General features: G+C 36.8%; 1 protein-coding gene across 3 annotated transcripts; it reads right to left on the reverse strand.

The window, feature by feature from the left end:
- Window positions 1-20,755: 20,755 nt before the first annotated feature.
- LOC149563221 (cytochrome C oxidase assembly factor) lies at window positions 20,756-53,804 on the reverse strand. Of its 3 annotated transcripts, none has more exons than XR_016364031.1 (4): window positions 53,499-53,804; window positions 35,782-35,886; window positions 21,930-22,059; window positions 20,756-21,164 (listed from the first exon to the last, which is right to left on the reverse strand). XR_016364031.1 is itself a non-coding variant. In XM_089826594.1 (3 exons), the coding sequence occupies exons 1-3, from the start codon at window positions 53,565-53,567 to the stop codon at window positions 22,018-22,020; spliced, it is 216 nt and encodes a 71-aa protein (XP_089682720.1). In that variant the 5' UTR covers window positions 53,568-53,803; the 3' UTR covers window positions 21,707-22,017. The 3 variants fall into 3 exon arrangements, 1 of the variants encoding a protein (XP_089682720.1); XR_016364030.1 differs by having other exon boundaries at window positions 20,756-21,195; window positions 53,499-53,803; XM_089826594.1 differs by lacking the exon at window positions 20,756-21,164 and having other exon boundaries at window positions 21,707-22,059; window positions 53,499-53,803.
- Between the last annotated feature and the right edge of the window lie 18,285 nt (window positions 53,805-72,089).

Below are 72,089 nucleotides of genomic sequence, written 5' to 3' on the forward strand. Positions count from 1 at the left end.
ACTTTCAGCAGTCAGCCATGAGCCGAAACCATTCAGGAGATACTGGGTCCTCTTCTGGCAATTTCCGTGGACCAAAGCTTGATTTTCCACGCTTCGATGGTTCTGATCCGACTGGATGGATCTATAGGGCAGAGCAGTATTTCAGCTTGCATAATACTTTGGATAACCACAAAGTCTCCCTTGCATCTTTTCATTTGGAACATGAAGCTCTTCAATGGTTCCGTTGGTACATCAAGGCTAATGTAGGCCCAACGTGGAGCGAATTGTGCACCCTCATTTTGGAGCGCTTTGGCCCTAGTTCCTTTGATGATTTCACAGGAGCACTCACTAAACTGCGTCAAACAGGCACTGTAAGAGAATACCAGACAGAGTTTGAAAAATTAGCTAATCACACAGAGGGCTTGTCTGATGAATTCTTCCGTAGTTGTTTTGTCAGTGGTCTGAAGGATGCACTTCGCTCAGAAGTCAAAATGTTTCGACCTACTACAATGATGGAAGCCCTTGGGTTGGCTAAGTTAGCGGAAGACAAGATTAGTGCTCTACAACGCTCCAGATCTAATTTTGTTCCATTCAGAAATACAGGTTCTCACAACCCTCTAGTCATACCAGCTCCCAGAACTACTCCGATCAAGCACTTGTCTGAAACAGAGATGCGAGTTAGGCGAGACAAAGGGCTTTGTTATAATTGTGATGAGAAATGGTCTCGGGGCCATAGATGTGTTCAGCAAAAGCTCTATCTCTTGGATGTGGATTCTCCACCGGAACTGGAAGAATATGTAGATGCTCAGGAAACAGTGGATGCTGAGGTTGAGCCTCACCAGCCTGAACCTCCTTCCCCAGAAGCTCCACCAGAGATATCTGTCCATGCTTTGGCAGGAGTCACTACTCCACAAACCATGCGGGTCCAGGGTTTCTTCAAGAAGATCCCTCTTACTATACTCATTGATTCTGGTAGCACTCATAACTTCATTGATCCACGCATAGCCAAACAGGCTGATTGCTTTATCCATCCCTGCTCTAGCTTTGAAGTCATGATTGCCAATGGGGGCACTTTACCTTGTAAAGGGAAATGTCGCAATGTGCGTCTCTCTATTGGAGATTATAACATGCGCTCTGACATGTTTGCCTTACCCTTAGGTGGCTGTGATGTGGTTTTGGGTGCCCAATGGTTACGCACTCTTGGCCCCATTCTCTGGGATTTTGCTGAACTTTGGATGCAGTTTTCAGCCGAGGGGCACCAACACACTTTGAAAGGCTTACAACCAGGGTCTCTCAGCATCATCAGTTCACACCGTATGGAAAAACTTCTTAAGAAGAATTCACATGGTGTCATCGCTCAGCTCCATTCCATTCAGATGCAGCCATCAGCAGTCTCTAGCACTCCTGCCGATCTCCAACACATTTTGGACAAGTATTCTGGTATATTTGCTGAACCTGTGGGATTACCTCCTTCTCGTCCAGAGGACCACCGTATTCAGCTCCTTCCTGGCAGTGTTCCGCCCAACATCAGGCCCTACCGCTACCCATTTCATCAGAAGACCGAAATCGAGATACTTGTCCGTGACTTACTGAAGCAAGGTATTATTCGCCCTAGTACCAGTTCCTTTTCTTCTCCAGTTCTGCTTGTTCGCAAAAAAGATGGGTCATGGCGACTCTGCATTGATTTTCGAGCACTTAATCATCTCACTATAAAGGACAAGTTTCCCATTCCAGTTGTTGATGAACTTCTTGATGAACTTCATGGGGCTCATTTTTTCTCCAAGTTAGATCTTCGTTCTGGGTATCATCAAATTCGGGTTAATGAGGAGGATATACCTAAAACTGCCTTCCGCACACATGATGGTCACTATGAATTTTTAGTCATGCCCTTTGGCCTCACGAATGCTCCTTCAACATTTCAGGCAGTGATGAATAACATATTTCGACCATACCTCTGGAAATTCATTCTGGTCTTCTTTGATGATATCCTCATATATAGCAAAACTTGGGCTGAGCATCTCCATCATCTGGAGCTTGTCTTGCAACTTCTCTCTGATCATCAACTCTGTGCAAAACTATCTAAATGTGTGTTTGGCAAGGAGGAAGTGGAGTATCTCGGGCATATTGTTGCACACCATGGAGTGCGGGTGGATCCTACAAAAATAGATGCCATGAAAACTTGGCCGCATCCTAAAACTCTCAAGAGCCTTCGGGGTTTTTTGGGGTTGACTGGCTACTACCGCAAGTTTGTCAAAGATTACGGGAAAATTGCAGCACCATTGACAGCTCTGTTAAAAAAGGATGCCTTCTCCTAGACCCCTGTTGCTGAGACTGCATTTGAACAACTGAAACAGGCTATGTGCAGTACACCTGTTCTCGCGATGCCATATTTTTCCAAACCCTTCACTATTGAGAGTGATGCTTGCGGCAATGGATTGGGTGTTGTTCTCTTGCAAGATGACCATCCTATTGCGTTCACTAGCAAAGCCCTCTCTGGTAAGAATCTAGCCCTCTCTACTTATGAAAAAGAAATGATGGCTATTTTGCATGCTGTACAGAAGTGGCGGCCATACCTCTTAGGGAGTCATTTTTGCATCAGAACCGATCACCAAAGTCTGAAATACTTCCTGGAACAACGGGTATCCTCTCCTACACAACAGAAATGGGTCAGCAAACTCATGGGGTATGATTATGAGATCACCTACAAGAAGGGTAAGGAGAATATTGTGGCAGATGCTCTTTCTCGCACATTTGATAATCAAGCTTCCCTTTCCGCTATTTCTAAGCCCATTCCCAATTGGTTAGCGTCTGTTCAGCAGGGCTATGATAGTGACTCTTCTTTATCTCAAATCATTCACCAGCTAGCCAATAATCCTTCTGCTATACCACATTACTCTTGGGATGGTGCTTCTCTTCGATACAAGGGTCGGCTAGTGCTTCCTCAGAACCCAGCTCTACATCAGGCTATTTTTTATGAACTCCATGCTTCTCCTTCAGCAGGGCACTCAGGCTTCCTCAAAACTTATGAGCGAGCAAGGAGAAACTTCTTTTGGAAAGGAATGAAACAGACGATTCAACAGATGGTGGCTGAATGTGATACTTGCCAACGCCACAAGGGTGAAACGACCCTCCTTCCTGGCTTGCTCGAACCATTGCCCATCCCTACACGGATTTGGACTGATATTTCTATGGATTTCATTGAAGGGCTTCCTAAATCCGGTGGCAAGACAGTGATCTTGGTTGTGGTTGATCGTCTCTCGAAATATAGTCATTTTTGTGCCCTCAGCCACCCCTATACTGCCTCCTCTGTTGCACAAATCTTCATGGACCAGATATTTCGTCTTCATGGACTCCCTTCTTCCATTGTCTCTGATCGTGATGCAACTTTTACCAGTCATTTTTGGACTGAACTGTTTCAGAAAACTGGCACCAAACTGAAGATGAGTTCGGGCTATCACCCACAAACTGATGGTCAAACGGAAATTGTCAATAAATGCTTGGAAACTTATCTTCGTTGCTTCACTTCCGAACAGCAACATCAGTGGGCCAAGTGGCTCCCTTTAGCTGAATGGTGGTACAATACCTCTTACCACACTGCCTCTAAAATGACTCCATATGAAGCAGTCTATGGTCAGGCACCTCCAGTGCTCCTTCCCTACACTCCCAACAGCTCACCAGTCCAAGCAGTTGACATAGTTCTCCGCAGCAGGGATCAGATTCTTCGTACCTTACAGGATAATCTTCACATGGCCCATAATCGGATGAAACAGCAAGCAGATCAACACCGTTCTGAGCGCTCATTTCAAGTTGGGGATATGGTTTTTCTTCGTCTACAGCCATACAAACAATCCTCCCTAAAGCTGAAAGGGCGTCATAAGCTGGCCCCAAAATTTTATGGGCCTTATCAGGTTCTGCAGAAGATTGGTTCAGTTGCTTATAAACTGGAACTTCCTCCTTCTTCCCGCATTCATCCAGTTTTTCATGTTTCTTGTCTAAAGAAAGTTCTGGGTACCACTGTCAGAGCACAAACTACTCTCCCTGAAATGGATACGGAAGGATCCATTATCCTGGAGCCGGTAGCAATCATTGACCAGCGCACTCGCCAGCTTCGCTCTCGCTCCATCTCTGAGGCCTTGATTCAGTGGCATGGCATGCAACCAGAGGATGCTACCTGGGAACCCCTTCTTCAGATTCAACAACAATTTCCACACCTTAAGCTTTGAGGACAAAGCTTTTTTCTAAGGGAGAGGGGATGTTAGGAACCTGTGTGTTCCTTCTGTTTATTTTGTTAGAGTAGAGTTGTTGGACGCATATGCTTTGTAAGTCGTCCCGTGAGTTTATTTTATTATCCCACATGCATAGGTAGTATTACTTTTCTAGATCGTACCCAGTATATAAGAATAGGTTGAGGCCCTTGATGGGTACGGACGAATTTATTGTATTGAGCTTGCTCAAAGGAGGTTACCCCCTCGAAGTGGCCTGCGATCAGTAGATTTATTTTGAGTTCTGCTATCACTTTGTATTCTATTATTTCGAGCATTCTCACGATATTGCTATAAGGAGGTTCTTCTCAAGGACCTATATTTTGTAATAATTGTAACTATTAGGTCCACTTTTGGTCTTGGTGGCTATATATTTGACATCTAGAAAAAGAGTAGACATGATTAGGATAGTAAGAAAAAAATATAGAAATCACTTGGATTTGTAAGCACAAGCTTTGTAGCTTGCTAATTGTATTTGGTTGGGACTAGGTAGGCCTTATGCCTAACAAATTGTAATGAAATTGTCTAAGCATATCTGCATTTGAATAAAGATATTGTTTTTTCTTCTATCTATTTGGTTGCGCTTCTATGTGTAACTCTAGTAGGGTATTTGGAGATTGATTCTTTTGAACCTTTCTTTATCCTCCCTTGTGTCAGGTGGTTTCAGAGAAAAGGTTTCCTTCCTTGTGGATTCTTGGGATCGTGGAGAACCATGATTGCATTAGTTGTAGGGTGGTAGACTTGGTTTCTAATTTGCAACTTGCAGAGAGTTATGGTTCATGCAAGAAGTATTGTCAAAATGGTTCAAGGTAGAGGAAATGCAGATAATGCTATCATGGACATGTTGAGGCAAATTGCAGCAAGGCTTGAAGTTGTTGAGACAACTCAGAGAAGAGTACGTCTTGATGTTGTTAGTGACGAAAAAGAAGGAATTGCACCTAATCTTGAACCTGGTGTAGAACAAGATGAAGAGAGACTCTTGAGAGCTATTATCTAAGAAAATTCCAAACCTTCTTTTGGTCCTTCTAGTTATTGTGGAAAGCTTGATAGAGATGTTTTTTTGGATTGAATTTATGAAAATGGAGAAGTATTTTGACTATGAAAATACCCCTGATGATAGGAAATTGGGGATGTCAACCACTTAATGTAGAGGGCATGCTTCTCTTTGGTGGGAACACTTGCAAACTAATAGACAAAGAAGAAGAAAGGAAAAGATCAAGACTTGGGTGAAGATGGTAGGTAAGTTGAACAAGAAATTTCTTCCAAATGATTACCAAGTTAATTTGTTGAGGAGAATGCAAAATTTGAGATTGAGAGACATGACTCTAAAGGACTACACTAAGCAATTCTACAAGTTGGACATCAAATCTAGACATATAGATGATGAGGTTGAAAAGGTTTCTAGATATCTTAATGGACAAAAACTTTAATTCAGGATGAAATCAGTTTTGTGAAGATGGAAAGTGTGGAACAAGCATACTTGTATGCCTTGAGAGTTGAAGAAATATTTCCAAAGAAACAAGAACATAGAAAATGAAAAGGAGGAAGATTTCAAATAAATAGAGGTAGATCTTATGGAGAAAGTAGTAGATCTGATAATACATTTCATGACAAAGACAAATCAGATGATAATGTTAGCAAAGGAAAGGTAACTACACAAGAGGCAAGTCTTTAGCCTACTCTAGGAATAATAGTAATGGCAAAAGGGAATATAGATCATGGTTTTAGGGCCCTTGTTTTAAATGTGGAGAAGGACATGGAGCCTTTGAGTGTACCTTTTTTGGAAAAAAGACAAGAAGCAGTAGTAGAAATGCCTTAATTCAAGAAGAAGCTATTTATCCTCCTAATGAGCCTAAAAATGGAGACAACCTAGTGATCAGATGAACTTTGTGGAATGAAAAGTTGAATGAAGAACCTATTTTGGGGAAAAGTATTTTCAAAACCAGATATAAGATTGAAGGGAAATGTTGTAAGGTTACCATTAATAGTGGTAATTCAGATAATTTGGTATCATAAGAATTGGTTTCTAAGTTGTAGCTACACAAGTTGAAACATCCAAATCCTTATCACATTGCTTGGATCAAGGATGAGCATAAGTTATTGGTAAGTAAACAATGCCTTGTGAAATTCAAGATTGGGAATTACTATGATGAAGTCTTGTGTGATATTATGCCTATGGATTGTTCTTGTGCTCTTTTGGGAAGACCTTGGCAGTATGATGGACAAACTTTGCATGATGATAGATTGAATCAGTATACTATTTGGGTTAATTGAAAGAAGTGATTCTTGTTACCTTCAATAAAGAAGCCTGAGGAAAATCATTGTACAATAGTTAGAGTCTATTTGGTTGAGCGAAGTCAGTTTTTCAAGGACATAAAGAAAAAAAATGTTTGTTTTGCTTTGATCCCTATGAAGACAGAGAAATAGGATGAACTTGAGCATGTACCTGAGATGAGATCTTTTTTGATAGAATTCCAAGACATCATTTTAGATAATATACCTGATGGTTTACCCCCCTATGAGAAGTATTAGTCATTGTATGAACTTAATACCTGGAGCTAGTTTTTCTAACAAAGCACCTCATAGGTTAATACCTGCAGAAAATGAAGAATTTAATAGACGAGTGCAAGAATTGTTTAAGAAAGGTTTGATCAAAGAGAGTTTGAGCCCTTGTGCAATACCTGTAGTATTGGCACTTAAGAGGAATGGAAAGTGGAGAATGTGTATTGATTCCAGGGTTATAAAAATGATAATGGTGAAGTATCATTTTCCCTTACCTAGGATGGATGACATATGGATTGTTTGTTGGGGGGGTGTGTGGGGTGTGGGGGCAAAATATTTTATAAAAATTAATTTGAAAAGTGGGTATCATCATATCATAATCAAATAAGGGGATGAATGGAAGACTACTTTTAAGACTAATGAGGGATTGTATGAGTGGTTAATTATGCCTTTAGGTTTAACTAATGCACCTAGCACTTTTATAAGACTGATGAACGAGGTATTGATGAAATTTTTGGGAAAATTTGTGATTGTGTATCTTGATGACATACTAATATTCAATAAGACCAAAGAAGAACACCTAATGCATATTAGACAAGTGTTGCAAAGGCTAAAGGAGGAAAAGGTGTTAATAAACTTGAAGAAGTGTTCTTTCATAAGGAGGAGATTGTGTACCTTGGTTTTTTGCTCTCTTTTAATGGACTTGGGATGGATCTTGAAAAGGTAAAAGCTATACTTATTGCCCTAAACTTGAGAATGTTGGAAAGTTAAATTATTTCATGGTTTTAAAGTTTCTATAGGAAGTTGATCACAAATTTCAATTCAATATGGAATGCTATGATAAAGACAATGGGCAGGGGCCGGGGGGGGGGGTAAAAGGGAATTCAAATGGACACATGGGATGTGTGGGTTCATGCTTATCCACATGGATATTTTGGTTGTGGCTATGGCTTTGAAGGCCTCCATGGTTGTATCGCAATGGTGTTTTTGCTAAATAATACAATGGACCAGAGTTTTGAGCTATTGAAGCAAAAAGTTTTTTAAAACCATCATTGGCTTTACTAGATTTCAACAAGGTATTTCAAGTGGATTGTGATGCAAGTGGGAATGCAATTACAACTGTGTTAAGTCAAGAAGGTAAACTTGTTTCTTTTTATAGTGAAAATTTCAATAGTACCAAGAGAAAACATTCAATCAATTAGCAAGAATTTTGTGTCATAGTTCAAGCCTTGAAGAAGTTGAGACATTACTTCTTGCCTAAGGAATTTGTGTTGTATATTTATCATAAGGCATGGAAATATTTGAGTAGTCAAGGAAATTGAATCAAAGAAACATGAGATGAGTTGAGTTCTTTCAGAGTTTACTATTGTGTTAAAGCATATGAGTCAACAAACAAATAGAGTAGTTGATGCATTGAGTAGAAGGAGGAATTTGCTAACAAAGATGAGGATAGAAATGCTTGGGTTTGATGAATTAAAGACCGTGTATGAGACTATCCTAATTTTTCTGAAGCGTAGAAAACTTGCAAGAAACTCATTGTAGCTGACAGAACTAAGTGGTTAGATTATTTGATTCATAATGATATGTTGTTCAAAGGAGGTTAGTTATGAATACCTAGAGGGTTAATGAGGGATAATCTGATTAAGGAGAAATGTTATGGAGAGCTTGTCGGACACTTTGGCATTGACAAGACAGTAGGCTTGGTGAGAAGTATTATTGTTTACACATTTATAAGGATGTCAAAAAATTTGTTCAAAGTTGTAGAATTTGTCAAGTTGATAAGGGTAGTATTAAGAATATGAGTCTTTATGCACCATTATCTATACCTAGTAGACCCTGGGAGGATATTGGCATGGATTGGTTTTGGGAATACCAAAGACACAAAGAGGTAATGATTTTGTATTTCTGGTGATGGATAGATTTTCTAAAATGTCACATTTCACTCTTTGTAAGAAGACATAGAATGCAGTGCATGTAGTTGACTTATCTTTAAGGAGATTGTAAGATTGCATGGATTATTGAGGAGTATAGTTTCAAATAGAAATAGCAAGTTTGTAGGTTATTTTTGGAGAACACTTTGGAGGAAGTTAGATATTGATTTAAAGTTTAGTTCTACTTTTCATCCATAGATTGATGGATAGATAGAGGTTGTGAATAGAAGTTTAGGGAATCTATTGGAGATAAATTGGGTAATTAAAATTTGATTGTAGCACAAGCATACATTGCATACAACCATTCAGTAGATAGAAGTACAAGAAAGACGCCATCAAAGTAGTTACAGGCATGAGTCCAAAGAAAGTTCTAAAATTATGTGATCTTAAGCAAGAGAACAAAAGGAGTGTTAAAGCAGAGATATTTGTGAAGTTTATGAAGTCAAGACATAAGGAAGTCAAGTGTCATTCAAAAAGTATGAATTAAAAGTATAAGAAGAAGGTTGATAGGAGTAGAAGACATAAGGGTTTTCTCAGTAGGAGATGAGGTTATGGTTTATTTGAAGAAAGGAGAAATTTTAGTTAAGACTTCCAACAAATTGATGATGAAGAAATTTGGACCTTGTAAGATTTTGAAGAGATCTTATTATGTAAGTTCTTATGAACTGGAGTTAACAGAGGATATGGATATTTCACCTATATATATGGAAGGTAACGATTGAGAGTTGTGTGTCTGTTATTGCTTCGGTTATGGTTTTGTCATCTATGGGAGCTTCACTTTCTACTGGGACGTTGCAGACTTCAACTGGAGTTTTGTCATCTATTGATGGGTTTCGTCATATGTTGGATCTTCGGCTAGGGTTTTGTTTTCTGTTGGAGCTTCAACTAGGGTTTTATCATCCACTAGAGCTTCAACTAGTGTTGGTGCTTTGTCGTCTATTGGAGCTTTGGATAGGCTTTTGTTGTCAGCTGGAGCATTGTTGTTTATTGGGTTGTTGTAGGCTACAATTAGGGTTTGGTCATCTGTTGAAGGGGTTTTTTCGTCCATTGGATCTTTACCTAGGGTTTTGTTGTCCATTGGAGCTTCGCCAGTGACTGGGGCTCTGTCAGCTTTGGTTGGAGTTTTTATGCCCACAAATGGGGGTTTTTGTTTGTTGGTACTCCAAATAAGGTTTTGTCATCTACATTTGGAGGGTCTGATGGAGATCTGATTGGTGGTTTGTCGTCTGCGCGAGCTTCATCGACTCCTAGTCGAGCTTCGATTGGGGCTTTGTCTATTGGAGGATTATTGTTCATTGGGTCCTTGTTGTCTATTGGGGCATTTTTGTCTATTGCGACTTTTTAATATGCAAGAAAAGTCTCGAATGGGTCTTCGACCCCTCTTTCTTGTGGGACTAAGGATGGTGGTGGCTTGGGTTTGAAAGTGAAGGGACCTTTCCATGTTTAAAACCCTATTTGAATCACTTTGGAGGAGAATGTGGTGAATGACATTGGAGTTGCCTCCTCTATTTTTTTTTATCATGTTATATGTCATTTCAAGGGTTTCTAACCAAGTCATCTTGATTTGCACAAGTGAATCTCCTCTGTGTGAGATCCTATTTTATCTAGTATTGTTCATATCTTCCCTATGGCCAAGGGAATTTTTACTGTTGTGTCTAAAAATACTAAGGATAGAAAGTTGATTCTATGCAAGCATTCCTTCAATTGGAAAGATTGTTTGTCGTTGATGGTGAAACCATGGCACCCTAATTTTCCCCCATCTTCTAAATCCTTGGGTGAGGCTTCCCTATCTTTCATATTTGGGTTGACTCCCAGTCAAAAGTTGTGGAAAATGCTCTTGGTGTATTCTAGATGGTGGATGGTGATTCATCTAATATTATGCATTCTACTTATGCACGGACCATGGTAGAGATGGACATCTCTAAGGGGTTGTCATAAATGATTAAGTTAGAGAATTCTAAAGGATTTTGGATCCAAACTTTGGACTACTAAGGGTTGCCCTTCACATTTGGAAGTGTTTTAAAATGGGTCATTGGGCGGCCCAATGCAGATTAAAAAGGGTTGAGACAAAAAATAATAATAATAAAGTATATTTCTTGGTGGAAGGGTGCCTCTTATGAGCATTACATTGTTGTGCAAGAGTCTTCTTATGTTGGTGTTGTGCATGTTGGTGTTGTGAATGTCTCTCTTATTGATTTTGTTCCTGTTGGGTCTATTGGTATTGCTTCTAGCAGTTTTGATGCTAGAAAGTTTGCAGGTGTCTCTTCTACTAATATTGTTTTTGTTGGGTCTACTAGTGAAACTTGCTTGTTATGTTGCTTCTACTAGTTTGAATTCTAACTCTGTACTAGTCAAAACATCTTCTAATTCTTCTTTGCGAGCTAGGGATTTTGTTCTTGCTGATCTATTTGATATAGATGGTAAATCTAGGCATGGTGTCTCTCCTTTGTTGGAGGAGGCAAGAATTATTTGTGCTAAGAAATCTGCTAATGTTGGCATTGTCATGCCTAATGTTGTTAAATCTTTCGTTGTTGGTTTTGATGTCTTTCCTCTAGTAGAGGGTCCCATTACTGGTTCTATCTAGAACTCTCTTGTTGAATTTGTTGCGGTCGATTCATCTCTTACTTCTTTCTTGTGGTCTCAAACTTTTGTGTTTCAAGATTGGCAAGAGAAGGCTTCTATGGTGGAACAAGGGTGGATCCTAATTGTTGGAAAACACCATAAGAAGTCCTCTCCTTATTTTGACATGACCTTGTGCTCCCAGAAGAAGGGAGGTAAAGGAAAATCTTAGTTTTTTCCTTGTTTTATGCAAGTTGTGGTTTCTCGGTTTCATTCCCTTTGGGCGAATTGGGCTTTTTGTTTATTTCTTCTATTATGTCGAATTCTTTTGGTCTTGAATAGTGTTGTCCTTTGCACTATTACTTTGGTTTGTCTTGGGCTTCTTCTTAGTGTCTGTTGGTAGCATTTTTTCATAGAGCTTTCACTGAATATCTTTATGCTCCAAAAGTTGTAAAGGGTTTTGGGTCCCTTCAAACCCTATTTTTTAACTAATCAACAACATTGCAACTTTGTATGAGTATCGTGTATCTAAAGGGAATTTGGTTGATAATTCAAATGTGATGTAGCAGTATCTTAGAAAGTAGTTGGACAAGATAGGGAAAGTATTAAACAGCGGAGTTGGAAGAAGTACAAGATGCAAATAGTATGATCAAGTGGAAGGACAGACGAATAGAAAATTCTTTATGAATTTCTCAAGTTGAGTTGGCCCATTTTGATTCTCCTTAGGCATCAAAGTGAGAGACTCACTTTCTTATCAACCCCAAGTGTCATGCAAGAGCATCTTGGGCTCAGTGTCATGTCCCCTTTTTCAAATAATTAAAAATAATAATTTTTTCTAAGGCAGGCAGGCCCAAAAAGGTGAAGTTTCGGAAAAAGGGGATAATCTTTGGAAGCTAATGGACTAATAAATGAAAATTATTATTAAAATATGTTTTATTAACCCCTCTTGGACATGAGTTAAGGTTATGCCCTCTTTTAAGGAGTTTGGAGGCATTTTGGGCTCATTCCAGAACTTGATTTTTGCTCATTTCTTTGTTATTCTTCAGAGGCTGCCAAACCTATGGAGAAGGAAACCCAAGAACGGGAGTTTGCAGGTTTCCAGGAAGGCTAAGGATGGGAGTTTGAAGCCATTCCATGTGCATGCTCATGCAGAGTTTGCCATTGTGCTGAACAGTGCAGATTTGTGATTTTTCAGGTGTGTTTTTTGTAAGAGTTTGGTGTTTCCGGTTGAGTATTTCATATCAGTTTGGGTTGCTGTTGTATTTCAGACTTTTAGATGTTAAAATAGAGCTGAATATATGTATTTGGTCGTGATTATACTTCTGTAATAGATTATTAGTGTTTTTGTGGTGTTTTCGGGCTATTCTATGTTGTTTTTGGGAGCCCGATGAGCATTGTTTTTATCCTCCGTTTGGGAGCTATTGTGTAAATGTTATACAGATCTGAAAATGTCATTTTGTAGGCTATTATGCTGCTGAAATTTCTATAAAAATGTCCAATTTCAGATTTACTAATAATATGTGAAGTTGTGAAGTTTTTGGCACTATTTTCGGCATACCCGATTTGGAGTTTATTGAGAAATTGGTGGATCTTTGAAAGATTGGTTGTTTGATCTTAAAAATCTTATTAGAGGCTTGAAATATCATATAAAATCAGAGGAAGGGACATTACAGTGGTATCAGAGCTATGATCTTGCCAACCTGAGGGTTTGTAGAAGTTTGCATGTCAGTTTTCACAACTACCCAAATCTTGCATGTCATAATTTATGATTGCATGTTGCTTCTAATCAGCTGCATGTCAAAATTTATGGTTGCATGCTACTTCTAATCATTTGCATGTTAGTTCTTGGTGTTTGAAGAAGTTATAACCTATTGGGGTTACACTCTACTTTATCCAGAATGGACAGGTATAGTACAGAGTCTCAAAGGACACGATCTTGGACAATTGATATCCAGAGTCAGAACAGTAGAAAGGATGGTTATTTAGACATTCGAGATAAACTTAGAAAAATAAGCCATGACATGTCTGAACAGTTGGTTGAGCACCACCGTATGATGAATGACATGTTGTCTGACCCAGCTAAGGTGGATAAGTTGACCAGATTTCTATTTGGCAAATTTTCTCACAGGGCAGGTGACACAATTACCAAGAACTTGCATGAGGAGTTTGAGAAACTAGCTTATAGCCAGGCAGAGGTCTCAGATTCTACTCCGCCACAAGAGATAGTGAGAAAGGATATTACGCAGATTGATAGTAATGGTCAACTTGATACTCAAATTGAGACAATTGTATACAAGTCGTTAAAGGGTGATATCACAGGTATTCAAGATGGTATAGTTACAACAGGTAGTGACTACAGCGTAGTGGGTTCAGATGATCATTATGAGGATGTTGTTGTGCATGATGGTGAGATACCTGGTAGAGATGAGCAAACATTGAGCATTCATGACTTTGCTGAGAAAGAGTACCAAGCACAGTTAGATGCTTCATCACATGAGGTTGAGGCTGGTAGTACTTCACACGATTTGTCTAGCCAGCTGAAAGTGAACAAAGACAGTATTGTGACTTCATTATCTCATCATGACAGGTATGTGGAGTTAGTTGGCATTGGTCGTATTACTCAAGTGAGGATTTTGCTCGAGTTACCAGCTGATTCTAGTTTACAGATATGGACTCGAGATTGTTATATTGGCATTTGGGATTCAGTTGACTGGAGATCTTTAACACTTTTTGGTATCAGTGTTTGTTTGGGTGCTATCGTCGATTTGATTAGCAGATTGCATGGTGTCGTCTTTTCTTGTGCTAGCAGCTTGTCCGATGTTGGTATTAGTTTTTATACACCGATGTTGGGCTTTGTTCATATATCCAGTCGACCATACTTGCTGGAATGTGTTGATGATCTTTCATATTTGGCAGTGTGTACAGATGAGTCCCAGGATCATACTGGCATTGAGGACATCCAGGAGGATGCAGTGGGCAGTTTTGCAAACTTAGTTTCGTTGGGTACAAAGGAGTTGGACAGCAGTGCTACAGTTTTTGATACTTTGTTTGTTGATATGAGCTTTAGAGTTGATTCACAGGATATGGATGGTAATAATCTAGAGACAAGTAACTTTGAGGATACTCCTTTAGACAGTGCAATATCAGAGGAGTTTTGTAGGAGACAGTCAAGCCAGTGCCATCATGTGTCTAATCAGTTGAGAGTTAGTGAGCGAGACATTGCTATCGCTTACCAACATTTCGATGTTGCTCGTCAATTGTTAGCAGTTTATGGATGGGGTTCTCCTACTAGTGATGAGCAGGGAGGCAATTATCTTTCCTTGACAGAGTTCCACTCTTTATGGGAGGCTATCCAGATTCTAAGACAGGATTATATGCAATTGGTAGCCGATAGAGATTATCTTAAGGAGTGGGGCAGTACAACATATGATGCATTGTTGGCCAAGGAAGATGAGGTGAGTGAGCTTACTGAGCAGCTTGAGGTGACTTCTGAGATTCTTGAGAGTACACAGTTGGCTTTCAAGGAGTCACAGTTTCATTTGGCTAAGGTGACCGTGGAGTTAGAGCAACTATAGTCTTTACTAGATTCTATACAGTCACAAGCTATGGTGTCTGATGATCCGAGGATGTCCATGGTCGAGATTGTCAAAGATAGTGGAGATGGGGATGCATCCATCCTTGATACTAACATTGGCATATCGGGTTCATCCCCACTAGAGTCAGGTTCAGTTGAGTTGGGTGTTGTAGTAGATTGTTGTGGTATGTCTGACATGGTGGTGACCTCTAGCACTAATGGCACGAAGACTAGAGATGTTGTATCAAAGACCATGTGTGATGTTGGTGAGCCGATAGTTGGCATGGTTCCTGCTAGTAATACTACTCCCTTGGCGATGTCTTTAGAGGTAGTAGTCAGTTCCAACTTGGTTAGTGATCGATTGCAGTTAGTTACATCTGGATTGCAGTCTGAGCCACTGACTAAGATTGGCGCATTCTATCAGCATTACATTGTGAGGTATGCTCATCAATTTACCTTTGATGACCATGTTGATGAGATGATGATACAGAGATGTACTTTGGTTCCTAGTGCTTATCATCAGTTATGGGATAGTTTAACACCTCGGGATGAGAGTTGTGATGGGCACAACATGGCGATAGATTCTGCAGTTGACAGCTTGATAATACATGACTTAGAGCAAGAGTTTCGGAGTGATGCTTCAGTAGGTGTTGTTATTGATTCTACTCCTTTGGCTATGACATCTCCTGACTTAGCTGGTGATCAGTCACAGTGGGTTGTATCACTTGTTCATGGTGAGCTGTTGACTGAGGTTGGTTTTTTTTATCAACATTATATTGCAAGGTATGTACATCAGTTAGCATTTGATCCTTGTGTTGAGGAGTTGATGGTAGGCAAATTTGGTTTGGGTTCCAATTCTTGTTGTTTATCTTGTGATGGCTTTTCACCATCAGGGGTGCATGGAAGTTATGGTTATGAGACAGTGGTTGATGATCTACAAAGTTGTGTTGACTGCAAGAGTTATATAGTGTGTGTATTCTCCATACTTGGTACAGTTTCATTCGGGAGCATTCACCATTGTTGCAGAGTTGGATTGTACATTCTGTATAGGCCAATGGAATGCGTTGATGGTATTTACTGTGTTGGTAGTTTGATTTGTCCACTTTACTTGGGTTTTGATGTTCTAAGAGTTTGTGTCTCATGGGTTTCTAACTGTGGAAGTTGTGACTTTGGAGTTTGGTTGAGCAATAATTGTCAGTTTGATTATGGATTCCTCCTGGTCATATTGCAGAAGATATTGCAGGAGCCTGGGTTAATTGACAATAGTATAGTTCATGACTACATTTGGGATCCAGGTGGATTGATTGATTCATTGTTCAGCCATTGCTTGAGGACAAGCAATATTTGGAAGGGGGGGACTTGTCATGTCCCCTTTTTCAAATAATTAAAAATAATAATCTTTTCTAAGGTAGGCACGCCCAAAAAGGTGAAGTTTCGGAAAAAGGGGATAATCTTTGGAAGCTAATGGACTAATAAATGAAAATTATTATTAAAATATGTTTTATTAACCCCTCTTGGACGTGAGTTAAAGTTATGCCCTCTTTTAAGGAGTTTGGAGGCATTTTGGGCCCATTCCAGAACTTGATTTTTGCTCATTTTTTTGTTATTCTTCAGAGGCTGCCAAACCTGTGGAGAAGGAGACCCAAGAACGAGAGTTTGCAGGTTTCCAAGAAGGCTAAGGATGGGAGTTTGAAGCCATTCCATGTGCATGCTCATGCAGAGTTTGCCTTTGTGCTGAACAGTGCAGATTTGTGGTTTTTCTGGTGTGTTTTTTGTAAAAGTTTGGTGTTTCCGGTTGAGTATTTCATATCAGTTTGGGTTGCTGCTGTATTTTAGACTTTTAGATGTTAAAATAAAGCTGAATATATGTATTTGGTCGTGATTATACTTCTGTAATAGATTATTAGTGTTTTTGTGGTGTTTCTGAGCTATTCTATGTTGTTTTCGGAAGCCCGATGAGCATTGTTTTTATCCTCCGTTTGGGAGCTATTGTGTAAATGTTATACAGATCTGAAAATGTCATTTTGTAGGCTATTATGCTGCTAAAATTTCTATAAAAATGTCCACTTTCAAATTTACTAATAATATGTGAAGCTGTGAAGTTTTTGGCACTATTTCCGGCATACCCGATTTGGGGTTTATTGAGAAATTGGTGGATCTTTGAAAGATTGGTTGTTTGATCTTAAAGATCTGATTAGAGGCTTGAAATATCATATAAAATCAGAGGAAGAGACATTACACTCAGGCCAACCCTAGATCAATTGAAAAATATTTCATTTCCGATTTATATCAGTTTACTAGTTTGTATAGTCTGGAAGATCAATCTAGCAGTTCTTCATATTGTCTGGTTGGTTATTGCAATTATTAGAGTATATTCAAGACCTGTTTTGGATCATGTTCAAGTTTTCTCTTGGATACTGCATTCTTATCTATTCTTGGACCTCATTGTGAAATTTGAATTCGCAATGGAGATCTACGACTTGTGATCTTCGATAGCACTTAATAGCTATGTTCTTGGATCATGTGAGGACCTAAATCTAAACCGTAAGCTTTCAAGCTATTTATGTCTTGAGTTCCTTATGATTTGGGTCTTCACCTATCTAATGTAATATGTTTTCTATTGTTAGGGAATGGTATTGATCTTGAGGTCAACCTGCACGTTGTGACGCCTATATATTGTAATGTAATGTATCAATTGAAGCGGAGTTCATTAGATAAAGCATAGGTATCATTAGAGTTGAATCTAAGGTCTCTAACTAAATATTGTAATCAAAAATGTATGTTGCACCATGGCATGTATAGTGTGTGACCAATTGAATGCAATTGATTCCTATAAAATAAAGGTGAATCTAACATATTTCTCTCTCATCCTTGTTGTTTTTGCCATGTTTACTCTTTTTGTGCATCTAGAAAGATCTTATTAAGGTCCCTTCGTCTATGGTTGCATTATGTAGTCATCATCACACGTGAACTAGTAGTACACATCTAGTCAAAAAGGACATTCTCATGGGCATGGAAGCCTATAGGGCATGACCGACTATGATGGTTGTGGGTTATAAACACCAAGTCTTGAATGACAAATTAAGACTAGATCATGTTTTTACACCTCTCAAGTAGGACCAAAGCACTTCTGAGAAGTTGTGTTAGAGACCATAAGGTCAATTGATGGGAAGTGAAACCTTCAACAATGCTCTTGCTCTTCTTCAATGGCATCAACAACAATATCTGGAAAGCAAGAGGTTCAAACAACTCTAGCTTTACAAATTGTATAATTGTATGCAATTAGTAGATAATTATGTTAAGTTATTTTCCTTCTATATTAATTTCAAATGGAAATGTTAGCTATTCCATTGTCATGTAAAGGTAGTTATTTCAATTATGAATTTAGTAATACAATAAAGATCTTTATTCAAGTTTTAGATGACATCTTTTTCATGGGAATAAGAAATGGTTACTCGATGTTATGTTATTACATTAAGTTTTATTTCTCATGATGTTCACTAATTGTTAATTTTCTTTTATTAGTTAAATATAGTATGTTACATCCTCCAACTCTACTAGAGGTTTTCTAATTTTTTGAGCTTTGTGTGATACCACTAGATTCAATTGTGTTCTTATATGCATAAATATAGTTTTCTCTACCTAGTACATTATGTTGTCTTTGAGATAACGTGTATGCATTATGTGCAAGGCAATAGTAAATTTGTACGGAACATATATGTATTAAACAAATTTTATCTTAAATGGAGTACCAATATCCACATACCTAGATGGTTTTGTGTTGTCTTCACATGACCCAAGTGTCTGTTGAGTTTATAGTATTTTTTGAATTCTCTTTCATTGCTAATTGGCATAAATTATATTACTTGAATACATCTAACAACTTGTTTGTGAGCATGAATTTTTCCTTGAGCTTGGCAACCATGCGATCCGACCAAGAGATCTTTCTCTTCTTCTCCTCAACATAGTTTTCCTACAAGTGTGCCCATGGCAAAGCAATGTGCCCTTTCAATATTGGGGCAACATTCTTCACCTTCCTAAGGTCCTTGATTGATTCAAAGTCAATGCATTTATCTAGCTCAATGATCTAGTCCAACTTGGCAACCATGTGATCCGAGCAAGAGATCTTTCTCTTCTTCTCCTCAACATAGTTTTCCTACAAGTGTGCCTACGGCAAAGTAATGTGCCCTTTCAATATTGGGGCAACATTCTTCACCTTCCTAAGGTCCTTGATTGATTCAAAGTCAATGCATTTATCTAGCTCAATGATCTAGTCCAACAATTCTAGTAGATTTAAGCTTCCCAATCAGCTAGGTAAAATCAATCATCAACTTCATACCAACTTCCACAAGAGCCCTACTAAACAAATATTCTGAACCTTTTACTCATCAAAATCTCTTTCACTTTCAATGAAATATCTTAAAACTCATGCTCACTAATATTATCAATCACGTCTAGCCTCTTTTGTGTAGTTTCTATGACATTGAACAACTCCTATAGAAATCTCAACATACTAACAAGATCCATTGAGTGCAATCCTCCTACCACTTGAACTATGGACCATCACAGCTTTTGAACCACCTAGAATATAGCAATCACACAAATACTTACAACTATGAAACTCACAAACACTTAACCTCAATCGCTCTTATATATACTCCATGAGTATTGTGACATATTAAATGATCACCTAATCATGAGTGTGCTTAGTCACAACAAAATCAATAGACGAAAAAGAAACGTAATGCAAGAAAATAGAACCTTTATTTAAGCACGACAAGAAATACACATATAGTCCCTTTATTACAAATGAAAAGAAATATATATCCCTAAGCAAAAGACAATCTTACAAAATACCACTCATCCAACACACTAATCTTCTAAAAACTTTCCAACCATTGGCCTATAAACAATCGACCCCTTTCACTCAAAGGTCACACCATTAAATAACAAATCATAGAAATGCTTGTAATGCAACTAGAAATTGAACAAACAAGAAGGTATACAGCAAGTGTTTTATGAACTAATAAAGATCAACATAAGAAGACAAAACTCCAAAAATATCCCTTTGGTATTAGTAATTGACTACCTACATTTTAAGTACATGAAGATCTCAAATCAACCCCCAAAAAAATACAACTGTAGAAATTATCTTTATAAAACTATTGACACTAGACTATATGCAATTCAAAGAATTTGGCACCAAGATAAGTCGTGCACAAATGAGAGTCATCATGCAAAATGATACAAATGACAACTCAAATCAAAAGCTAAGGTATCACCCAATAGAAGCCCAACTATGTGCAAGCTAATGCCACAAAATTCAAATGCAATAGTGCACAGAGTGTGCAGACAATAAGCACAAACAAATATTTGCACAAAACATACCCAAAGGCTACATTCAAATCACTACATTGGGTACCATGTACAAGGAACATGTGCTCAAAGGTGCACTTCATTGCACAAGGAGTAAAGGTACAAAGACATTAAGTTGAGCAGGTCCAACACTTGCCCAAACAAATGTGCGAGCGCACACACAGAATTAAGACATGCATTAAAACAAACACATGTAAACAATTGTTGGAGGAGGGGAGAGAGGGGGGGGGGGGGAGAGAGAGAGAGAGAGAGAGAGAGAGAGAGTTAAGCCGTACATAAAAACAAACAAATGTAAACAATTGTAGGAAAGGCACAAAATTGCTCAAACCCTAAGATACTCTTGAATTATTTCCTTTATAATTTTATCAGTTTGTAAATTCTTAAAACAAAAAATGCATAATAGAATACTTACCTATATACACAAACCATTAAAGAAATTACTTTGTTTACATGCACAAAAAAGCCATGATTTTCTTAAAATATTAAAAATTAATTGTAAAATCTACAATTAATCTAAACTAAACTGTTTTTATAGGAAGCTCTCGCTAACTAATTTCTTTGAAAAGTAAAAATTTAAATCTTAAAACATATTATTTCTTACTCTGCTTTTAAACTTTACACCATTTGCTTTAACTGTGTATCTGTTTAATCCTGTAGCTTCATGATATTCCTTCCATTCAGTAACTAAACTTTTTTCCCACAAAGGATGTTGACTGGATCACATTATCAAAAAACAGTTTAAACTTTCCCATTTTGAGGGATTCTTTATCAAGCAGATAATAGAGACCCCACTCAAAACATCACCCCTAATCCACTTCTGGATCGTTTGTTGCAGGGGCCAACTTAACCTGTACCTTGGCACCCATTAAATTTTGACTTAATAGATATCTGCCAATGAATTTTAGTAAAAAGCACAAGTCTGACTTGTAAACCAGCTAATGCTGCCGCAAGAAGCCAATCCTGGTTGCGGATGGAGTGACCCTACAATGAAAACTCCTAATGTTGATGATATCTGCCCCGAAAAAATAAGTCAGCAAAGTTTTTGTAAGTCAAAAAAATATTCTACTGTTACTATTTTAAATCAATGGTGAACACGTGAAGTCATGTTACTGCAAATCTTGAACTGCTTATTACTATTATCTCCTTTGTACTGCCTTTTGTCAACCATGCATCTTAATTGCTTGATGCAGTGTACTTTTGTTGGTGCTAAGTTTCTAGATAATGGACTTTGGCAATTATATAATTTAAAATGAGAACCCCACTTCAAACTTTATCCCCAATTTCAGTCCTTTTATGTTATAGGAATACTGACAGTTGTTATGGTGCTTATACCACTTTTTAAAACGTGAAAAAGTATTCTTCGTGGTTGAGAAAATGAAATGTTTATCTGTTTAAATGCTTTGAACCCAATTCAAGAAAGATCATATACAATAACATCTGTTCCGTTGGAATGGTTTGATTTACGACAGACATTTTATGTACTTAACAATTAATAACAGCAAAACAGGAAAGAAAACAATAGATGTCAAATGAACCACCTTTAAATTGATCATTCGTCTTAACCAATCAAAAATAGTGCATCTGCTAAAGTGCAAACTAAAAAGGAAAGACTTTTATAGTTGGTTCAATACACTTACATCTCTTAAATCAAGCCAAACAACAATAATGGATTGAAGAAAATTCAACAAATTTGTATATTTCTCACCTAAAAAGTTTATAAAACTCTAGAGAAGATTTGAAATTCACCTCACTAGAAGCCTAAATGTACATCAAGATTCTCCACAAAATTGTTGCAATGAAAACCACAAGCTGTGGTACCAAAAAATCGAATGCTTCAGTAACCTTTGTTCCCTCGGATACGAGTCCTCATATCAACCTGACACACATCATTGGCAAATTTGGTTAAGATTTATACTCATGCAACCTCTGTTATAGTTAATTAGCACCTTCTACCCCATACTCTAGAAAATCCAGTCAATTTAACTAGAATGCCCATTTTAAATGGCTGACTTCATATATTTTCTAAATTGTTTTCATTTTAATGAAACTATATGAAAAACAATTGGTAGATAGACATAATGAACTCTAGGATTTCTGTAGTTTTGACAAAAATGTTTTAACAAACATTCCTAATTAATTATTGTAATCATTCTTTCACTAAGCTGAAGAGATCCTCCATTGTACTTTCAATTTATGCTATACAAGGCTAATTATTGAAATAGACAACATGCCCAAACCTGTTAATATTTAGGATCCCTTGTATAAATCAGAATTCACAGACAGCAGACTGAATGTATGCTAATGTCGTTGATATCCTTGATAGATGACAGACTGATAATATGTTAATGCTGCTGCAGGAAAACTGATCATTGCCACTGTAATTGATAATCATTTCCAACAGCAATCTCACATATATATAATTGGGAGGAGTGATGTCTCCATAGGGACATGACGTAGGGTCATGTCCCTACGTGGACTTTGGCTTAGTTGGCTTAGTTAATAAAACTGTCACTAATACATATTCTGCCTAAGGCATATATTAAGATAGCCCTATATCAAATGACTTGGGATATATATATATATATATATATATTTTTTTTTTTTTTTTTTTTTTTTTTTTTTTTTTTTTTTTTTAGTTCCTTCTGAGATCACTATTGCATATTGTTGAAGTTGTTCATATACTTATCTCAGAAATATATATATAACAATGAGAGAATCACAAATTCGTACACTAGACACAAGTGAGCACTTCACTTATACTGAAGCTACACTTTAACACTCCATCTTAGCAAGGGAGAAGTGATAAAAAATCCTACATGATATCATTATCAAAGATATCTATGCACAACACTTTATCTGACTTTAACACTCTGAAATAGTGACTTGTCAAATAACTATAAACACAATGTTATGAACACTATCATAACATGTATTATGATCTCTTATTGTCCAAAACAATATTTAGAGTAATCATAATACTTTCGTTATCCATGACTTCTGGCGTATCCAGAACAAAACTGTCATAATAACAGGCCTATCATTTGTAAGATCGTTACCTTACAAAGATTACCTTTTGAATATATATGTCCATGAAAGATCGTCAACTTTCATTACATATCTAATGCAACTAGACAACTTTAGAAGCATAAACACACACAGAATTGAAACTTAAGTTCAATATCCATAATTACAATGAATATCACTCAAAACTTCTCCTCATAGAGAAGATATCACTCACAAAGGATTGAACCTCAAAAATTCTCCCTCTGAACAATGATCCTGGGAAGTCAAGTCCAATAGTTACTCCCTTAAAGGCTCTCTTCTCCCAAGGATTCTTGTCAAATTAACTCTAAATCTGATATCAATCTTCCAATTTTCTAATGATAAATCAATAATTCCTCAAGATGTACTCAAGAGTAGGCCCATCAAAACCATGCACTCGCACACATGTATTTCTAGACTCCCTCTGAGTATTAATCTTCTAAGCTCTTGCATGTCCTTCGAAGAAGTGACATACTCCCTCTTAAAGCATAAGAATACTCATAATCTCAAATATCAAAGATAGTTTCTTCAAAAGCCTCACTTTATCCAGCTTGATCACAACTTCTTTTGAGTTACTATCATAAGCTACCTAAAGTGTCATTCTTCTTTTCCTACAAGATAAACTTCAGATACAAAAGAAAAGATCAAGACAAATAACTATTATAGTATGTGTATGATTACAATTAAAAGAGGGACTACAATAAGTAAGTAACTATAATACTCAATGATAATAGATACTTATCTGCATATTAATGTTCTTGATACAAGTTGCTCCAATGAAGGTCCATATGCATCAAACAAGAAAATGCCTCCAATGGGAATGAAACATTGGTCAAGTTAATCATTTACCCCCCACAATGTAGAATTTCCACATACTTCATTACTATTAATTTGAACCATAAAATAGTCTACTTCACTTCCATTTGTAGATAAATAATATTCATGTTCAGTCCTCTCAGTATGATCCATATGTGTGTGTGTCAGTCTCCCTCTTAATCTCCCTCTTTTTCTTCTTACTTGCCTCCTTTTAGGCGAATCAACGCTTTACAACCTTTTTCTTTCAAGGTTGCCTCTAATAAAATGTCAGGCTCCCTCCCACTCTCAATCTCCCTCTTCCTACAATAACATTCTCAGAGGAAAAGATCAAAGCACATAGCTCTTATAATACATATAGAATTCCAAACAATAAATTGACCACAAAAATAATAATAGCAACAAGTGCCTACAAAACTTACTCTTGCCGCTTCATCAAAATAACGGCTTACTCTAGCAGGCTGATTCATTTAGGATATAGTGAAAAAGAAACCAATCGATGCTGATTCCTTTGATAAGGGTGTAATGTGTTCTCTCTTGAGGCAAGTGATTCCTCCTGAGATAGTAGAAGAGACGGATGGTGACAGCATGAAGGATCAGGAAAACCACTTCTATCTATCGGTGCTTGTTGGGTTATGCATGTTTGATCAATGCGCGCGAGCCAGCCTTCCCTGGCAAAGCCAATGTGGATACCGATGGGGATAAGGCTGCTCTCTGCATGCATCGATGCAAGTAATAAAGAAGCAACAAGGTCTCCCACAATTAATCTACCTCTGCCTACTGCCCTACTATTCTAAAGGGACCTGCTAGAGTAATTAATCAGTTAATTAATACGTTATTAAGAAACCCCAGCCGGGCGAGCCCATAGAATAGTAGGGGGTTAGAGTAACCCTTTATTTAAAATAGTAGGCCCTACCCTTTAGAATAGTAGGCCCTACAATTTTCAAGGAATTGTTTAGGGGAAGGGAAGACATACTCGGTAGAGGAGGGAGAACACATTCGGCATTAATAATCGATCGAAACACACGGCAGAGGGAACACATTAGTAAGGCCCTATTATTTTATGGGCCACCATCTATCGATTGACAGCCCCTACTATTTTATGGGCATTCGACCACATTGATCGAGAAAGCATCAAAGGAAGGGTAAGCCAAACACCCCACCTAACATATCGTATCCAAACACCTACTCTAGCCCAGTGACTAGCATGCTCCTAAATCCATGGCCTTGACCCTACCTACGCTGGAACCATCCCTATGCCGCCCCTTACCCTTCGCAATAGCACATCCAAACGTAGTGATCCAACCGTAGCACATCCAAACGCAGCAGCGCCATAGAATAGTAGGGGCAACACGATCAATACGAAATCTCTATCAATAACACATCCTAATGCTACCTTGAGCTCCCCTTAGCCTACCCACTTGCCTCATATACCAAAATCCGAGCAACAACCATGTTACTACTACAGCCACTAAAATGTTTTTTCCCAAAGTAAGTTCTCCCCCTGCTGTAGCTGCACTGTCTGCTATAATTTGTCCCCTCTTTACATATTCCCCTTGGCGAACTTGGGGTATGTTGAATAGTGCCCCTACCCTACCCTATACCCTAGTCCTAGACCCCTATAATTTTATGCCTTAAAATAATAGGGCCCTATTATAAAAATACTCATCTCATTATTTTTATTACTTAGCCATATAATTTATTATTATCTCCTTATACTAATATATATATATATATATATATATATATATATATATATATATATATATATATAGATATATAGATATATATATATATATATATTAGTAATTTAAGGAAGTTAAATTATATATAAAAGAAGCATAAATTATACACATATACACTCCACTTTACCTTAACCAACCCTTTTATATTTTATGCACTATTTTATTATGTTGTATGAAAGTTGTCTGGGACGGTGACCCTTCTCTTTGTAAGATTTTAGCATATCATTTTTATTGCCTGTCCTGTCTCCCTATACTTTTGCGAAGGGTTTTCTATTGCTTGTCCTGTCTCCCTATACATATGCAAAGGGTTCGCAGATGGATTTTTACAAGCTCCACTCTGTATTAGACACAATAGAAGGTATGCTCGTGCAGACTTCTTCACACTGATAAAAGAGAAAATAGCAGAATTTGACAATTTCCATCAGTGGATGATCAACAAAACTATAAAATTCGGATGGATGATGATGGTGGAGGCTCTCTTCCTCCACCAGTTCCTCCAACGGTGGATGCCCTTTCCCACACAGTGATCCGACATTGATTCCACATGCACGATGTCACATAGAGCAGTGCAGTCTGGTCCCAACGCACAGGTCAACAGCCTCATCTGTGATCTTACAAGGAAAACTCACCTACCTGATCTTGGTCATTACCACCCAATAACATCGGGATATTAATCTCAGTGGGAGGCATTGAGGCTGCACATTCCAGTGAGCAGTGGCATCGGACCCATCTGAAATTCCAAAACAGAGACCATCAAATCCACCTTGGCTCGAAGGCATCAGATACGCACATAGTGCACCCCGTGGTGAATTGGAGTTGGTTCCAGATAATTCACTTCTTCCCACAGCTGTCCTCTCCGACGCGTCTGGCTCTATCTTCTACACTCCTAAGATCGCAAACATTTAAATTTGCTTGAAACGGGTCTCTGATTAGTCAACACTGCCTACTCAATACTTGAAACACAGGGACCCTGACTAATTTGTGATACTATGAGGCATAGGAAATGAACGCTGCTCTGATACCATGTCAATATTTAGGATCCCTTGTATAAATCAGAATTAACAGACAGCAGACTGAATGTATGCTAATGTTGTTGATATCCTTGTTAGATGACAGACTGATAATATGTTAATGCTGCTGCAGGAAAACTGATCATTGCCACTGTAATTGATAATCATTTCCAACAGCAATCTCACATATGTATATATATATATAATTGGGAGGAATCATGTCTCCATAGGGACATGACTCTACGTGGCCAATGGCCACGTAGGGACATGTCCCTACGTAGAATTTGGCTTAGTTAATAAAACTGTCGCTAATACATATTCTGCCAAAGGCATTTATTAAGATATCCCACAAATTAGGATATATATATATATATATATATATATATATATATATATATTTCTGAGATAAGTATATGAATAACTTCAACAATATGTAATAATGATTATATATATAACAATGAGAGAATCACAAATTCACATACTAAACACAAGTGTGTACTTAACTTATACTGAAGCTACACTTTAACAAAACCAACATGGAAGACTTTGGCCTCCTAAAGTTGTGTGGTAAAACAGAAGCAGCTGAGCATTATAACAAAACAATGAAAGAAAGAATCTAAGTGTTTCTATATTTTAAGCACTAAAAACATTCCGGAACTTGAGTTCATTATGTAAACGCAATTAAATTTATATCAGATTGATGTAATAGATATCTTTTATCTCAGATTTCTATGATTACTAATCTCTGTCTAATTGGTATCAGATTATGAACAGAATATAGTGGTCTTGATATATGTCAATTGAATGTGAATATAATTCAATATTTATAAATACTGAATATTCAGGTCTCATCACCGAACTCTAGAAGAGGCGGAACATTTGTTGATTTCTATGTTCTTTTGCCTGATCAGGTTTAATTATTAATATGATATGAAAAGGGGCATATATTGGGTGGCCGTGTCTCCTCAAAGAGGAGACGTGTCCACACAATATGTGCCTCTTCATTAGGCAACAAATTGCACTGATTATCAATCGGTGTTTTGTGTGTTTGTTTGTTTAACAAACCACTAAACAAATCACCGATCTGCAAGGATAATAATCAGACTTGAATCTGTGCATAGCCCAATCATGATCATGACTCGATCATTATCTAATGTGAACATAAAAGAGCAATAATGAATCTGCTGAAGCAGATCGCACATATACTTGGACATTATGCACAGAAATATTGAATGATAATGATTTGCAATTTAGTGTTTAATATATGCATCCATATATTGGAGTGTAAGTATATTATATGTACAGATTATTATCATTCAATCTTTATCTGGTTCAATCTTTATCTGGACAAAGCTATTCATCAACACTCTTAGCTAGGGAAGATAAAGACTCTAACCAAGAATATATACATCACAATAGGCTCATCTATTGTGAAAAGAGAAATCACCGTACTTGTAACATCTGAGGATATAATATGCTCAAAAATATCAACTCACATGACATTCTTCTTCTCACACACACACACACACATCCATGTGGTATGTGTACTGAAATCATGTCTCATGATGTCTACCACAAGAAATCATGGCATGTCCATGGATATTACATCACATAATATCCACCACAGGTGTTTGCATGCAGGTGATTCTTGGGAGCTATGGGGTTGATCTTTCATCAACTTCAACACCAAGTACATTTGTCAACCTCTTGACCTCCTCATCCAAGGTTGCTTCTAATGTAATGTTAGAGTCCCTCTAAATGTTATTTTCAAGACCTTTAGCAACTACACTCATTTGCATCCAAAGATCTTCATACCACTAGCACAATCAAACAATTCTTATAGCAAAGCAAACACGTCCTGAATGCAAAAGCGTATCCTCAAGGAGGTATTTATCTTTTTCTTCCTCGACCTTTAACTCTTGGTTTTTTCAAAATTGTAAACCATGGTGGTAATTTATTATTTAATTCTAGCACATCTTGTACTAAACTTATCCTGCACATAACTCTCAAACCTATTGAATCTTGGTTGAATCAAATCCAGATGGACACTCAAAAGATTTTCACAGCAAAGCTCTGACTAACGAGAAAGAGTCTACAAATGAGGCTTCAAATGTCAATTCTTCCTTAGGATTATCTGACTTCAATCTTTCCTTCAAATGCAGTGGCAAACTAGCACAATCTCTAGGCATATTTTGCTTACATAGTGTCACATATCAACACAAGTTGGTTTCACTTCCCATGGACCAAACATGAGACCCATCATTATGCACCCCAATCATCCACTAATAGACTTGACAACTTCGGTTAATCATTGCAGAAGGGCAGGGCATCACATATCTTTGTTACAATAAGCTCCCCATGTATCTGCAGCCTAATTGGGCCATTTTATTTTCTTGTCACAAGAACACAGGATAATCCTTCCCTCCAAAATTTGACATGAGGTAACCCTGTGTACCCGCACTTAACTTTGCAACTTTTGTAATTTCAACACAGAAAAGCGAGGTCAACAACTTCGTCATTTGGTTCCAACGTTCGCCCACATCACCCCGCAAGTCTACATTACTTTTCTCAAACTTGCTTTGATCATTACAAAGATGCGGGGTCTATCCTTTATTGTTGGAAGAATAATTTATTGATACCTCGCATGTTCACACCTTGATCTTAACCTTTGGAAACACTAGAGAAAGAACACAGGGAAGGAAAGAACACATTAAAAGTGACCCCATTTACCCACATCTAATTTGTTATTGCTAATAACTTAATAGGGACATTGGAAGGATGTGAGGAAGACCTAATAGCAAAGGGTAGGCAAAAAGACTCATAGGTCTAATAAAAATTAAAATGATACAAGCCATTTATATATACACATAAATGACTTCTTTAACCTAGCTTGATTGGTCCAATGGATTAAATCCCAACATAACACATCCTTCCACATGAAAATTTTGTATCCTCTTACCACAGAATGGCTATAAATTATCAATCCTAACAGGACTTTTGGCCATAAACGCATAAAAGGAAAACCTTGTTTGCTTAGTATGCTTTACAACATTGACTTTTTGCTGAGATCTTGAGACCCTTGTTGGATTTTGCATTAGTGAATAGTTCCCTACATTGCTTCTTTATATGACCAAGCTTACCACAATAATAACATGCAATAATCTTCTTGGAAATATCCTAATGTTTGCCTTGTAGGTTTTGCTTATAGGCTTGCCTTGTACTTTTTGCTTACAAGACTTGCCTTTTCTTTTGTCGTTGTCTTTGGCAAACACTTGTTCCATAGTGATTGTTTGACTAACAATCCCAAACTAATGTTTCCACCTATCCTATATTGTAGGAGCTTGTTGCACAATTCATCAAACTTCAGATCAACATTGGTGAACATAAAGTTGAGAGTTTTGATAAGTGTTAGGTACTAATATCCATAATCTTCATAAGATGCTCCCAAAAAGACATCTCCTCGTCCATCAGAATTGAAAACATCATATTCTTCAAAAAGAATGCTCTACCCTTGTTTGAATATTCATTCTTACATGGATCCAAATCTTTGCAACTATCTTGATACACAAACCTTTTTAAAGCATGTCATTGGTGACTAATAACTTGGTGTGCATAATGGCTTCCTAATTGTGCTCATCAAACTTGTCTTGATCTTTCCTTGTCGTCCTAGCACAATTTGCTTTACCAAGAATGATTTCATCCAAGGGCCAATATTCGAAAATCATGAGCACGCGTTGTTTCCACATGTTGTAATTCTTGAAATTGAAACATTGATTGTTTTCCAACAACATTGGTCAACAACGTCATCCTTCCCATTTTCCAATGATATGAAAAACGAGGTCAACTTCTTAAAACTACGATTTTGGTTTTCCAATCAAAAAGCTTCTAGCACAAATCCCAAGACAATTCAATTAGAAAACATGCTTTTAATTTAAAATTTAAAAATTAGTCAAAAAATTTCACATGGTCAAAGGATTCACTAGCACAAAGCCCTTTGATTGATGGAAAAATAAAAAAAGAAGCTCTAGAATCAATGTACCAAGCAAATATTTTGACATGATCTACTGGTCTTTTGGCCATAAACGCATATAAGGCAAATTCCTTCTCCCTAGTATGCTCTACAACATTGTCTTTCTATTGAGAGCCTGAGATGCTTCCTAGTTGGATTTTTCATCATAGACCAAGCTCACCACGATAATAACATGTGATCCTCAAGTTTGCCTGGCACTTTTTACTTTGAGGACTTGCCTTTTCCTTTGTCAGCAATCTTTGGCAAATGCTAGTTTCACAATAGTGATCGGTAGGTGTATCCTACATGTAAAGTGTCAAGAAGCTCTAGAATCATTATAACAGTCAAATGTTTTGACATGATTTACAGGTATGTATGTTGTGTACCATCCACGAATTTTCATCAGCAACTATTTCCTACATTGCTTCTTCATATAACCAAGCTTACCAATAATAACATGTGATAACCTTCTTGGAACTCTCCTCGGGTTTGGCTTGTACTTTTTGCTTAGAGGACTTTGTAACAAACGAATTTTCCTAACCAATTTAAAACACCTAATGAACTAATAAGTGATTCCATTTCACATGAAAAAGACTTCCTTTAACTATTTTTAACTAGAAAGGAGTAACTGCTTCCTATTCAATCTACAAATTATAATCATCTATTGAAATTAAATAAATAAATGAATACGCTGCTAACATTTTTATTCATTCTAACTGATAACATGTTCAGCTGAAAGTAAAGTACAACTATCAACTAATATCTTCAATCTAATTGATAACATGTTCAGCTGAAAGTAAAGTAACAACTAATATCTTCAATCTATCTGATAACATGTTCGGCTGAAAGTAAAGTAACAACTAACTATTATCTTCGATCTATCTAATAACATGTTCAGCTGAGAGTAAAGTGACAACTATCTATTTAATCTTCTATGAATCTAAAGGTAAAGGTGCAAAAGAAACATACAGAAATAATGAAGAAATCCCTCTGTCAAGTTGTTCAAGCCTCGACAGTGGTGAGAGGAGAAGCATTGACATAGGCTTAACCTCCCAACCACAGACCATACTCATCCCCACACATCCTAACTTAATAGAACGGCCCTCCCTACCTCAGGATCGGGCTTGGGATGTTCTTAAGTCCAACCATCTAAGCTACTCGGCGGTTTGAGTGCCCCATCAATTATTCCTAAATAACTGAAGTTAATGGACAAACAAAAAGATCTCATGATTGGCACATATGCCTATATCTACCTTGGCCAAGGATTTCCAATTGGGTTCATAAACCCAATCTCCACCACTCGACTTGACAACTAATTTCATCAATAGAACATGCATGAGCTATTATATGTGTTTATTACTTAGTTATTTGATTTCAATCTTGATTCTTGCAGGTTATTTTCACCTCTTCACCAATTATGGCTTCCATGCCGGTGAATCCTAGGTGCTTGAGAGATTATATCCTCTTTATCCTGTTTTATACCTCTTCACCATTAATGGCATCCTTGCCGATGAATTCCTCAGTGTTTGGACTTCATGATATTATTCACACCTCTACATGATGTATAAAAAGAAAAAGAAATAAATTCGGACAGGATCATTGACTCATGGTTTTCATTATAATTTCCATCTTCCATATCCATGGCTGAGACAATCTCATGGTTATTAGTATAACAAGTGACATGATAACAAGCCCTGTGAAGTTTCGGCTAAGGAAGCTATGTTTATATATGCATATTCCATCCAAACTGTATATATATCTGACAGCAAAATTTACATTAAAATAGATAGATGAACAAGACAGAACACCGACTTGGTATAGCAGTGAGAAAAGAGGAAAAAACTGATCATATACATATCAAGATGGACTGAGCAAGACTCACATGACTCGTAGCAAGATGGTCTTTCCTCCCGAGGCTGGAAATGATAATCTTCCGCATTTTCCTTGCTTTGTACTCGTTGACGATTTAAGACATGAAGGAGGAAATTAACAAGTTGGCAAGCTATGAGAACAATAATGTTCTCAGACTCACTCGATTTTGCTTAATGCAATAGCAGGTGAAAGAAAAGGTAGTGGAAATTGCAAAGAATAAGAGTTGTGTCAAATACGATCAATGACACTCTATTAAATGGCCGGCCTTGGCTCTTCGGCTACCTTCAGTTATCAAGAAAGCCATTCAAATTATAAAAGAAAGAATTAAAGAGGGAAAAGAATAAGGAGTTGAAGAGTTTCTAAATCTTTATTTTATTATTATTATGCACTCTTATATACGATCATGTGTATATCTTGGTGAAATGACATCATTAGATTATAAAGTTATAATTTATTGGTGTCACTTCATTTTTATATATATATGTGTTCATATTTTAAGGGTTTATAATAATGATTAAATAAGAGATTTCAATAATAAATCTTTAAAGGTGTGGATTTTATATTTTTAATTTAAGTTTTTATTATATTGTTTTCCTAATAGCTCATGCAGTCATATAATGCAATCTGTGGTCAAGTCTTCGTATTCTTTCCAAGGTAGTCTTAGGTCATACCTATCAATCCTAATGACTGGACCAATCGACCATCCCCTTCCGATGATCTCTTAGCAATGTTTCCCCTCTCTTTAGTCTTCTTCCTGCAACCACCCAAGCAAAACATTCTCGCCTAGACATTAATTCAAAAATATATTGATCATTAATTCCAATCAAACAAGTGTCAATCATCTAATGACAGTTATAGGTTGCTTGATTATTTTCCTCAACGTCTATAATAACTAACTCATTTCACATGATCATGAAAGAAATAATTCGTTATCAGTTGGTACAACATATATAATTAACTCGTTTCACATGATCAGGAAAAAGAAATAATCTGTTAACAGTTGATACAACGTATATAATTAACTAACTTATTTCACATGATCAGGAAAAGAAATAATATGTTAACAGTTGATACAATGTATATAATTAACTAACTTGTTTCACATGATCTGGAAAAAGAAATAATTCATTAAACCAACAGTTCTGATCAAATCAAAAATTAGGGCAAAATTTGTGATGTAACAGACTTGCCTTTTCCTTTCCCTTTGTAATTATTTGGCTACTACTCCCAAACTAATGTTTCCACCTATCATGTTGCAGAAGCTTGTTGCACAATTCATCAAACTTCAAATCAACATTGGTAGATATAATGTTGAGAGTTTTGATGAAGTGCTTGTAGGATTGTGGTAAGTTTTTCAATGTCATGACCACTATAGCTTCTTCTCCCATCTCGCAACCAATAATAACATGTGGGGGGGCTAATAACCAATGTTCCATTCCCATTTCATGCCAAAATGACTAAGTTGGGGGCAGCTTCCAGTGGCAGTGGCAATTGTCTATGTTGTTTGGGATCAAATGACTGCAATTAAGAACTTTGTGTTCTTATGGAATCTAATGTGAAAACCTTTTCTAAAATAGGTTTTCCAGATTTGTGATATGTATGTTGATTTCTATATAACTTCCCTGATGTGCAAGCATGGTAGCAAACAAAAGCACCAAAGTAAGCCAGTTCATGGATCTTGAAAGCGTTTGTGGGAGGATTCAGAAAAACACACGAGGTGTACAGTTGATGGTTTCTTGTTCACATCAAGGTTTGTGTTAAGCTTGTTTAAAACCATGAAAGGAGAGTCACTTTCCTTGTATCAAGGTCATAAGCCACAAGAATGGGCATGCCACAAGGGTGAGTGTATTGCAGATGGAGAAACTGAGTTTTTACCATGTTTGCACTATGGGGGGGAATGTTGGAAATTAGTGTTAGTGCTCAGTTTATTATTTGTTTGTTATGAGTTGTTTTAACAACTCCCTAATTCTAGGATTATTTAAAACCATAGAAGAGCAATTTAAGGAAGACTTCTTCCTATATAAATGCAATGTCTTGAATGATTTCTTGGATGAATAAAGGCTATTATTTTTGTGATCCATGATATAGAGAGGGGAAATGGAATCAATGCTCTCAAAAACTGGAGTCCTCAACCATAATTGTGTCTTAGCCATAATCTACTAATAAAAATTTAAAAACAATAACTTTGTCTATGCTTTCAGCAATTTGGTGTATCAGAAGTATCTATTTCCAGCTTAGTGAGGGACTTTTGTTCTATGATTGAAGACTGATACGCCCTTTCGCATATCCAGTGACTTACTGTGCTAACAAAGCCCACAAGTCTGTGTGAGCCACTAATAATTATCTGTGCTGTAAAATGTTCCACAAAAGAAACTGCATTGCCTCCACTAGGCAGGATGTAAGTATTGATAATCTTACACTAGTATTGGAATTTCAAAGAGATGAAAACGTAAATGTGCTACAAGAATATGATTGATGTCAGTGTAGTGCATAAATAGATGGATCTCAATTAATCATTGAGAATATTTACGTACAAGTTAAAACTGAGTATGAATAATCCCCCAATGAACTGAATATTCAAGAGTCAAGACCTTCTAGAGACTCTGAGCTGAAAGTTTCTTGAAGCACCATGTCAATGCCTTCTGTTCCTAAACTATTTCTGAGAAATTTAGGTATTCCTAACCATCTTTTGTTATACAAGAGGATCTGCATTTGAAAGTTTAAATAGAGATGATAAAATACTCCCTTAAAATCTTCAAGTTACTCCCTTAAAATCCCCAAGTTGTCTATGATGCGAGCTTCCCTCATCGACACCACAATCCCTAAAATGTTTCATCATTAAAATGTTTCATTGTTTATTCTTGGTTGTGGCTACTTTGGAATGAGTTTAGTCTTTGATCTTTCTGCATTTGGACTGAGATTTTAAAAAGAACCAGCTTTGGATGCAGAAGTGATTGGTCTCTTTTGATGTTTCCTGGTTCACTTGGACTGAGCAGGTAAATTTGTAAAATAAGACACACAAGGACCCTAAATTCTGCTGAAACATGTAAGATGAGATAGCATCTTTATAGTGACATTGGAATGTGAAAAAGGGTATGAGTCTGAACCTGGCCACGCTTGCAATTGAAATACGTTTCCCTTAAGCCCACACATTCACTTGAAATTGCAGGATCCTTTTCCCCTGCACATTCTCTATATGAACGCTTCTCTTCCTGAATTGAAAATGAAAGTAATTATAAATTTAGAGAGGCTAAATGTCAAAATAATACCAAGCCTGGAAGCAGAGAACAGACGATTAGAAATTTGTCAGCAATACTAAGTCTAAGTGTTAAATAAGGAATCAGAAAGAATACTTGCCCTTAAATACACAAAAAAAAATCCATCAATAATATTTTACTACAAATAAATAATAAATATTAAGTTAAACACAAATTCTCTGAAATATCAAACCATAAAAAATGTAGTCTTTGCAGATCCATACATCTTTCTAGAGAAATAAACCATGTCTCCCATTGAGATCATCATTCTTAATTATTCCTTCTACCAATTACCAATTATCATGTCAATGTCTCAAAGAACACAAAAAACAAGAATTTACATGCCTGCATTTAACCAAACAGTAAACACTACTATTTAGTCCAATGTTAAGTTTCAACTGTGTTAATCATAAAAATGGCAAATGCCAAACAGCCTTAGACAGTGATCAAACCATCACATATGGAAAGATTTGTAGAGCAATGGCACATAAAGTATTTCAAAAGCATAGGAAACCACAGTTAAAGTAAGAATTTGACATGTAAATAGAATAGTACCTGCATAGCCAGCGACCTTTCCTCTATTACAGCATCAAAGTAAAATTATGAAAAACAAAAGGTTTCATATTGATATGTATCCATAATTGCCATGTGGCAGTTCTTTTTGCAAAAATCCTGCAATTCCATGAAGATGAATTTGTGCAGATTCCAAGCATCTGTCAAATAGTCTAAGGTACAATATCCTCTGTACCAGATCACAGGTCTTGTGAAATTGAGAAAAGGTAGGTTTTACTGGTTCTTCATAAATCCTAGCAGATGCAAAGTGCCTATCATTTTCAATGGATGATCTCTTTGTCAGCACAAGTATGGATGATCACTAATTTCTCAAAATAGAGCTATGCAAACTTACATTAGGATAATGTATCCATGAGACAATTGCAAAAGGTCTTGCTTGAGTGCCCAGCACACAACTTAACAAAAACAGAATTGGATACAAAGCATCCTAGATCAGTGGATCTTGGAAATGCAAAAGTATACTTAAGGCTCCATTGCTTATGTCATGGAGCCTCGATATCACAAACATCACTTTGGACTAACATAACCAATGGATGAATACTGTAAAGCTAACCAGAGTAAGTACAAGAAGATTAGAAACTTGCACACTTCGCTAACATATAAAGTGAGATTATTGTGTTTCAACTATCATATTAAACAAAGTATGGTATGCCAGAGCAGGAAAATAGGAAATAAGGAATGGCGGAAAGATATAGAGCAGAAAAGTGAAGAGGTTATAAAGGTAGTGCTATCTCTGTACAGGTCTATGTCCAAGCAAATAAAAAATTTGAAAAGCATTAGCACGAATGAAGATGGTACAGGGATAGATAAAAAAGTGCTCATGCAGGACGACTTCATCCCTGTTTTGAAGATAATAAAGGTGGTCAGTGCCAATAAATTTATAAATTGCTTGGAGCCTCAATTTTTAGACTAGCTGATATAAGCTTGCTACGAAATAGGAAAAGGAGAAACATAATTTTGAGTAAAGATGAAACGGTCAACAATCTGATGCAACATGCAGAAGATTTTGTAAAGGTACTTTCATGCACATATTGGCAATCTAAGGAACAAGCAGAGAAGAGAAATATAAGTGAAATCATATAGGAGTTTAAGGGGATTTTGCACAATGATTGCTCAAAGTAAACCATCGATTGGATAACAGGGGTTAAGCATGAGTTGGCAAATGTGAGAAAAAAGCTTGCTCAGTTTGAAGATGCCAATAAGAAATTAAAAGCAGTTAAAAAACATTAGCAAGTAAAACATTCACAAAGACCCCCAACATCAATGACACCTACAAAGCTGTGAGAGCCTTCAATGCTGCCTTCCTGGAGCTTATTGCACATCTCTAAATTTATGGAAATGAATTTTGATACCATTTTTCCAGATGTTACATCAACTGGCAAGTAAAAACACAGGGATGCAGTCTCGGTTTTGCACATTTGGGGTATTTTAAGGATTTGAAGTTCTACCAAAATTCATGCCAACATGGTTTCAGATCTCCCCAAGGGTTGAGCATACAAGGAAATGCAGTTTGCAAATAGAGAACTCAAGAAAAGTGTTGAAAAAGTGGATACAGGCGAGCTGCACTTCAAACACCAAAACTGGAGTCAAATTCACTCTTTTAGGGCACATTTTGAGATTTATATAGCCGATTTTGTGTTGCTAACTTCATAAAGTAGTTGTCTATTTATTCTTTGGTAGTTTAGTAGTTTTCAGTAGTTAATCTGCTATTATCATTTTATTTTTCCCCAAAATTATTCCCAGACACCTAGTTACGAATTTGGCAATTTTGTAATTGTAACTCTATTTCAAACCCAGATTTATTTGTCATTAGTTTAGTTTAGAATACATACTTCAGATAATAAATGTATTCTAAACTAAACTAACAACTAATCATACTTCAGATGTCAAAGAAAACACAATATGAAAAACAAAGGTTTTATATGATTCAATCTGACCTTCCTCATGCTAACGTCCGAAATAGTGTTTTGATTTGGTTTAAATCTCTCATAACCCTTTTATCTATTGTGTTTTCTTTGACATCTGAAGTATGATTTTAGAATGCATTTTTTATTTTGCAGGTTAAATCTGTAGAGATTCTACCTTCAAAAAATCAGAAAATCAATTCTAGACAGCACGTAGAAACCCAAGCTTTGATTAATCTAGCAATAGCACTTTCGAACCAGAAAATGCCCACTTTGTGAACTTTCAAGAGGGGGAACCTCAATCCCATTGTCCCTGGAATTGTATCATGTGAACTTTGTGGTCGTTAGAAGTGACCCTATAAGGAGGGCCTTAAAAACGAAAAGATGGAAAATACATTTCATTTTTGCTTGAGTGGTATAGAAAGGTCCTTTGATTTTCCCCCATAAGAAAGATCTCCTAAAGCTCACCCCTCATCAAAAGAACTGAAAGGACAAAGGCAGGCATAGAAGAGAGACTTCTTTCTTTCAGGAAGAAGACCCATTACCAAATCTCAGTTTTACTTATCCTGTAGTCATTTCTCAACCTGTGGTAAATATAGGTAGGTTTTCATTGGTCTGAACAAACAATCCTATTCCTCAAATTACAATTGCTCTTAGCTTGATTAATAGCAGCAATAGTAAGAGATCTTGCCTCCTCTTCACCTGGTTTTCTCAGTCCAATATCATCACTAGCTGAGTGAACAACATTAATTCTCACACACACATCACCCTCAGAATCTGAAAGAACCTATTGTTGCTGCCCTTGCTAATAGATTCTCTGACTTTCAATATCATATTCATTTCCTTCATAATCAGAAGAATCGTATTCATTATTATCATAGGATTTAATGGAAAACATGTTTATTGTTTGCTTGTGTTGACCTGCCTCGTCATTTTCCTCATACATCTCCACAGGTTGAAGAATTAACTGGGTAACCGCACACTAATGAGGCGAATGGGGCATATTACAAGCTACACACCATGGAGTATTCTCAAGTCCATGAGCATCCGGTCTTTTTAGAGGACCTGTGGTATCTTTGCTGCCTGAACCTTTTTGGTTTTCTTGAACTGGTTTACCATCTTTCCATTTAGTTTATAAGGCATGTCTTCCAACCTCATTTGTCTTTGATATCCTGGCCTCTCATTAGAACCCTTTTTCATTTTTAGCAACCTTATAGCTAAGATGCTTTAGATCAAGTTTGTCATCTTCTTTTGGTTGGTTTTTTGGTGACCATCAGGATTTTGTAAAATCTATGGGTCTTCCCTCTTTCCTATTTCACTTTGCCAATGCACAAAGCTTGCCGTTGAATTCAACAGCACCTCATCATGAGCTGCCCAATAATCCTTATAAATTCTGTCCCAATTTCATTTACAGTGAATTTACAATCATTGAAGAGCATGTTCAAGCCTCTAAGGAATTATGCAATCGAAAATACATAGCTCATTAAGACATAGTGTGTTGATCAATTAATCGATTGAGGTGAACAGGTGCTCGGACTGGGTGATGCACTTCGCTTGGGCTGGGAGCAGCTTCAATACTGACACTCATTGGTAGGAATTATAGCTTAGCAATGAGCACCGGATCAGCATTCCATGAACAAGGAGTAGCCCAACCGAGAACAACAATTAATGCGAGCAGCTTGCTAGAATAAGCTCCTTGTACATCTGCTAGCCCTTCCCTGACAATTACTGAAACAGCCACCTGTAACATAAACCCCGCTCTCCAAGAAGTTATGGCTGGCCAGAAGCAGACGGTCCTACCAAAACGGGGAATAGTAGGGCTATCTAACTTGTGGACAATGTGGGACTGAAGGCAAGGATAAAGAATGAACAAGGGTTGATGTGGAACTAGGAAGAAAGAGTGCCTTCCAGATTTGGGAGCACCAACAGTGACATACCCATGCAGAGATCCAATACCCGAGAAAGAATGATATCAAACTGATGAATTATCACTTTTACAAGATACACATCTGCTACTGAAGCTACTAGTTGTGCACTTGGAGGATCTAAAACTAGATATTCTCCTGCCCATATCTTTGTTGTTTGCTCTGTTGGGGTCGGTCACGGGCAAAAGCTTCGAGTTGGCAAGTATGTGAAGCTGCGAGGCTAAAGTGTCACCCTGACCTCCTTCCCTTTCAATTAGAGTGGCAAGCTATAGATCCAGCCCATTTTTCCATAATAGAGTTGCCCATAGATAGTAGGGGTGCTTACAATTCCCTAATGAGGCCATCATCTTCACTCCACAGATGGGCCCTCAAGATGGTGGGAATTTTGGGGGATTGCTTTTGTTTGGGGTGACAAAGATGACAAATCCCATTTCAGCAATGAATCATATTTGAACCAATCATACGCCCATGTTGAATTTCGTTCCCCTGCGCCCATTGTCCAACGATCCGCAACTACAGACCTAGTATGTAAGGCCCACAAAACTGCAACCTTTGAGCTGCAAACTTTACCTCCAAAACAGCTTGAGAATAGCCTTGTGATTGAGCTCAAAGCAATGAAAGAAACACAGCCCAAGTCACCAATGAAAGCACTAAACAGAAATTGAATCCACCACATATGTGCACTCAACTTATTCTAGGCTTGCTACTACAAACACCTGCCCACAAAATTCAAACTCCGAAAATTAGAATTTCAATACTAATCATCAAGCATCTATTGCGAGAAGTTTTGGACAGTCAAGACCGAATCGCATTTTGAATACTCGATCGAACAACGGAAGTGTACCTACTGACAATGCAAAAGGTATGTGAATGTGTTGACATTAATTTTGTAGAATCTACAAATAGGTCAGGAGATGACCACACATAATTTGATGGAGAATTTGGAGATGAGTCACAAAATCAAGATCTAGCATGTACGCCCTTCAATTCAATAATATTACACTCTTATGTCCTCCTAAGCAAGAGTGCACCCAATGCCAAAGTTAGAGCAAATGAATTTGTGTTCCCTTTTCAACAAGAAAATGAACCTCAATATTTTGAAGTACACACATTTTAAAATAGCAACTGGAGCAATTACAACTTGCAAACTAGAAAAGAGCCTCTCACTGATGGAAATTTGTCTCGCCTTGAATCCGACTCCACCTAATCCTTGAGCTAGTAATAACCCCACTCCACCAAAGGGACCAAGTGTGGAAGCTTCCAGTTCAGCTAATAGACCCAAAATTCTACCAAATCCAACTTCGGTACACAAGACATACAATGTCATAGAAGAATTGGAAAAAAAAAGTGACCATCTTTATGTACGATATGCTGCAAAGTTGCTCGTCGCACACAGAGACATTAGAATCACTACATCATTCAAGAAGCAACTAACTTTTTGCTGCTTAGCACACTCCAATGCTAATGCGAAAGTAGTACTGCCTTTTCTTTTAAGTGTGAGGACTTTTGGGAGAAATCTGCACAACTTTTTGACAAATTTTGTAGCCTCTTGTAACATTATGACTTATTCAATCTGTAAGAAGCTCAAAAGGACAACTCAACCATCCAATCAAGTGGTAATCCAATTGGATAACACAAAGTTAATGTGGTGGGAATCTTAAAGGATGTTCACATTTAGCCAGTGGTTGATCCCCAAAATATAGGAATGTATCGACAGTCATGTTGTGGATATTTTGGAGTTGTACAAAAGAATGGACTAAGTGCCTCAGAGGATGGTTCTCTGCAGATTTCGCCCAACAATGGTTTCCATGGAGAGGTTTAAATAACCAGATCAAAATAGATGTAAAGTCAACACTTAAAAACATGATCAAAGAATATAATGCTCTGAATGAGACTAATTATGTCCAATCAAATCTTAAAGCCTACAAGTCAAAATGGACTAAGTGCCTCAGAGGATGGTTCTCCGCAGATTTCACCCAATTATTGTAATGTCCCTATTTTGGAAGAGTTAATTATTTATAAAGTTATCGATAAAAAAAAAATTACAAGGTAACTTTATATTTAATTAAGTGATATATCTTATAAAGTCATTAAATAAAATAATGTTCTAGAGGTTGCTAGAAGGAGCAAAGAAATAATTTTAAAAAGAGGCTGACCTATAGAGGAAAAAAGAATAAATAGGCATTGAGGGCTCATTGCCTATCATCGAGATTTATAATTGATATTTGCTGATGTGCGTTGTGGAGCCTAGGGTTTCTGCAAGTAGTCACAATTGGCCATTGAGAACGAAAACTCTCAATTGGTACGCAATTTTGAGGGTGTGAAAGATCACCTGAATTATTGCAGCTGTGGGAAGGATATTTTAGTGCTTTCACTTGTGCTTAATTGCTGGTTTGGAGTTTCAAGTGGAGTTGCACTTTCACCATATCATCTTCAGCAGTCAGTCTCCAATATCTGATCAATCCAGGTTCTTCATTTCAGTTTGTAGTTGTAACAAGTTCTCAATTGTATACAGCCAGTTAGGGTTTGTCTGTAATGTGCCATGTCATAATGTTTTGGTGCTGAAAATTGCCATATCATTTGTAAAAACATTTGATTTTCATTGAATGAATACATTGGCACTATTATTTCCTTATTTCAGTAATTTACTTTAGCAGTGTATTAAATTTAGGGTTTTGTTTAGTGGCCTATTGGAAAGGGTCATTACAATTATGGTTTCCATGGAGAGGTTTAAATAACCAGATCAAAATAGATGTAAAGTCAATGCTTAAAAAAACGATCAAAGAATATAAAGCTCTAAATGAGACTGATTATGTCCAATCGAATCTTTAAGTCTACAAGTCGGATCACACAATGGTTTTTCAATCCATTGAGGGAAGTGATTATGAGAGCAGCCCAATAATAATGTTGTTGAAGTTCAACTCGAACTCAAGTGTCTTTCAAGATACACATGGAAGATGACTAAGAACTTGAAACATTTGGGAAATGCCAAAATGCAAGCCAAGTCTAAGCCTATAAAGCAACCAAATGTGTGGAGACTCTCCTTTGACAGCTCCAAATGCAAATAAGGAGTTGAAGCCAGAATTGAATTGATCAACCCAAGAGGTAAGTCCTTTTATGCAGCCTATAAACTTCAATTCTTATGTACCAATGATGTGGCTGAGTGTGAAGCACTTCTTTACGGCTCTCTAATGGCTCATCAAAAGAAAATTAAGGGCCTGGTTGTAGAAGGGGTCTCACCTTATCATAAGGCAAATCCGCAGTCAATATTCATACATTGACAAACAATTGAGTGCATATCAAAATAAAGCGTGGGATCTCATCGAAGATTTTGAGCCATTTAATATCAAATCTATTCAAGGTGTAAGAATAGCATTGTAGATGCTCTAGCTAATAGCTAGTTCTCTACAACCCATGGAGAAGTCAAACTTGAAAAAGTTCTCAATAGAACTTATTGTGTCCCAACTATAGCTCATAATATCACCAATTTTCAGGTCTTCCAAGATGATTAGTTCATATTGGATTTTATGTGTAGTGTATCTTCAAACAAAAATAATTAAATGAAGAAAATCACACACTTAAGGAGTTCGGTGATGAACGAGTCTTATGTCTCAAGATGAATGACATCCCTAAGGTCATGGTCACATTAGAGAAAATTTTTGATTGAGTTGAAATTGTAGCTTAGAGAAAATCATAACCTGTCCCTAGCAGAGATAAATAGCAAGTGCACAACCTTGGTAACGAAGAAGACCAAGTACTTATTGCCAAGGTTCAAACCGAACAAGAAAAGAAAGTGATTCTATGGCTGCTCCAAGATTACAATGATTTCATCACATGGAGTTATGAATTAAAGACGTTGTGACACATTGGTGATTGTGCACAGCTAACATGGTATGAATGCTTTTTCGAAAAATAATAATTTCATTATTGAAATTTCTTGAGTTATTTTTCGAAATAGATTTTGAAAAACTTTTATTTTATCATGAAAATTTAGACTCAAGATTTTCAACATCCTTTGCCTACGTGTGTTCAAAAATTTGTTTACAAGGATATTTTCTAAAATTCGTCTAGGGTTTCTGATTTTTCTCTGGGCGGCTTTTCTCCAGCAACTCGTGTGTCATTTACCTTTCCCTTGCCTACATGACCAGCTTTCTCTAAAAAACGACTAGCTTTTTGGCATTTTGGGCATGCATTTGACTTTTTTTTGAGAGCATGTTTTTCTTCAAATTCGTGGCCTTTTTTGGGCATTTTCAACCTGTCTTTTTCTGCACATCTTCTGCAAAGGGTAGCATCTAGAAGGTTTTAAACCCTTTGTTTCTGATTTTCATCCAGCAAAATTCTTGTAGATCTCCACTGGGTTGGTCTCCGTTGTTTGTAGGTCATCATTTTTTGTGCCTCAATTTTCAAACCAGCAGATTCAGAATCTAATTTCAGATTCTTTGTGGTCTTCAAGTTCTCTTCTAGGTCTCCTTTCACTTTTTCTAGGTCTTTCGTCAATCTTCCTTAGAGTTCCTGCCCTTTCAAATATTCACAGTTTTTGCATTGAAAAATGTGTCATGGCATCTCTCACCAAGGTTCTCTTGGAAGGCAATCAGCAATTCAACGAAAAGAACTACAACATCTGGAAGTAGAGAATAATGGTGATTGCAGATTTTTTTTTGAAGCTAGATTGACCATTAAAGGAGGGTATTAGAGTTAAATATCTCTATTTTTGCTTCTCTCTTCTATAGATTTACTTCTATTTCTAATGGCCACTCCTCTTCTATGTTTCTATATTCTCTCTGTTCACTATGGAAATTTTCTCTCTCTTCAAAATGTTTCTATTTCTCTCTTTGTTCATTATAGACATTCTTGTGTATACTTGTATATATAGATCATTTATGATCTCTGTTAAATAACATACTTATTATTTTACCATAATATACTTTTATGCCATACTCCAAACCTTTTCGACAAAGGCCAAACAATGTCTCAATAGAACCTTTGATCCAGGAGGTGCAGAAATTGTTTGATGCCAAGATCATATTCCCAACGAGGCATTCCACTTGTGTAAAAAATTTAGTCCTGGTGCAAAAAATGAAGGTGAAATCAGGTTGTGTGTGGATATTAGGGATTTGAATCAAGCTTATGTAAAGTATAACTATCCCCTTCATTAGAAAAAGTATTGCAGATCATCGACAGTTCACAAATGTTATCTTTCTCGAACAAGTATTCAAGATACAACCATGTCATGGAGAAGGAAGAGGATATGATCACGACCACCTTTACTACCAAATGAAGAACGTTCCCATACCATTATATGTCATTTGGATTAATCAACGTAAGTGCAAACTTCCTGCAAGGACATAGCATTCTGGGGATTAGTAAGTAAACATATCTTCATATACATGGACGATTTAATAATCTTTTCAAAGAACCGTGCAATCTATGTGGGTGATCTGCATAAAGTGCTCCAGAGATCTTTATCTCGCTAAACCCCAAGAAATGTGCATTCTAGGTCATTGAAGGGAAACTATTGGGTCACGTGATCTCTAAGAAAGGGATGGCCATTGATAATTGATCCAGCCAAAGTTAAGGTGATAATCAATTTGAGCCCTCATGCACATGAGTTAAGACATTTAACTCTTGTTATTCTCATATGCTTGAGTTAGAAAATGTAAATAGGAGTTTAAGTTATGTGCTAAAGAGGAGGTGTTGTGCTTTGGGAACAATCCATATGCAAGTGAAACATGTAAGAAAAAATGAAACAATATCACGTATTTTAAATTCAAACCTTAAATATATGTTGACAATGTCCATAATTTTCAGTGTCATACCAAGAAAGGAGATTATATATCATTATTTGGTTTCGTGTGGGCTCTTGTAGTATATTTGGTGGAATGGAGTATTAAATTAATTTGCAAGTCTATAATAAATCATACTTATACAAGTCCAGTATTTGTAGATTAAATTGGTGATAAAAATGTTGTGATTAAATAGTGGAATGGAGTATTAAAATTAATTTGCAAGTCTATAATAAATCATACTTATACAAGTCCAGTATTTGTAGATTAAATTGGTGATAAAATTGTTGTGATTTGTATTTAAGCTCCAATTAATTGGATTGTCGACTCCTCTTTTTAAGACATACAAATCAAATATAAATGCAATGTCTTCTTTCCATAAATATCAAAAAGAATAAACCTCGGAAAAATCTGCTAGTAGGCCAGAGTTTTATCCCATTATGTATAACCTTCCACGTGTCAATAGATGCAACCAAAGATCCTAGTCTCAAAGTTCTATGATCATTTTTTTGTACCTTTCCATATTGAATTGACATGAAGGCAACAGAAAAAGAGATGTCAAACTAAATACAGTTCGGACAATAGTTGAAAAACAAGGACTCCACAACAACTCGGCAAGCCCAATATTTTAGAAGATAGGTACCTAGCAGAAACTTGGGCAAAAAATTGAAAAATTTATCAAACATTTAAACATATATTGTCGGAAAAATGTTCAGTACTCCCCTCGGGATTTGTGACAAGGGCTTAACCACTTCTTATGTACTATGAGTTGAGTGGTTGTATCAAGCATTAACAGATCGGTCTTTTGGTGCAACAGCAACCGCACTCTAACAAGTGGTATCAAAGCTTGGTCACAAGTCTGAATCCTCAGACCCTCGAGTAACAATGAGGGGGAGATTGTTGCCAAAATGTTCAGTTCTCCCCTCTACCTATGTGAGGAATCTGCCCCAAATGACTGGCCAACCTAACCACTGTGCTTCCCATTCAGCCATCTCCCTCTCCAAATCAACTAACTCATCATTACTTACACTGATCCAATCTGAATATGGATCAACGTTATCAAGGTCGAATGCTTTATGTGACCAGTTCCGCTGTACCTTCTGTTCATGCAATGAAAGGTTCTATTGCACATGAACAAGATCATTCAAGCACTTTTGAGTCAACCTATTGCGTTCTCTTGTGGGAATGACTTCAAAAACACTCCTATTGCACTCACACTCAAAAGTGCTACAAAACTAAGATAAAATGCGGATGGCAAAATTTTGAAGATTAGGCTTTGTGGCTCCATAATCTTCCCACCAGAAATCTCCAAAGATAACAACTGTCATTTATAACTTAGGATGTTAATAAACTTTCAAAATTAAAATAAATGGTCTATGCATTTTTTCTACCTGGTTGTAGAGTGGCTCTCCTAATAACCCCCTACAAATTCCAACTTCCAACTCTGTAAATTCTGATTTTTTGCTTGTCTTGTAGAAATGTGACCTCAAGGAATATTGTCGAACAGTTGGCATGAAACTCCTGTGGTTGCTGTTTCAGATTTCAATCTGATTGCTCTCGCTTAAAATGATACCAAAAATGATTTGTAATGCTTAATAGAATGTCTACTCAAACATCTACAATGCAGATGCAATTCCTTATATGTTTCCCAATGCAAAAATAAGACCAACACATGAAAAAAAGAGTACCTACAGCTTCTAGACATTAATGCAAGCATTTAGCATGCAACATAGCTATGAGCATTTCATCAATCTCTTGCTAGAGATGGACACACTAACTAATATGCCAGAACGATTAATGCAGATGCTTTATTCAGTAAAAATATTTACAATGACAAATTTATATGCATCAATAATTATTTGATTTAAATAAGGATCCTGAGATTTCTAAATATGTAAACCATTGAATTCCCCAATATATGTTGTAGCTCTCAAGTATGAAGAATTCCCTTGTGCCAAAGCTTGGAACAAGAAATGATAGCACTGTTGAACCCAAACCTGCCTTCCACCTTCAAACGCAGGTTCTTTAATTATTAACGATGCCTTCTATTTTTGATTGGCGTCCCTCTAAAAGAGTCGTAGCAGCTTGTATTTTCAAAAGCAGCTTTTTTATACTGCTGCAATCTACAATATATCTAATTTTTGGCTGCTAATTGTTGATCTCTGCAAACAACAATAACAATCTTGGCCTCTGAGTGCAGCCACCACCTAGAACAATTAGTCGGGTGCTTCAACAATTCACTGTGTTGCTAATCTTGGAAGAATTTGCAATTCCTCATGCCTAAGACTCAAACCCTTGTCTCCAACTCTCAGCCAAATCCACCAAAGCAAAATACACAACACATGAATAATTCATTTTCACCAATGAAGCCTTTTATAACTCTCAATTGAAGATTGGCCTAGTAGCTTCAAACTCACACCTCACATAGCTTAAATCATAAGTTAGCTTTTAAATGAATTTGTTTTTTGATAATTTGAAATATCATATTCTATTACTTTTCCCACCAACATTTAGGCGCCCAAAGTCAACTTCATTAAATACAATTAAATGCATTTGTCAAACCTTATAATAAGCTTTTTAATTAATTATTAATTAAGTGTAACTTAATTAATAATTATTAAACAAATAACAAGCATAATATTTATTTTTCAAATCATAAAGCTCCAACTCCATACGTTCACTGCATGAACCTAGCACCTAGATGCCCTGCCACAAATAGCAACTAGCCATTATTGACTTACTATAAATAGTAAGTCTCAAAATGAAATCCTTGTCAATGTCACCACAACTCCATGCTACTATCAATTGTTCAAGTGCCCTTCTAAGAATAGTAACCCTGACTTTCCTGAAATTGACACCTACTATAAATAGTAAGTGCACCAATCTAACCCAAACGAAGAGCAATCCTAAACATCCCTGACCTCTGGAGTGGGAATTTGCCTTTGGCTCTACCAACTAAGACCCTTTATACATCTAATTAGCCTACGAGGGTTACTAATAGGCTAATCCTCACTATAACCCAAGGTGAGCTAAAATGGAGACATTACAATTCTTCTATGAATGCAAGAATCTAAAGAAAACAATGCCCCTTCAGCCTTCATATAACTAGGTATCTCATCAAGTATAAGGTCTTGAAGCTTCTCACCATCAACCAATCTCTCAATACATGTGTGAGGCCAATAAGAATCTCAACATCTACTTTGAAAGTAGGAGAGAAATAAGACTTGTGATTCAAATAATAGGTTGTAGGGTGCAACATGAATTACTGGTAGATTTGCTGGTCCCACATCTGATCGATTATGTGTCTTATGGATTCATATTTGATCTTGTTTGACTTATAAAAATGTTGAATCACCTCTTTGGCCTTGTTCATGGACTCATATAAATACCACATGGGGCTTTGATATCTATCCACCAATCATAGGACCCTAAACAATGGTTTTGACACGTAAATATTAAAATTTAACAAAATCAACAAATTGTAATATTAGAAAATAAATGGACAATTAAAAATCGAAGTGTGAAAACTTACATTGCTTATCTCCTCCAAAATTTAAGAAAATCTACCTTTGCAATGTTTTCTACTTCAACCCTTCAACATTAAAGACTCTCCAACCACCTTTTACTCACAAACATGGACTTAAGATTAGACATTGGAACTAATATACTCTTCATGGTGGCGAAATAAGTAACAAAGTGTGTGCCTCCTGATCACATGCGATTCTTACTATCAAAGTGCTCTCTAAGATTCAAGACCCATATGTGGTTGCGGTGTACTTTGTGACATTTCTTACGTCTTCAACCATATTCTTTATCCAGCTTAGTTTCCCTATGTCCTCAAGGAGTAGATCAACGCAATGGGCAGCACATTCCAAATTAATGTTGGGTGTCTCACCTGTAAAAGCTTATAGCTGTCACATATTCAATTGCACTCTTAGTCAAAATCTGAATGACATTTTGCACACCAACCTGCATCACCACATTATCCAACATATTGCACGAGGTCTCTAGATTTTTCATTTCATTGGAGGAATCAACTTATTTTAAAATGCTAGTTGTACCCTTGAAGCCACTAAGAAAGTTGATGTATCTTGTTCCTGACATCCGTCCACCCATCAAATAAAATGGTGCAACCTTTCTTTTACCATTTTTTCTTTTTTCCTTCTACTATTTGGTGTGGGTTTTGGACCTCATCCTGCAATGATGGCCCACTCAACTCATGACGAATTGGGTCATTAAACCCCTTACCTACCATGGCCAATGCATCCCAATAAGGACTAGATGCAATATTGAACAGAATCATATTGTTATACCAAAATCTTCTGCATGTCAACTTTAACTCATGTTGCAAGTCTTTATTGTATGCAATACCTACCAATTAAAACTGTGCACAAGGAACAAAAAAGCTAGAATTATGGCTGTCCACACTTCCTTGTCCTTGTTTTCATGGCCCAATGGAAGAAGAAAACCCTATATATCTCCATGTGACCCTGTAGAACTAAAACCAAAGATTGGGGTTGCCATTGCCTCTGTCATTCTCTTTGTATTTGCTTTCCTTTGATCATATGTTACAAGGAAAAATTTTGCATCCTCCTCAACCTCTGTAGTAGCTACTTCACATGTCCTAACATTTTGTAAGAGATCTGTGGGAGGTGATATTTGAGTTGGTTTATGCCACCATTCATAGGCTTAGTGCAATGGATACAAGTAACCTCTCCTTGCCCTACACCTAGCATCCTATGTTTCCAACAAGGATCCCTTAATTGGCCACTAGTTTTACTTGTAGAAGCCATATATGCTTTAAGAAAAATACAAATGAAACCTAGCAAAAGCGAGACAACATCAAAAATCAATTACAAGGTCATCCATTTTGATTTTAAACCTTTTCTCATATTAGATTTTCATAAAGAGATAACTACAACAGTGACAACCCAAAACTATTAGGAATGGAGTAAATTTTAGTTTTGAGCAGTATATCTTGATTCTTAAATGTTGGTTCTGCATTGTGGATTGAACAACAAGAAGTTAATTGGATTTTGCAATGAGCATATAACATATCAATTACGAGCTACAGCTAGAGTTATTTTGGAAATTGATAGATGTCTGTTGTCTGAGAGTTATCACATAACCACAAGCATTAATTATGCACATACTTCATTCTACAACCACAGTAAGATGTCTACAACGAATTTGAAGTAGCTCAAAATTCAAATGCCGCTAAAAGATACTCATGTTCACACTAGGCTCCAGTAAAAACATATAATTCGGCATGAAAATTAGAAATAGTAATCCTGCTGAGATGATATATGGATATTTGTTCTGGATGATGCTGGTCCACATGGAAATCCAGAATCTCCACTTTAGTTTCATTGTCACCCCTTCTGTGTTAGATTGGCATACTATTTACACACTACAAATGCTTAATTTCATCCTATGTTCCTTGCCATACAAAAATCCCATTGGATTGTACCTTGTGGTAATGACAACTGTTGTTTGCTGTGATAGAGCTAAAAGATTTAACTGGACTATATAGATTGGTACCACTTGAAGATTTAACTGCAAGATTTGAATTCTTCACACATGAGATAATCGTTCATTAATTTAGTGAGGTAATTTTGCTTTAGTTGCCCAGTTTTGTAATTGCACACCCAATGTCAATTTTTAATAAAGAGGAAAACCTAAATATTTTTCCTCGAAAGAAACCACAATTCAATACCAAAAATTGAAAATAGCCTTCTTAAAGGAGATTGGGATGTTGAACCATGTAATTTGTGATCTAGATCTGTTTGCTTGCTGCATTCAGAAGGTAATATAGATGGTTGATTTGCTTTACAAAGGAGCTAGAAAACAGAAATCAAATGAAAGTTTAAAAATCTGTCTCCTCCGATGATAGGCAGCCCAAATAAATTTGTTTTGTTCTTGTGATTACTTCTTATCTGAATCTGAAGCTAAAAATTAGTAGCTTCTATAAAAATGCAAACAGCATACCTCTAATTCTTACTGATCCCAGCGAAATGCTGCTGCCCCTATTCTTACTGATCCCAGTGAAATGCTGCTGCTCCTATTCTTATGCCCAGGTTATCGTGCGATCTGTTGTTTTGAAGACAATAAACGGAAGAATATTTTCCTTCAATTGATGGCAGGGACTTGTTAGGAAAGATAATTTGAGTGCAATGGAGGTGAGGTGGGATATAAATATTTTGCAATTATTTATGCCTAACATCTCTTGCTTTGCTTATTTTGCTTGAACAAAATTCAATTGATAAGTAGGAGATAATTTCCACAGCAAGTCAAATTGTGATATTGGTGAAGGTTTTGCAAATGAGGTTGCAAGCTTTGGGTTTAACTGTGGAGGAAACTCCGTAGTTAAGCGCGCTCAGGCTGGAGTGGTACTGGGATGGGTGACCTCCTGGGAAGTCCTGGTGCTTCACCCCTGTGAGCATCACCTAGATCCAATGAGTGCTAAGTGTTCCATTTATTCTCGTGAGAGATGGATTCAGTTGAATCACTACTCATGAAACAGAGGTCAATGAGTTTGACTCAAAAATCACACAGTTAAATCCTGATAACAATATCACAATTTGACTTGCTGTGGAAATTATCTCCTACTTATCAATTGATGAGCTTAAGATGCTTTCTAATGAATGGTTCATAAGGCACAACACTTGGTGAAGGGTTTGCAAATGGGATTGCAAGCTTTGGGTTTAACCATGGAGGAAACTCTGTAGCTAAGCACACTCAGGCTGGAGTAGTACTGGGGTGGGTGACCTCCTAGGAAGTCCCAGTGCTTCACCCCTGTGAGCATAACCTAGATCCAATGAGTGCTAAGTGTTCCATTTATTCTCATGAGAGATGGATTCATGTCGAATCACTACTCATGAAACATGGGTCAATGAGTTTGACTCAAAAATCACACAGTATCACAAAATTCAATTGTCAGACTGGTAATAGAAAAAATGCTGTAGCATGGAGAAAATAGACAAACCATGAGGACATTTTCTTGCGAAAACCTCGTAAAACTTCATTGCGTTACCTGAACAGAAAACTGTGCTATGACAATTACAAGAAACTCACTAAGTTACCGGAATGCAGAAACATTGATGATAACTCTATTTTGTCTGTCCGTAATTCTAGACTACTAGTGAATGACCCACCCGTATCCTAAACCCCACTCCTATTCCAAGTACCTGAGATGTTGAAAAAACAAAATAGCATTCCATATCTTATAAAAGTAATTGAAGGCAAACATGTTTAAAACGGCGTGTAAAAGAGGTCGTCACGACAAACCTCACAGGCAAGCTCGAGAAAAAGAATTTAATTTTTGAAAAAGGAACAAATCCTAGCAACTAAACGGGGAAATTAGCTGAAGATTTGCAAATAACCTTAACGCATGGAGAATCGCTAAGACATTTGACTAACTCCGCTGCTAACCCTTTGCACGATTTCGCCATTTTCTCTTCTGTTGGGCTCTTCTAATCACTAATTTTTCTTCCAAATGAGGGGAATAGACAAGTGTTTGATCGTTCTGTCCTTCCTGTCTGCACTTGACACAAAATCAAATGAAAATAATTGTGATTTGAGGTAACGTTCAAAAAGGTCCAAATGCTTTATGGTAATCGAAGGAGAGCACAGAATTGATAAGCTCATCCTCTGGAAAATCCTGTTTATGTATCTCAAACACTTCTCAACTGATCTTCCGCAATTAAATTATGTCGAAGAATTTTATCATTTTTTTAATTAAAAATATTTTGAATTTAGTATTATTAGATGTTTATAATATGGACTTCAATATCAGTTGTTCTTATGTAATCTTTTATAAAGTTTGCATAATCTTTTATAAAATTTGCATAAGTTTATACAGGGGGAGGATTTAATAGGTGTACATTTGGATTCATATTTTTAACAAGAGCTCTTTGTGAGCTGGAGTCCCTACCTTTTGGCTAGGTATTAAAAATTGAACTATTAGAAGGATTATTAAGGAAAATTGCAATTGTCAATTTGCAAATACATTGTTTAACAAAAATATAGTATGTACAAGTATTTTAAGTTGGATGGTTTGTTTGTAAAAATTTAATACTAATGACAATTTTGTTTAAAAAAATAACATTCAAGTTATTTGTAAAATTATAATGTTTTGCATTAATAACATAAACAACATTGATTCAAAGCTCCAATCAAAAGTCATTACCAATCAAAAAACAAAAACTCTTTAACATATTAACTATCTGTGACAATACTATTAATAGGACAAAAAACAACATATAGCCTCAAGGTCAAATAATTCCTTATATTTAACATTTTAATCAACAAAATGAAAGAGTTCATATCTTTCTTTAAAAAATTGTCCTTAATCCACACAAATCATAGATTGTTGTGTTTGTTCTCCATCATTGAATGACTCATTTTTCGAATGCTTTTTGTCTATAAAAAAAAATGTGTCCAAAGTCTAGAGGAGAAAACCTCAAAATACAACGATTCAAATGGCAATAGATAAGTAAGATGAACAAACTACCACCCAACTATGCAAAATGTTGAAGTGCATCTGGCCACTTGAATTATTAATTAAGGTTTCCATCTATCCATAAACATGTGGACTCTTTTAACATTATTTCCAATTTTGTTTAGTTAAAAACAGAAAAGACTTCCAACAAAAGTAATCGTTGTCAATCATAAAATAGGAATAAATACATTAAAATATATTTTAATAGAATTATTTTAGGAGACTATAGGTTATATGAATCAAGCACAATTTTCATAATACAGATTAATTATAAAGAAGCATGTGAAAACAAGTATTTGCCTATAAATAGACGAAGCTAATAAGTACACTTCATAACTATACTTAATTTAATTATTTTAACTATAAATATCTATTTTTAATTAAAAATTCACATCTTTCATATTTTAAATTTTATTTTTCATATTCTTTAACATCAAACTTTATCATGTAATTTTCAATTTAATAAAAGAAAATAAACAATACATAAAAAGTTACAAATATTATATAAAAGCTCTTAATATAAGTGACGATTACATAATTGTATGCACTAAAAAACAAGGATAAATTAAAAAACACAAGAGAAACTTATATTGTAGAAGATATCTATTGTCATCCTTCTATTCCCATCATGCCACAAATAAAGCATTAATATGGATAAACAAAAACAATAAACAAAAAAACATTGAGAATCCATTAAAGAAATAGTGGAATTCAATACCAAGAGAAATTTAATACAACCAAGATTCCCTATAATCTATTGAATATATGGGGTAAAGCATAGGTATATGGAATATTCAATGAAGATCTTAAAGTGATGTTGGCCCACAAAATTAAGCATTCAAACGCCCGGTTGGCTCGAATAATCGTTGGCCGCTCATTTTTCTACTATGCAACTGTGGCAAAATGGTTATCGCACATTCTTCTTACTTCCCACTGACGGTGAATGAGAAACACGAGTAGATAAATGTTTCACAACAAGGATTTCAAATAAGTTTTTGGAGTGATTAACCAACGAAGAGGTGCATGAGATTCTGCGCAGTTCAACTTTTCAGATTTTTTTGAGTATGATCATATTCTTGAGATTAGAAATGACATTAGAAATGACAACTCATAAATGAATTCTGACTAGCATATTAATTACATTCTAATCTTTATGATTTTTTTTACATTTTTCAATTCAAAAAATAAAAAATATCCCCAGGAAAATAGCATTTAGCCAATTAGAAAATCAGATTTTTGTTCTCATAAATGAGTTAAAAAATATACAGCATAAAAACCTTACCAATATGATAATTGTTTTCAGAAAAAAGAAATAGAGGGGGGGTAAACAAAAACATTAGTTCCCTGCTAAAGGCAAGGACTAAAAATTCTAATTTCAATGCTTAATATTTTGTAGTTTTATTTGTTTTTATGTTAATTTATTTGACAAGTATTTTAATAATAATTAAGATTTTTTTGATGAATAGTCCTTTTCAATTAATAAAATTTACTAAGATTACAATTCACAAAAAAGGGGCCGGGGGATACAAGATCACCTCGCGAATGAGTTCACACGGCCGAAGCAGGAAAAAACAACATGGCCTCAGCCAGAAACTATTAACTATTCATCAAAAAAACACTTTTAACAACCTCAGGTTGCCAAGGCAGTACCAGTAGAGGGAGGAGGATCATCTTTATCAGGAAATCCTCACGCATCAGTGGGATTGTGGGGCGGACTGGGAACAGTCCAGCCGTCAACAGCATCAGCAAGATCTGGGATAGTCACAGTCTCCGCATCCTTCTTGTCTGGCCACGGAGGAGAAATTGCCAAGGCCAACCGAGGAAACTTGCCAGAGTGTGCCCATCCAAAGGGAGGAGCTGGGGACCGGCCAGAAGCCCGTCCAAGGGGAGGAGCTGGGGACCAGCCAGAACCACCACGCGGTGGGGAAGCGGAGCGGTGCCTCCAACCGCCATGTCCAGTGCTAGGAGAGCGGTGGCGAGGACCTTGGGAGTGCGGCGTGTGTGAATGGCGACCAGAGGAATGGCGTCGGAAACGGCGATCGCGAGACGAAAAGGCATCGGCCGAGGCATCCGAAGGCACTCTGGCAATGGTGCATGGAGCATTGCCCCAATGATTTAACAATTCCTGTAAATGCGCAACTTCCACAGCAACTTTATTAGCTTGCACCTGTATCTGCATAATGACATTGTTACAAATGCATGCCTTAGTGTACATTGCAATGTTAACATCCAAAAAACTGTGAGTGAATAAAACTGCATTCCTATCTTTCCACAGAGAAAACAAAATTTTCATCTTGAAAGTATGCCAAATTTGGGAGAACTTCCGAGGAATTCTTGGGGAATCACCCAGCAGAATCATGTGCCATGAAAAAGGTTCGGGCCTGAAAGGCTTGAAAAAATCATGAATCTAGTGCCAATAATTCTAAGCATGCTTGCAAAACCAAAAAATATGCAAAAAGGACTCAAGTTGACCACAAAAGGGGCATCTGGGATCAAGAACCCCAATGTGCTTGAGCCGAGACCCCAGGGGAAGACCTTGGAAGGAAAGGCACCAAGCAAAGTGGGCAATCTTAGGTTCTATAATGACACTCCAAATGGTGTCGAAACATTTTCTTCGTTGAGAAAGCGAAGAGTGCAAATGCCACCGTTGATTAAGCGTGTCCACCATTGGAAGGTGGGGCCAAAGCCATCTGTACCCCATATTGGGCTTATAATTGGTAAATGGAGTGGTAGGATACCACTTCCAATCATGCCACCAAGGATGAACAGACTGAATCCCCACTTTATGAACTAAGTGCACAGGGATGGAAGACAACAAAAGGTCTTAAGTCTGGCGATCGGAGCTAACAAGGTGGTACTGAACTTGCATATCCTCCCATGACCTGAAATTCATGGTGACTCTTGAAAAAATATCTTTGGTAGTGCGGATGCCACGTTTAAAGAAACACAGAGCACTGGCACCTTGAGTCTTGGCAAGAGGAGTACCCTGGATGGCAAATAGGGGAGACCACCAAATGTTCTGTTGATTTAAGGATAGCCCATTGCGAAATCATCACCAGCCCAACGAAGCCAAGGTTTAACAGCTTCCCAGGCTTTCCAGATGATCTTTATAACAAAAGAGCCCTGTATGACCACTGGTTCACACATAGTGAGAAGGGTCTGAAAACCAATCCCCTTCCACGCCGGTTTGTTAACAGGGAAGCCAGAAGAAATGCAATGCCTTACAAGTATCTTCCAGGCTTCATCTCCAGAAATAGCTCTGATAATCCATTTAGCACAGAGGGCAAGGCCCTGCTTCCGAGTGGAAAGTAGGCCGAGACCCCCAGATTCCCTTGGGAGGCAACAAAAATCCCAAGCAACTCTGTGAAAACCATGATGGTCACAACCAGAGGCCCAAAGAAAATCTTTGAGCAAACGTTCTAGTTTGAGATAGGAAGCTTTGGAGAGAGCCCAACTAGAAGAATAGTACACATGGGTAGCAGCCAAAATCTTAGAACAAATCTGGAATTTACCAGCAAGAGAAAGTGGCTTAGTGATCCAATAATCAAGCTTTTTGCTAATCTTTGTAAGCACAGCATTCCAAAGTTCCACAGGGGAAGCCTGGAAAGCAAAGGGAATGCCAAGAAAGCGAAAGATTTCTCCATGAGTAACCCATTTCCATTGAAACTGGCTGAGCCAAGGTGGAGCTGGCAAGAAAGACTGGCAGTAACAGAGCGTTTTATGCCATTGAATGGCAGAGCCAGAGGCTTGACAAAAAGTGTCCAGACAATTTAAAGCATTTTTGATGTTTTCTTCATCTTCAAGAAGAGTAAGAAAAGAATCATCAGCAAAATGACCATTGACTAACTAGGAGGAAGAATCAGGAAAGGAAATGCCACAGACCAGTCTTGAAGACACAGAGTGAGCAAGTAAATAACCAAAACCTTCAGCAGCAAGGACATAAAGCGCAGGAGCTAGCGGACAACTTGCCTAATGGAGCGAAAAAGTCCAAAAGCTTCAAATTGTGAATTATTGATGGTGATGCAAGCATTAGCGTCACCAAAGAGCATCTCTACAGACTGAAGGAAATTGGGACCAAAACCCAGAGCCTGAAGCATAGCCAAAATGAAAGGCCATTCAATGCGATCATAGGCTTTAGAAAAATCTATCTTTAAAAAGATAGCCTACTGCTCAGACTTATGAGCCCATTCCATACCTTCCCAGACAGCAATGATGTTGTCAAGAATATATCTGGATTTGATGAAGCCAATTTGTTCAAGCCACACAATTAACAGTAGCATATGGCAGATTTTGAGAGAGAGCGCCTTGGCAATGATCTTATAAGACACATTCAGGAGGGTGATGGGCCTCCAATTGCATATGTCCTCAGGATCACCAGCTTTAGGTATGAATTTAATATTGCCTTTATTTATGATTGCTCCTAAGCTTTTAGAATGATATGCTTCAAGATAGACTTTATGCAGATCAGGACCAATTTTCTCCCAAAGATGTTTGTAAAATTCATAGGGAAATCCATCACACCCAGGGGATTTGTCATCCGCCATGGAGTAAACTGCCTCTTTAAGGTCTCAGAGGTAAAGAAGTTGCTCACAGAAAGCGCGTTGCTCAACCGCAAGGCGGTTTGGAGTAACAACAATACACTTTCTGAGAGCCTCCTCCTAAGCAACCGAATTGCCCTGCGAAGCAAAGACGTTCTCATAGTGAAGAACAAATGCTTGTAGGATGTCAGGCAGACTGGAAAGAACATCAGTTCCCTGTTTTATCTTTTTAATCCCAACATTGGTATGACGGGCTCAGAGAGCCTGGAAGAACTCCTTCGAGGCTTTGTCACCAACCTCCAACCAGTGGAGACGGGCTTTGATTTGGGCTCCTCGGGCAGCATAGTTATCAGCAATTTGCTTATCATGGCAAAGCTTGGCAAGCTAAATTTGTAAATCCACATCAAAGGGGTTGAAGGTGAGAGCTTCAGAGGCTTTTTTGAGGGCAAGGGTGTTGGCTTCATAAGACCATTTTTTGAAGATTTCCAGCTGATGCCCATAGATGCGCAAAAATCAAGTCATTCTGGTAATGGCATCATTCCACCATTAAATCCAACCTCGATGGGAATGCAGACGTGGCTCCAAATTCCAGACACATTGGATGTGGGAGATGGTGGAAGCATGCAACATCACAAACGTGTTGAGGAAGAATTGAGACTTGGCCACTTTGGAGACAGTTGTTTGCCAAGAAATGCCAAAATAAATGGGATAGTGGTCTGACAACGTCACATCTGTCAGGGGAATGATAGGTAAATCACGATCTTCAAAAAAAGAGAAAAAAGATTGCGCCGAGATCATAGCACGATCAAGACGTTTCAAAATGCGATCGGGACCAGCTTGAAAATTGGACCAAGTGTGCCAGGCCCCACTACCATCGCGGCAATTTGTATTGGGATCAAAAAGGCCCAATTTATGTCGCATGTAAAACCAGGCTTCTCTTTCCCCAGTTGTCCAACGAAAAGGCAGAATGCCATCTTTGTCAGAGGCCACTTCAACCATATTGAAGTCCCCACACAGGACCCAAGTAGCTGGCGGCAAGTTGTCAGCAAGCCAAACCCACATGTGTGCCCTTTCCACAACATCATTGGAGGCATAAACATTAATGACTCCAAAAGAATGATTGTTAATGGAAAGCAAAAGCCAAATAATACGGTGTGTGGGGTTAGAATTGTGCGAGATAATAGCAAAATGAAGGCAAGGTGATAGGAGAGTAACTACACCACCTTGGCCAGCTTCATGCTAAGAAGAAAACATAACACTATCCTGCCAAATGACGTGGCATGCAACAAAAAGCATGAAACTAGAAATCTTAACTTCTTGCAGGCAAAGAAAATCTAAATTTCCAAGTCTATGACGGGTATCTCGGACATAGAACTTTCTAGGGAGGTCTGTAAGACCTCGAACATTCCATGAGAGGAAGTTCATGAGAACTCTTCCATATCATCCTTGTCCTCTAGAGAGGAGTAACTATTCTGCAAAAAGGTATAAATTGGTGGAAGTCAGACGAGAAATCCTCTAGACTTACAGCCTGCCGTTTTACCCCTAATATCTTCGCACGTCCAGGAGGGCTGCGAGAATGCCTTGTTGCTGGTGGTACTATGGAAGAGACTGCAAGAGGAGTACAAGCCCCAGCCAAGGGCGAGGCCCTGGCGGCCACCTTGATCCCCTATGAACCAACAGGGTTTGAAACCTACGAAACCCCCGAAACAAGTGCAATGGAAGCCACTGGCATCTCCACGCTAGCAGGCGTTGACACTTCTGTGGAAGCAGGAGGAATCAGGGTAACCATCGCATAGGATGGCTTAGGGGCCAAGGGATTCAAGGCAGGCTTGCCCTTGCGCCCAACAGTAACCCATTCTTCTTTTTTTCCTTCGGCCTGTTTGACAGGCGCCACTTTAGGCTGGGGTTTGACCCTAGGTGTAGCCAAAGGGCAATCCCTGATCTTGTGTTTCATAGACTGGTACCTATAACAGGTGTTAGGTAGGTTCAAGTAAAGCACCTTCTGTGAGAAGGTTTGAGCTCCAATCTGGATTTCCACAGAATCTTTGAGATCTTTGGAAAGATCAACTTCAATGCAAACACGCCGCTGAGGGCGAGCATTAAAAAATTTCTCAGGCTCCTTGGTAACAACTTTGTGAAGGGCTTGGGCAATAGACTCAATGAAAGGCCAACAGAGCAAGGGTAGACCTGGGAATTCGACCCATACAGGAACCCTAAGCTTTTTATCATCCGAGACAGTGAAGTCTCAAGACCATTTCTGAAAAACAAGCAGAGAGGAATGCACAGACCAAGGGCCATTGTTAAAGACCGCGTCTGCTTGTGACGGGTTAGCAAAGTGAAATAAAAAGAAACCTTTGGTAAGGTTTTGCACAGCATCAAGGCGAACTTCATGAGGAGTCCAGCATTTGTTGACCCATTCTCTGAGCATAGCTTCAGAAGGAGTCCTACCAACAAAATACCCTATCAAGGTATGTTGTTCTAACCAGTCACATGCAGTATCAAATTCTTGCAAAAGAAGGATAATATCAAGAATACCTCGTGGAAAACCTTCAAGACAAACTTGTGTGGGCGTTTGTTCGGTGGTAGCACCATGGTAGTTCGAAGAAGCAGCGTGAACACCAAAAACAACTGGTTCACCGCTGGCCGGAGCCATTATATCCTAACCTAAAGCTCCCACAGTAAATGCGGTATGACAAGTGCCGACAGAAGGGGAGTGTAGGCGAAGGGCCGTATGCAAAAAAAATTGAAAGTTCATATGTAGCCAATAATTAAGATTTTAAGTAATGGCATATCATATATTGTCACATTGTCATATGATCTTTTTGTGTTTTGTTGAAAAAAAATCTAAGGAAAATTCTAGGAGCTTATATTAACTCACTTGCAAGTCCCCTACTTTCATAATTAAGGTTTTAGACAACATCAAGCCATGTGTTGTCACATTAGCATGCTTTGAGTGGCAATGTTTAAAAAGGCTCGAATGAAAATGTTAGACCAATAATTAAATTAAGTGATGTTTTATTGGTGTGTTCACCACTTATATGTTTGTCAACTTCTTGTGTTGTTGTGTCCACCAAGCTTCAAACTTCAAGGGCTATTGTGATTGTAGACTTATGCTTCATTGATCCAATATGTTTGTGGAGTTGACCTCAACTTTGATAGATAGGCATGAAGCCCTCATTTGTGACCTCATTCTTTCATAGCTCCAAGTCAAAAGTGTATCATGTGGGGCCAGGGGGTGTATCATGCAAGCATCATCAATTAAGAGAAAATGTTTATGTTTTAGTGGTGTTGTCCTATGACATTACATGATTTGTTGTCTTTTAGATCTAAGGAATACATTCCATTTATTTATTAATAATCATCGTCAATACTCACAACTTTAAAGTCACAACTAATGGTGCTACGTTATTTAAATAATTGGGCATTAAATTAATAAATGTTATGATAGTTGAGCATTAAATCATTAAATGTTATAACAACTATTTTAACGTGTTCAACTAAGTAGGTCTTGTCCCCTAGCTCTCTATGCTTATCTTACATGTTGTTAATTTGTGTATATGAAGAAACTAAAATGCCTTCATATAAAATGTCTAGGCTAATCAAATAATTATGATAATTATAAATAATTGGTACTGACCAATTAACTTGTCTTACATTTTGTGTTATTGCAATAAAGTGTTTTAAAAAATATTTTATTTTATTTTATTAGTTTTAGCCCAAAAAAAAAAAGATTAACGAAAAGGTTGAATATTAATGATACAAATGAATGAGTGGATGAATGATTTTAATAACATTCGCAGGGCCAAAGAAGCCTATGGGACCCACAAGACAAAAGACAAGCACCCCCACACAATAAAAAAATTAGGCATTTTCGAGTTGCTTTTCTAAGTCGATCCTTCGATAGTGAATATTGACCAGTAAATTTGTTGACTTGTCCAATTGCTCTTCCTCATAAAGAGTATCTAACTTGTGGTCTCAACAACTCTAATGTTACAAAAAAAACATATTCTCTCCTCTCATTCTGCCTTGGGTATCTTCCATCTACTCATTTTGCATCTCAAATGATGAGATCATGTCCTAGGTTGTATAATGAGCATCTTAGCTCTTCATTTGATATTTGCTCCTATGTATGTTTTCTCCTCACGAGCCATTGTTGGGTTAAATTCTTTGATATAATAGTGTTTTATTTGCCCATTTTCTTTTGACTATATGCAGCTCTTGAAATTTTCGTTCACCAACTTCTTTATCTTGGCATCATTATTCATACATTCATGTATATTAATATTCCATTTTTTCATCCATTTAACATTTTTTTCATCCATGTGTTATTTCTACTATCCAACCTCTCTTCCATGATCAACCTAGGCCAACGATGGCTTTCCATACTTTGGGCTTTCTATAAATAGTATAATAACTAAATCATCGTCGATGCCTCTAATGGGAAGATGCCCATTTCCACCAATAGGATCTCATAGGGAACCATGATTTTAATTTTGAGACTGTTGATGATTAAATGATTTTGGATTCTTTCTACCTATCTCCATTTATGATCCGACATGCTGCTACCCCAAATCTCACATCGATAGAGGATCGTCGAGGTAACTAAAAGAATTGAACAAAACTTAATTTTCTCACTTACTTATTTTAGTTGGTTTGAAGTTAGTTTTAAGGGGGGTATTTAGATAAGTTTTGGATGTTTGTTAAAGAAGAGGAAATAATGAGAGGAAGTTCTAGTATTACTAGACACATCTTATAAAAACAGGGATTCATTGTTAACAAAATGGGAGAATCATACACAAACATGGATAGCATTGACAAACAAGGGGAAAAGATGCTTGTGGTGGAGGCGATATGGCTGTGTAAGAAAAGAAGTATGATGAAGATCAAGGGAATCTAACTCACAGCACGTAGAGGAAATAGAGACATAAGGAAGCGAATAGGATATTTTAGGCATGGTTCTAGGCATTGTATGGGAGAACATAGGATTGTGCAATAACTCATGAGTGAGAGTAAGGTGTTTAGGATGGAGATGTGAAAGAATCTCTAAGTTATATTGAATAGTGTAGGTAAAACGAAAGAACAAAGGTGTGTGTCAAAGATATAGAAAAAAGTCATTGGTTCTTGATTGGTTCAAATGAAGTACATACATATGCTAGGAAAATGTGGGTATATTTTGTTAGCTCGTGATACTTGAATAAGATTGTAATGAATGCCCTATCGTCATCTTATTTTGCAAATGCAAAAATATGATATGTTTATTGGTTGTCTCAAATTTGTTTGTCTTCTATATTTTAGATACTTCCCTATGGAGTTTCCAATTTATGTATGTTTCTATTTTGTAATTCTTTTTATTTCCATATATGGTGTACGTGATTATTAGTAGTTGCAAGGTGTTTTTTTGAGCTATTGTCACATTTGAGGGTAGAATTATTTTATGTTTATTTTGGGTCTACAAATTGTTTTCATAAATTAAACAAGTGTATATAGTTTTAATTTGGCTTATTAGTTGCAATATTCTTAATTGACATATAATGCCCCACCTAGGAACCCTCGGGTGCAAGGATAAAATATGCATAAGAGGTTAGATGCATTTCAATCAATGTGTGAGTCAAGGGTGACACAACGACCCATATGGATCTCAATATGATATTCCAAGTTACTACACAAATCTCTCTATTAGATACTATGTAGGGACTCTATTGGGGTGTCATTACATGACTTGTAATACAAAATACTCCCAACAAGCAAACCAAGATTGTCTCCCCATGATTTCAAAGCAAAAATCTTGGAGTGGATTGGTATTGCTCGTATGAAGAGGGAATATAAAGGTCCATGGAGTCTTGAGAAGGTACAGGCTCTAACCATATATTTTATGATGCTTCCTTAGATACAATATATGTGGGGGACCCGCACAACAAAAAACTCACTTTTGCCAATATAAGCACTTTTCCAAAGTGAATTATTTTTTTAAATAGGTAAATAAATAATCGACCCCTTAACCCAAATTAAATAAATTGATTCTACATGATAAATTAAAATTAAATAATCAAAATCTCCCCAAATGCAATAAAAGAAACTTTAAAACAAATACGTGCTACTATAGTTGTGAAACTCTAAATGCACTAACACGCTATAGGTCAAATACATAAAGTATTATGAGGTCTAAATCAACCATGAGTATTGGGGGGATAAAAATGTCAATGGTAGATATATACCATCCATATAAGGATGGCATTGGCTCAGCATGTAAGACCAAGATCACTACACTTTGGTGTTGTTGTTGATGATATAATTACATGCTCAATCCCTGAAACTCAGGGTGAATGCACGTGATACCTATTTAGTAAACATGCAAACATCAAATGCAAATGCTCAATATATTAATAGTCAAAGTACATGTATCACAAATAATCACAATGAAGGAGAATGGGAAGTCATGTAGATCTTGCATGTAAGTGACTATGACTTTGTCTCTCTTCATACCAACACTAATGAGAAAAATGTATAGTAGTTGTGTAATACAGTAATACATAACATATAATCACATATCAATGCATTAATTTAATGAATTTAAATAATTATTTCTTATCTATTGTAAGCACATATTAACTTAAGTTAAAAGACAAATATCCATATATAAACACCAAATGCATGAGTCCTATAACATAATCCATATGTATAATCCCCAATCTATGGTTCAAATACAAAAGGCCCATTTTTATTATAAAGCATCATATCACATCATTCATCATTTCACACATATGATCGAACTAAAATAGTTACATAGCCTAACATCTAACATCTATGATGCTAGTGATCAAAACAATGAATAGTCGTCAATGCATATCATCATGCAGATAGATCAAATAATAACATCTATCATATATCTTGAATAAAATAAGGCACTAAATAGTGTCATAAGAAAGTTGAAATTACTCATCTCATTCATTGAATATCACACCAGTGACATGTTTGACAAAAAAAATTTAGTGACTTTGAACAATTCACGGTAGGGTAATTATAATGATACGCAAAGGATTTTAAAATTGCTACCAACTAAGAAATTTATGTGCATCACAAAGCAACAAGGTGTGAAAAAAATCCTCCAAATTAGCACAAGAACTTTGACAAATAAAATAAATGGCCATATGGTCATTATCATAAATAAATAGAACCACTAAGTTTCACGACAAGTAAGCAACAATGACACTAATGAGAAGCTAAATGTTAAGAAAGTTGGTCAATATCAAAAAAATGTACAAATGGATCCATAATCCCACATTGGGCACCTTCAATGTAATTTATAGTTGTACAACTTTGAATTAATTGTCATGGAGAAGAACCATGACACCTAGGCCTAATGTGAGAGCTACAACTTGTTGGTGTTTTGAAATGCTATAGGTTTCAAATTACCTCGATGAGAACAAGACACATCCAGGGACAGCTAACTCCCATCTTCAACATGTCATTTAAACACTGTGTTAACTATAAGGCTAGACCCTTCTTCTACTTCAGGCTCTGCAAAACCTAGGCGAGTGGACCTCAGATTCACTTATATGGTACCAATGCAAAAACATATTCCTGAATCTATTAAGCAGATTTAACCCTTATTTCTCCTAATGAATCATGCAATAACATAGATCTACAGTAGCTAAATGCAGGATAATGAAATTCATAAGCTGAGTGAGGGCATTCTATTGTAGCTCTTCAACATGAAAGGGAAAAGCAATTGATTAATGATGTTGAATATCAACACAACCCCAAATATGCAACATCATGAACAAGTGATCCTGTAACTAATTAGTGTCTTATCTATTGGGCAATCACATGAATTACAACCATACATCTTCTAAGCTATTTCACTTCCCAATAGCTTATCAATCTGACAGAATTAGTCAGGCCCCAAAGCGGGTCCAGCTAAAAAAAAAAATTGTTTCAAACAACTAATCCATCAAATTGATCCATTTGGACATCTTAGACTGACAGGATTCAAATTCAATCATCGATTCATTATCTAAAACTCACTTTTAATCAATCCTTGAAATTATGCATTTGTGTCTGGAGGCCCGCCAGCTAGCCTTAAAAATTGATTCAATCAAGTAACCAGGCCACGAAAATCGGCATGAGTGTTCAATCCTACACGCTCTACCATACTGCAAATTCTCAGCCCATGAAGAATTCCTAGTCAAAAGATTTTAATCGTCGAACATCCATACTTCAATTATCCTATAGGCAAACATTGTTAAAAAACATAAATTGGGCTTGGGTTCGGCATTATAAACTGGGTTATTGATCACTTGGGGTTCTGAAAACCAAGATATAGGTTATTTTCCATTCAAAGGATAAGAATCCATAATTAGGGGTTATGAAAAATAATAGGACAAATTTGGCGAATTTCTAAAAACAGGCACTTGGAAATTTTTAACTGGGAAATGTGTCAAAAAGTAATTTTTGGTAAATGAACGGACATAAGAAAGTATGAAATTGGATTTGTCATGACTTGAGAGTTGGCATGCTTCAAGGATTTCTAGGACACAACAAGATGGTACAATCTTTTTAGGCTTACCAATCACGAGATCAAAGTTATAACATGCCGAACAGGGGTATGGATCAATCTGGATACCTTAGTCATAACAAAATAATGTAAACTAATTTTTTAATCATGTTAGCAAACTGATCAAACAGATTCATCATGGTCTCAAAATTGGAATATATGAAGTGTTTGACCCCTGGAACGTAATGCAAAAAGAATTTATTCATTTGGGTCAACTAGGTCAAAGATATAACTAGTCGAACAGGGCTTCCCAAAATTGTGAACAACTACACAAATGCACGACACAATAAATGACCAACTTTGAGGGGTTCGAAACATAGTCAAACAGATTCAAAATGGGCTGAAAATTGGAACACATGTTCTTTGAAATGCATACTAAACATCCCCAAAGTGGAAGGTCATGAGACATTCCTGGGTAAAAAATATTCAAAGACAAACTGGGCTACTATACGCATTTTGACAACTGGGCAGAATTGTGAATTTTGACACTAGCTCAAAATGGGACTTCACCGAATGATTTGGGATGGCAAAATAGCATTGTGGATCACATGCATATTTAAAATGAAAGGTGTTAAGTCACTCAAACACCATCTAGGCCTCAAACTACAACCATTTACATATGCATAAAAAGCATCCCTAGGGCATTGATTCTTCAAAATTTTCAATATGTGGCTAAAAATTGACCATACAATTTTCAGTCCCAACAGTGGCTCTGTCTGGGGATGCATGTCCCTGGCAGGCATGGCAAGAATTCATATCTCTGGAAGAAGTAGACCATTCCCAAAAACTTCTCTCGAATAGCCTTATTGAAAGCATGGAAACAACTATCTCGACTATGTACAAACAATGGCCCTAGGCCACCGAACTTCAACAAAAAGTTTTACCAGTATCATATATCTGGTTTTCATTTGCACTCTCATTAGGTAAGCTGAAAACATCTCTTTTATCAGTTTCACCAATTAGATCAGCATCTTGAAACAAATTACTTGGCAAAACAAAACAATTTCTTTCATTCTCATAATCCATACATACATCAGCATTAACCTCTACCTCATTCTCACTATGAGAAAACAAATCAACATGCTGATGTAAATTGGAATCCTTCTGAAAACCCTCATCCATATATGACTGATGCATGCTCTCCACCAAAAGCACAAATGATTCATATTCTACCTTCTTCAAAAAGTTGCATGTGTCAAAACTTTGTAACTCACCTTGTGTAACTGGATGTGAAGAACATGTAGAATCTGATCGTTGCCTACTTGCAACCATGTTACTTATCAAATCAGATTTACCTTTTGCTAGAACCTCTTCACACTCAAACAACTGATTGGTTACCACATCTAAAAAACTATCATGAAAGTGCTGACATAAATCATGTTGATTGTAATCTTCATCAAACGATTCATTAGAATGAACTTTGAACTTATCATCAACATATAGTGCAAACTCAAAATTAGATTTATCACTTCTAGCCTTTGCTTCTTTGTTATATTCAAAACCAATTTTGGTATAATCAGCATGATAAGAATCTAAAACAAAATGAAACTTCTCCCTATTGGTACTCTCCTTATTAGAAAAGTTGTCATGTGTATTGATACTTGATCTATTATCACATACACCTCCAAAACTTGACAGCAGATATTCTGATTTTATATCAAATTCAACATCAAACCTTGGGGGAATGACCTCACCTTGAGAAGAAATACCACAAGGGACAACATGAGCATCCAGAGAAACATTTGCATATCTTTTGAGATCATGAGCTAGCAGTTCTGAAATTTCATCAACACTCAACAAGACTTCATCACAAGTCTCTTCTCCTAGGTTCTCATCATAAATCAACTGATTTGAAAAGTTTATAGCAGTAGTACCATTAATATGACAGTCTGAAAAACTAGAATCCATGCTACAACATATTACCTCTTCTTTGCATAATACCTCTTTGCAAGGTGTGTCATTCTCATCTTTACCAAAAGAAGAATTATCCGTATTGTTGTTAAAACTTTCCACACTTTCATGCATACTATCACATGATTCATTTCAGTCGCATAACCATCTTCATCCTGCTGACTAAAATCATCTAATTCATTAGATCTAGAATCCATCTCTTCATAATCACAAGAAATGTTTTCATTATCTATGGATTCACTAGACTCGCTATTACTTTCAGCACATTCACATTGGCTACTTAAGTCATTCTCAAATTTCTTGAAAAGACAATCAATGTGAAAATTCTTTTGTACCCTCAAATGTGATGGCTAGTTAATTGAATTAGGCATAAATACATCTAGGAAAGCAATAGGCCATGAAGATTCCTTAGGTCTGAAAGACACATGTAACTCCATAAGTGTTGATTTAAACCTTTCATAAACCTGATCATCTTCTAGACCTTGAACACTTCCTACCACATTTCCTATAAATCTGACAATATGATTGTGAAGATCTTTCTTAATTTCTACCATATCTTCCAGCACATCTTCATGTCTTGGTAAACTAATTTCAAATCTGAGATCTGATTCCATTTTAAAATAAACCTTCTACCTCTTTATCCGAGTGTTGAAATCACTAAATAGAAGCTTTGATTTTTTATCTCATAGAAAGAACACAATCAAATAAGTGCTGCAATTTTTGGGATTCTAAATTCCTAATCTCTCAAAGTTTTTTCCATCATAGAACTTATACACATACCTCAACAAGTCTGTAATAAAACTGCAACAATATTTGCTCTCTCTACCAGTTTTCATACTCAACCATATTCTTTTCAAAATCTGAATTCAAGAATATGAAACCTTATAAAACAAGTTCTCCTATGTATAATGTTGATCACCAAATGGAGAATACCTCTGAATAATAATATTTTCATGAAAGGAAAATCTCATAAAAATAGAAATACCTAAATTTGTGGTGGCTGCAAACAACTTCAATGCTGGGAACAACAGCAGATTCAGGCTTGTTCTACAATTTAGTATCTCTTTACAACTGAACACCACACAGTTTCTTCAACCATTGCCAAGAACCATGGATAAAATCTTTCAAAATTCTTTCCAACTAATGTATCTTTCAATCATACCATGAGTCTCAAATTGCACTGGTTCAGAGATTTGACTTCAAGTCACCACTCACTTAGTGAGAAAGAATATATTAGCTTGCATAAAATTACAAACCAATCCAAAATTTATAACAAGTATGTGAAAAATGTTGATCAGCAAGATGGAATGCCAAATACTTGACAAGTTGAAGCCAACAAAATAACTTTGTGATTTGACAGCAACTTGGTAAAATGCCAAGTGACTTTGATACTACAGTTTCTTCAATTCAGTCAAACTACTGTTGTCAATGAATAAGGATACTGGGGTGCATGATATTTGAGTAAGAAAACTGGAAAACACATCAAAGAACTTACTGCTGCAACCTTTTCCATGCACATCTTCCATTGTAGTGAATCTCCTTTTAAATTCTCAACGTTTGTCTACCATTAAGATTCAACATAGTCCCCAGTAGAGTCACCATTTTGTTGGTGTTTTGAAATGCTACAGGTTTCAAATTCCCTTGATGGGAACAAGACACATCTAGGGGCAACTAACTCCCATCTTCAACATGTGATTTCAGACACTGAGCCAACTATAAGGCTAGACCCTTCTTCTACTTCAGGCTCTGCAAAACCTAGGCGGGTGGACCTCAGATTCACTTATATGGTACCAGTGCAAAAACATATTCCTAAATCTATTAAGTAGATTTAACCCTTATTTCTCCTAATGACTCATGAAATAACATAGATCGCTAAATGCAGGATAATGAAATTTATAAGCTAAGTGAGGGCATTCTATTGTAGCTCTTCAACATAAAAGGGAAAAGCAATTGATTAATAATGTTAAATATCAACACAACCCCAAATATGCAGTAGCATGAACAAGTGATCCTGTAACTGATCAGTGCCTTATCTATTGGAAATTGCATGAATTACAACCATACGTCTTATGAGTTATTTCACTTCCCAATAGCTTATCAATCTAACAAAATTAATCGGGCCCCAAAGCAGGTCGAGCTAAAAAAAAAAAATTATTTCAAACAACTAATGCATCAAATTGATCCATTTGGACATCTTAGACTGATAGGATTCAAATACAATCATCGATTCATTATTTAAAACTCACTTTTAATCAATCCTGCAAATTGTGAATTTGTGTCTGGAGGCCTGCCAGTTGGCCTTAAAAACTGATCCAATCAAGTAACCAGGCCACGAAAATCGGCATGAGTGTTCAATCCTACATGCTCTACCCTATTGCAAATTCTTAGCCCATGAAAAATTCCTAATCAAAAGATTTTAATTGCTGAACATCCATACTTCAATTATCCTGCAGGCAAACAATGTTAAAAA

Source organism: Cupressus sempervirens, chromosome 4 (genome assembly GCF_028749045.1).
Source record: "Cupressus sempervirens isolate cs-2001-9-10 chromosome 4, ASM2874904v1, whole genome shotgun sequence".
NCBI classification, from domain to species: Eukaryota; Viridiplantae; Streptophyta; class Pinopsida; order Cupressales; family Cupressaceae; genus Cupressus; species Cupressus sempervirens.

Bases quoted from the DNA above. Each gene is read 5' to 3' on its own strand.
- LOC149563221 (XM_089826594.1), bottom strand. From the start codon at position 53,567: ATGGCGAAATCGTGCAAAGGGTTAGCAGCGGAGTTAGTCAAATGTCTT. The intron at 35,887-53,498 runs GTTATTTGCAAA...TTTTCAATTCAG, and splicing joins GCGATTCTCCATGCGTTAAG to GAAGAGAAGCGTTCATATAG. The intron at 22,060-35,781 runs GTTCAGACTCAT...GATGTGTGTCAG, and splicing joins TCAATTGCAAGCGTGGCCAG to GTTGATATGAGGACTCGTAT.